The 72,089-nt window shown below is 36.3% G+C and overlaps 2 protein-coding genes and 1 long non-coding RNA gene across 3 annotated transcripts; 1 reads left to right on the forward strand and 2 right to left on the reverse strand.

Moving 5' to 3' along the window:
- Positions 1 to 1,973: 1,973 nt before the first annotated feature.
- Positions 1,974 to 17,698, reverse strand: ILL3 (IAA-leucine-resistant (ILR1)-like 3). Its single transcript, XM_028237642.2, has 5 exons — positions 17,138 to 17,698; positions 16,570 to 16,695; positions 6,600 to 6,914; positions 6,090 to 6,218; positions 1,974 to 2,679 (listed from the first exon to the last, which is right to left on the reverse strand). The coding sequence occupies exons 1-5, from the start codon at positions 17,486 to 17,488 to the stop codon at positions 2,299 to 2,301; spliced, it is 1,302 nt and encodes a 433-aa protein (XP_028093443.2). The 5' UTR covers positions 17,489 to 17,698; the 3' UTR covers positions 1,974 to 2,298.
- Positions 17,699 to 20,867: 3,169 nt separating this feature from the next.
- Positions 20,868 to 23,713, forward strand: LOC114293557 (uncharacterized). Its single transcript, XR_014328554.1, has 5 exons — positions 20,868 to 21,172; positions 21,306 to 21,343; positions 21,440 to 21,507; positions 22,508 to 22,579; positions 23,534 to 23,713. It is a non-coding gene; the product is annotated as an uncharacterized LOC114293557 (long non-coding RNA).
- A 36,236-nt stretch (positions 23,714 to 59,949) lies between these two features.
- On the reverse strand, positions 59,950 to 64,005 carry LOC114293556 (NAC domain-containing protein 62). The gene is made up of 6 exons (XM_028237640.2): positions 63,357 to 64,005; positions 62,953 to 63,236; positions 61,743 to 62,174; positions 61,307 to 61,639; positions 60,396 to 60,704; positions 59,950 to 60,309 (listed from the first exon to the last, which is right to left on the reverse strand). Exons 1-6 carry the CDS (start codon positions 63,529 to 63,531, stop codon positions 60,103 to 60,105), a joined length of 1,740 nt encoding a protein of 579 aa, XP_028093441.2. The 5' UTR covers positions 63,532 to 64,005; the 3' UTR covers positions 59,950 to 60,102.
- Between the last annotated feature and the right edge of the window lie 8,084 nt (positions 64,006 to 72,089).

The following is a 72,089-nucleotide window of genomic DNA, read 5'->3' on the forward strand; positions in this document are numbered from 1 at the left end:
TGGTAAATTTACAGACCAATTCAGCCTCATAATATTATACAAAATTCTTGTTTCAAACTCTACACTTCACCATGTTTTTCGCTACGTCATATTGCCCCTTAAAAAATCAATAAAAAAGTGATAATTCATTATTATTTAGATCAACAATTATCAATTTACAATACCACAAATATTTGCTCTAATAACACTAAAATAATTTAATTTCTCCCAAATGCAATGTAAAAGGATGTGTGGCATAGTAGTGTGTTAGTGCAACTAAAAACAAAGGAAAAAAATTTCCATATGCAATGTACACTATATACAATTTTAACACAAAAATACGTAAGTTAAAAACACAAATTCATTTATTTCTTCGTGACGTGGCAGATTGCAAGCTTTGGATCCGTTGTGCACCACGCGCATGGCTGGAGAGGATCCAGATCCATGTGTATCCTGCATATTGCACACGCATTAATGCATAGTTGCTCTCAATGCGCATTGAATGCACTGTTCAATAAATAAATACCATAGTTTGCGATTGCGATTCATTGCTTAAAGAAAGTCCTCTTAGTTTTTCAACAAGTTTGAAAGTTGATAATTAAAAAGTAAACTTTTAAAAACATATAATTTTTATTTTTATTTTTTTATTTTTTTTGTGTTGAGTTTCTTTCAAATTTAGAATATATATTCACTTTATTTTTTTTGAGTTTCTCTCAAGTTCAGAATATCAATATTTTTAAGTTTTAAGTAAAAAAATTCACTAAACACTTTGATACAAATTTTTAAATGAATAATTGTAAACAGCACCATAAACTACACTGAACAATTCATCTGTATCAAAATCTCAACTAATATTCAATATATAATTCAAACTATGGGGACAAAATGAAGCTTGCTCCGAACTGTGGGTCAGGTTTGTTTGGAGAACCATGGCTGTGGGTCAGGTTTGTTTGGAGAACCATGTCATTCGGATCCTTCCTCCCAAATAATATCTCCGAAAATTTTCTAAGTCTTCCACCTATGCGAGAGGGTTTTATCTGATTATATAATTGATTTTTGTGTAAGTAGAAGAACTAGATATAAAATGGGAGGATTAAGAACGTCCGGATTAAGAGGTTAAAAGATTGTAATTACACCATGTTGTGAATGTCTAGTATTCCAAACAAATATAAAATAGGATAAAAACCTATTAATCTTACTCTTAATACAAGGCCATTTCAAACGTATGATAAGGTATGTGATTTTAAGGAATCAGTAATCACGGGATTATTAATTCCTAGACTAGTAATTTCATGTAATCTAGTCCACCGAAACAAACATAAAGTACAAAATGCAATCTACTCAAAAAGGAAAAGAAAAGGCAAGTTGAACTACGTGGTGTGCTTCCAAAAAATGATACCTATCTGAGAGAGAAAGAGAGAGAGAACATGCCTTGTTTTCTGATATGGGAGTTCTTCATGGTCTATTGTTGGATCTTTTGACTCTACAATGCACATAGGAATGGGGTAGGGCTTGGGCAACAAAAGAGATAGAGATCCTGCTTTATGTAGTGCATGAATTTGTAATATCGATTTGAAGTTTCAAGATCTTGGTGCTAATGCAACGTACACATGGAATGGACATGGAAACAGGGTCCCAAAATATTTTCCTGTTCCTCAGTCACATGTGACATTTCAACACCATGGAATGGTCTCTCTACTAATGTTTGTAATGAGCCAAGTAATGGTGAAACTAAAAGTACATCATTCCCATCTGTCCCACCAAAAACATGGCAGCCATGTGTGAGTGAGTGTTCTTTCAAGTAAGCCTCAAAGAAAGAGGGTCAGAAAGAGGGTCCACAAGTGAGATTAGCAGCAATTCATTGTCCCCTACAATATTCTGAAACTCACATCATATTAGAATCCTTGAATGAACCTAATCAGGATGTTCATAGAATACTTCACAGACAACAGACTGGCCAGACATTAGACAACATCACAAACTGCTCAACGCACTTCTGTCAATAATTCACGATTATATAAATAAATAATTCAAAGAAATTACAAAGTTCATAATTAATAAGTCTAACACATGGAACCTATAAATACCCAGCACAAAATGAAAGGAGAAGGTACTCAACAATAACATTTAACAAAGCCCCGACTACGATGTGCAACCATCAAGTATGCATCAATATTAAAAGAAATTACAAATCACAATTCTACTAACATACACAACATTTGCATTTGTGTTGTATGCATTCCAAAGTGTTTGAGTAATAGTAATGTGGAACTATAAGAGATTACCCAGGTTGACCATCTAATTTTCCATATGAAACCTTTACAGCAAAACAGATTCTTGGTGGTCATTTAGATACATCTCAGCAAGAACAGTGTGTAATGCCGCCCCAATTGGAAGGACATCCTCATCAAGAAAAAAATGAGGAGAGTGTGGGGAGTGAACAGAACCGAGCTTTTCATTCCTTATTCCGATACTAAACATGACTCCAGGAATCATTTCCTGATAGAAGGCAAAGTCCTCACCTGCCATCACTTTGTTGCCCATCTTGACATTCTCAGGACCCAGCAAGAGTCCGCCAACCCTTTTCACATGCTGATGTAGGCCCTCGTCATTTACGCAAGCTGGATATGGTTGTTCCCCTTCCTTGTTTATCTCAATATGTGCTTTGCATCTATGTACTGCTGCCTGTCCTCTGATAACCTACGAGCTCCAGACACATAGGTGTGACTAATTTTAAACATGAATCAGCTGCTTAATCATTTGATGACTAATTGCACAAAATTGGAAACTTGGGTAAACAAAAACAAATTGAGGAACAACACAAACTGAATGCAAATGCGAAAACCAGCATTTTTCCTGCACTAATCTGAAGTAGATCATGTTTTCTTAAATTCCAATTATTTGAATGGGAGCCATAGAGGAGTTCCTCACAAAAATCCTGGAAAAGAATGTTGGCTATATATATGGCTTTAAGATTGTAGCTGTTATTTTGTGAGATTAGGGTTTTTGAACCTTGTGTTCTTTATTCTTTTTATTCTTCAAATTTTTTATCTTCTCTTTTGGATCAATTATTTTGTGATCAATTAAATAGTTGAATGGATTTCTTAATAGACGTTCTACATCAGAATCGCCCTTGCCAAATAAAATTCTCCATATTTTGCTTTAAAAGCAACATAAAATTCAATATTATTTATAAAACATGTTTTTAAGTGACACAATGATGATTAAAAACTATTACAAACATTCAACTCGTGGTAAACAAGGCAAGAACATACTTATAAATAATTTTTTTTAGGCGAATTAGACTACCAGTCCCTATAGTTTGAGACTCGTGTCACTTTGGTTCCTAAATTTTCAATTGTGACACATATGACTTTGAATTTTGAATCTTGTTCCAAATAAGGACAATTGAATATACCATTACTTAATTTCAATGGCAAAATTGTCAATTTGATAAAATATAAACTAATTTGACAAAAATGAATATCAAAAAAACATTTTTGAATTTTTAAAAATTATTTCTATCTACCAAAGATAAAATTATATAAAATTAATAAATCTTTTAGACATTTATTTATTTTTTTTACCAAATTAATTTTTATTATGCATTTAGATGATGATCATGTAATGAGTGTATGTTGAGATTTTAATGTGTAATTAATATATTTAATATATAAAATATTTTTAGTTTTGAATTTTTTTGATTTAATGGATTGGTTTAATAATAATATCAAAATTGTCGTCATATTTGACTTTTAAAAAACTAGAAACTAATTTAATGAAAATAAAAACAATCACCCATTATATGATCATCATCCAAACACATGCTAAAAATTAATTTGGTAAAATAAATAAATAAATAAATATCTAAAAGATTTATCAATTTTTCATAATTTTATCTTTAGTGGGCAGAAATAATTTTTTAAAATTCAAAAATATTTTTGACATTTATTTTTGTCAAAATAGTTTATATTTTACCAAATTAACAATTTTGCCCCTGAAATTAACTTCAATTGTCCTTATTTGAAACAAGATTTAAAATTCATAGTCAAATATGTCACAATTGAATAGTTGGGGATCAAAGTGACACAAGCCCCAAACTATAGGGACTGTTAGTATAATTTGCCTTTTTTTTTTTTAAAGCATTTGCTAGTGAAAGAATAAATAAATAAACTCAGGAGCTTGGTTTCTTATTGTTGCTACACCTTTGTCGATACCTAAAAAGCATGAACACGGGCATGCGACACGACACAGATACGATACGGACACGCCGACACGCTTAATTTCAAAAAAAAATGCAAAACACGACACGTAAGAGATACGCATGAAATATATAATTTTATATATTTATATGTTATATATATATGAATATATCATTCAAAGATGATAAAAAATGTAATATGACATTAATTCCTATAAATTTGTATGGTTTTTATTTTATTATGTATCTTAATTTGTTTTGTTTAAACTTATAATTAGTTTCACATGTGTCTAATTGATAAACACGTGTGTTTAAGAAATACACACGTGTGTCCTCCAAGTGTCCAAAGAGTGTCCGAGTCTTTAAAAAATATTAAAAAGTAGGACATGTTTTGAAGAGTATCGGACACATGTTTGGAAAATGTCCAAAGAGTATCGATGTCCGACACGGATACGTCACCTTCTTAGAAGTATCTGTGCTTCTTAGGTCGATACTCTCGACATTGTTACACCATGACTACAATCGGTTATTAATCTAGATTTTAGCCTATTTAACCCTCTTTCCAGGCCTAAACGCCTGCATCCATTGCTTCACAACAAAACCCCAAATGGCCTATCAATTCGACCAAAACACCTCTGTGTACTATATTAGACAAAGAATTGCTTGTGTTAGGTTTTATTTCTTGGCAATCCCGTTTGACAAAACTCCTTTGAGTTGTAATTTTATTCGCACTTTTATTTCAGTGAGACTATGAGTGTTTAGATGCGAATCCAACCCGAATTGTGTTTTTCAGAGAAGTTTGTGATGCTAATGCTTTCAAGATTGCCACTTCGCTGATTATGACGGGGATCGAGCTATCCGGTCAGCTCGCGGGGGTCCAGGGGGCAGTGCCCCTTGGCGGGTCCGGGGCAGCGCCACGGCGGGGTCGAGGGGCAGCGCCCCTGAAGCAAAATGCAAAAATGCATTCAAAATTGCCTGTCCGCTCGAGCGGACATACCCGCGCTCGAGCGGAGAATCCCTGGTTCCAGCAGTTTTGGTCGCCTGCAAAAGTACTGAGATGTGTGATTTCGCGGTCGAGCGAGCTTTCTGGCGCTCGAGCGGACCTCTGATATTTCGCGCATATTTTGCTGAAGCCCGCTCGAGCGGGCTGTTGGGCGCTCGAGCGGAGATCGCGGGACAGATTCTATAAATTCGCGTGTTGGGTCAGATTTTAGGATTACTTCTCCAGATCTTCTTTTTGGTTTCTAGAGTTTATATCTGGGGATACTTTGTGAGTTTTCTTTGATGTTTTATTGAGCATTCAACTCATGTTCTAAAGAGAGTACATCAAAGGTTGTGTTTTGTTCTACAAAAGAGAGTGTTGTTCTTCAGTTGTGTATTCTGAAGAATTCGAGCCTGAAGCTGTGGTGGAATCCAGAGTGGCTCATCAGAAAGACAATTCCGTGGTGAAGATGGGGTTGGAAGAGGCACATAGAGGTTGGTTCAATTAGGCGTTGTGGATTCGCTAGGTAATTGAGAGTATACCTGTGTAATTCCTTTAAATCTTCTTAGTGGATTGTTCTTGTGGCTGTTGCCCGTGGTTTTTTTATCACAGTTGGAGGTGTCCAATTGTGGTTTTTTCCACGTTAAATCGCTGTGTTTCTTTGTCTTGATTGTTTGATTGGGATTGTTATATTCTGCTTAAAATTGATACATAATCACAAATCAACATCTAGGGGATTTCTAGATTTTTCAGCTTGGAACTTTCTTGGACAAAAAACATGCAAGGTTTTACCTACTATTAATTGAAAATTAACATAATATATACCATTATCCATTCAGTGAAAGCCAAAATCATATTCCAAAAACAAAATTTAAAAAGAAAAAATTTAAAAAAAAGCCAAAATCAAGGTTGATGAATAGTGGATACCTCTTTTACTCTCTGCTGGAGTTGGTGCAAGCCTTCGGTTGTAAGACTCCTTAAAGTGCCCCCTAACTCAACATATGATGGAATTATATTATATGCTGTTCCACCTCTGACATAAGTAACAGATAGTACCTTCAGCAAAAGCGCAAGTATCAGCAGTAAATCAGTTTATTATTCGAATGCTTAATTTCTCTCAACAAACTAAATATGTAAATAAACTTTTTTTTGGAAGTTGTTAATTAGTATGGCCAATAAAATATGTTACAGTTATTTGGGATCAGTGTTCTTCATGAAGTAATATTGTTGTAGTTTTGAGTGAATTGCTTCAAAATGAAAACAAAAAGTATATAGGTGAATGAAATGATTGTATACAGGTTCTTTCAAAGTGATAAAATGCAATCATTTTTCCTCGTGATAGGTCAAGAGACTCTGGACCCTTGAATATGATAAAGTAAGACTGAAACCACAAGATTAGATAATAAATATAAAAAAAAATAGATGACAGAGACGCACTTGACTTTGGAGGGGATCTACTTCTCTCGAGATGAGCTGTTGCAATGCCAAAATTGTAAATGATGCAGCGAGTATTGGATCCACACTAGTGTGCGGTTCTGCAGCGGGCCCACCTTTTCCTTCTATTCTTGCTTCAAAGAAGGATACCGCAGCTAGAACAGGTCCAGAAATGGTTGCTATGCTTCCTGTGGGCCTTGTACAGTCAGTGTGCATCCCAAATATTGCTTCAGCATCACCAAGAGCACCTTCCTTTATCATGTGAGATGCACCCGCACCTCCCTCCTCAGCTGGTTGGAAAAGAAGTCTCACAGTTCCCTTTTAGATAAGATTGGTACCTCAAAGTCAACAAATTAAATGAGAATAAAGATTGAAATGGGGAGAGAGAGAGAGAGAGAAGCATAAGATAATATTAGATGATTCATCCATTCAAGCCAATTATCCACCATTCATTTAAGAGCAGTACAACAATACACAAGAACGACATGATCGCCTTTCAAAATTAGATGGAATCCAAAAGTTGATCAAGATTGAATATCCACCCAAACAAGAAATAAACTAAAATGGAAACTTTTATCCTATGTAATCACTTAGCGAACTGACAGTTATGTCTGACTATTTAAGCAATCATTTAAGGATAAACTTCTCAAATTTCAGCACTAGCAAGGAACCAAACTCTAAACACAGCTAATTCTAATTTTTTTTTTTCTTCTGGAAAACTCAGAAGGCATTATGATGACCTGAGAAAACACTTTATAAATTTAGACAGTAGCCATCTCTGTTATCAGAATCTTACGATTCGTGATTCGATTCACGATTCAATACGCAATTTTTGCAAAATCGATACGAATCTATGAGTGAATCTATTTTGGAAGTGAGTCTCTAGTGAATCGCACGATTCACAATCGATTCACGATTCAATTCACTTTTTACGATTCATGTAATTTTTAAAATTATTGTGTTCGACAAATTTTCGACTCATTTTTTTTTCATCTTTTTTGTGAAAATGACATAATACAACTTCTAATAGCATTTAATACCAAAATAACCAACATATATATATATATATGATTTGTTATTATTTTAGTGATTATGAAGTTTTTTATAAGATCCAATCAGATTCAGTCAGACCTAACATATTTTTAACCTTTCTTCTCATTTTTTTCCCCTTCAAAAAATTGTAATATATCTTCTAAAGATGTTTAAGATTAAAGTTACACTATGAATTATCTATTACTATTTTATTAAATTGAATATTACATGTGTAAGGTCAGCTATACCTTTTAAAATGTTTTAGGCTTTAAAATAAAATATCCTAAATAACTCTTTCTTATTATTTGCTCACTCTTACTTAGAAAAGTATATAGGCTTATTGTCCAAATATCAATATCGTTGTTAACTATTGTTACTTTAGAAATTAATAGTTTGTCTATTTGGTTATTATCTTTATTAAGAATGGTTGATAAAAAAATATCTAAAAAAAAAAAAAGAGGTAAGATGGTGATTTTATATAGGAACCTTTGTTAACTTCTTACCTATTAAATTATGTGATTATCATTCAAAATAACATTTTTGTTGATTTAAGTCTAAATATTTTATATTCATAAGATATATTTAGCATCTAAATGTGTAGATATATGTTTTTAAGTAATTTAGAAAAAGTGTCCGAATCTTTACGATTCACGATTCAATTCGATTCGATTTGCGATTCGATACGAAGCCATTTCGATTCACGATACGAATCTCGATTTGACAACTATGATAGCCATTGAATTCTAAATTAGAGAAATATTAAAAGTTTGCAGTATTTCTGGATTGAAAAGTTAGAATCGGTTACAGCAAATCTGATGCTTAAAATAATGACCTATCAACAGTACAATCAGTGTTGTACATCCCACAATGTTATGCATGCACCTTGTTCCTTGCTCTGTTTACCAACTACAATCAATGTTGTACATCCCAAAACGTTATGCAGAACGTTATGCGTGCACCTTCTTCCTTGCTCTGTTTACCAACTAAAGAAACGGAAGACTCAGCATGAAGAGGCAACAACAGGGATTTGTAATGTTGGACTTGTTTTGAAACAATTCAAAAAGAAACTTTTTACAAGTGTGCTCATGTAACAATAACAAAAGAATGAAGTAGGAAAGTGTTCCAATAACTGCATTTTTTTAATGTTGGTAGTATTTTAATCAGGGGATTTTTATGCCACACAAAATATTGCTGAAAATGATTTTACATCTTCCATTTGATGTCTTTCTATCACTCATTAGTTCATACACAGACAATCTAACACAGAATAAAAAATAGACATCATCTTAGGCAGGCAACCAAATAAAATATTTAGTCAAACTGATGTAGGACAAGATTTTAAGGCTTTTTGTATTTTTAGTTTTAATATTTTTGATAAATTATTTTATTAGGAATCTTGTAATTTAGTATAAATAATTTAGAATTATTAGGTTTCTTAATTTTATTATTTTAGAATTAGATTTTGACTAGGATTTTAAATAGTTAAGATTCTAGTTTCCTATTCTCTTAGGTCTCCTAATTTATGTTGATTTAAGTTTCCTAGTTTATTTTAGATAGTTTATTTTAGAATTATTTTTCCTACAAGTATTAGATTTAGTTTATTATAAATAGCTATGTAAGCCTCATGACAAAGACAACTTTTATACAACTTTTATTCATTCATTTAATAATATTTTTAAGAGTTTTCTTCTATCTTCCTTGTGGATTCAAGAATTCTCGTCTACTAAAACGATATCTAGTCTCGCGTGATTTATTCCGCTGCGTCAAGTGGTATCAGAGCATGGATTCGCCTAGCTCAATTACACAAGACAATGGAGCACACACAATCCCTATTGACGTTGATCGTAGGGTGGAAGCCATATGGGATGCGATTGAGGAACATCGACTAGAGGTGCACGAACTTCGCAATGAGATTTGTAATCTACTTGCCGATTTGGGACTAATCGTCAACCAGAGGCAACCAACAGTTGACAGTAATTGCGCCGGATGATTCACCCAAGGCCAACATGTTAGTTTACGTTATTTTGCAGAAATTTCATATTTTAACGGTTCAAGTAAGTTTCAAAAAGAAGATTTTCTTGATTGGTTGCTTGATCTTGAAAATTTCTTTGAAATCATAAAGATTCCTCATGAAAAGAAGGTTATATTTGCATCCTACAAACTTGATAAAATTGCATTGAAGTGGTGGAATGGATTACAAGATTATCGAGTTTGCAAAGGTGAAGACAAATTTCATTCATGGGTTAACAATGAAAAAGTTTTTGGCAACAAAATTTTACTTTCATGATCATGAAGATATATTGTCATATACAAATCAAGATCCTTCCATGGAGTGGGGAAAAAATTGTCATGAAATTGTAGTTGCAAAAGAAAAGAATTCGCATCCAAATATTATTTGTGGTGAGATTGTTTGTAAAACTAATGAAAAAGATATAAAGTTTTGTTCGAGTGTTGATAATGCATCAACACATGGTAATTTGAATATTGAGGAGAAAGTTTTACAAACAAATCATAAAAATATTGAAGAAGAAGGAGATCTGATTGAGTCCAGTAACAAAAAAAAAACAGGAGAAGAGATAATACAACCGTTGTGTGCAGCAAAGAAATTGGTTGATACTACATTTGATAGTCCAAGGTTAATAATTGAAGGATCAATTGAATCTGAGATGGTGCAACATCAAGAGAGCATGCAAGTTCTACACAAAGTAAATTTGGTTGATTTTCTTAGTGTAGAGCAATTTAATTTGATTTTCAATGCTTGTCTAATTAATTTTGTCAACCAGTTGAAGCATATAGAGAAGAACCTTCAAAAAGAAAACTTTCCTATGGCACTGCTTGGTACAGCTTATTTCAGCTTTCAGCTTAATTTAAGCTATTTTGATGTTTTTGGTTTAGCTTAACAATACAGCTTATAGCTTTTTGTAAGTCAGAAATCAACTTATTCTTTGAGTGGAGCAGGAGAAGCTTAATTTATAAGTCAGAAATCAGCTTATGTTCATAGTTATAAGCTATAAGCTGTTAAAGTATAAGCTATAAGCACTTTCCCACAGCTCTACCAAACAGGGCCTATATACAACTTTTGGAAGAGGGGCAAGCAACTGAAAAATTCAAAATATCTGTTTATTTGGCATGGAAGATGGCAGATCTCTAATATGAACTCGAGGGCGAGTTCTTTCAAAGAAGAGGACACTGATGTAGGATAAGATTTTAAGGCTTTTTGTATTTTTAGTTTTAATATTTTTGATAAATTATTTTATTAGGAATCTTGTAATTTAGTATAAATAATTTAGAATTATTAGGTTTCTTAATTTTATTATTTTAGAATTAGATTTTGACTAGGATTTTAAATAGTTAAGAATTCTAGTTTCCTATTCTCTTAGGTCTCCTAATTTATGTTGATTTAAGTTTCCTAGTTTATTTTAGAATTACTTTTCCTACAAGTATTAGATTTAGTTTATTATAAATAGCTATGTAAGCCTCATGGCAAAGACAACTTTTATACAACTTTTATTCATTCATTCAATAATATTTTTAAGAGCTTTCTTCTATCTTCCTTGTGGATTCAAGGTTGTTCTTGTGATTCAAGAATTCTCGTCTACTAGAACGATATCTAGTCTCGCGTGATTTATTCTGCTGCGTCACAAATCTTCACAAAAAATAAAATCAAATAAAGCATCCATTTGGCCAACTCCAAACAGATCTGATAAAGTCTGTGGAGTTTAACTCGAGTTTACTTGCCTTAACTTGAGTTTACTTCCCTTTCTTGACATGCTAGTGAGGGCACATATTCACAACTACTTCAAACCATGGAAATCAACCATGAGTTAAGTTTCCAAAATAAAGATAGACTACCTTCACAGTTACGCAACCATTAAAACACAACATTCAATTATGCTAGTTAAACGCAATTGTGTGCAGACAGTTTGCACATAATTCAGGTAGAACTTGCATAATAACACAGTGAACCCAAGGTTACGCAGTTTAAGCATTCGGATAGCGTGACTCAAACACTCCTACTACCACAGATACAGACATGCAATGATACTATTCTTGCAGCAGTTTGCTCACATCAATATGCAAATCTGCATTAATTCAAGAGATCATAATGTGAAGGGGAGGAATGCACTACACAAATGATTAATTGCTTGATCTGACAAGTCTAGATTACAAAACTAGCTATAGAAGAATGTTATATTGTTCATGGTACTTTTGTAATAGGCAACATGAGCAATCCAGAAAATTTCTTTGGCATAATGAGCCAACACCATTGTGAGTGCAGAGTCATTCTGGCTTCAAAAGTCATATATTCTATCATGAAGTTTTTGATTGTTTAAGATGATTGAGAATTAGCTGAATAGTGTAGGCACATGCAGAAGCAGAGCCAAGACTTTGGTTGAAAGGGGAGAATTTGAAGGCTAATTATTGTGTCCGATTGATTTGGGACACAGTTTAGTTTGATTTGGTTTGATTTGGTAAAATAATTAAATACTAATATTTCAAAATTAGTAAATAAAAATGAAAAATACCAATAAAATACACATAATAAAACGAAATGTTTTATTACATTTATTTGCGAACAAATGAGAGTCAATCTATGTCCATATTCTACTAAATGATGTGTTGTGTTTATTGGAAGAAGAATGGAAAACATTTAGGGGGCACATAATAATTTTGAGGAAAAAATTGGACAGAATTTTCAAACCATAGGCATAAAATATAATTTTGGGTTAATTACACTTTTCACCCTTATAGTTTGACCCAAATTTCATTTTAGTCCCTATAGTTTCAATTTAAACAATTTGGTCCCTACACTTCAAGTCTAGTTTCAATTTAGTTCTTCTTTCTAAACTCGATGTTAAATTTAACAATTTTACGACACTCGTCAATTTTCTGAAGTTTCAATTTGGTTCTTCCATCTAAATTGGAGATTAAAATTAACAATTTTAGAATACTTGTCAATTTTCTAAGATATACACATAAGCAAAATTAACAAAAATTTAGACAGAATGACCAAATTGAAACTAGACTCAAAGTGTAAGAATTAAATTGTTCAAATTGAAACTATAGGGACTAAAGTGAAATTTGAGTCAAACTACAAGAGTGAAAATTGTAATTAACCCTATACTTTTTAAAAAGTTGAGGGGCTCGTGCCCTTCATAGACTTATAGTGGCTCCGCTACTAGGTACATGAGTCCATTGTCCATCTGGCCTATTCACATCATCATCACGTCAGGCCTTACCAAAATAAGATAGCTCCACAAAACAACATGTTAAGCAAACAAGGCATCGCCACATGCCCAACCTAGAGCCAAGAACACTAGAGGCAACCCCAACAAGCACACGCATTCCCATCTCCATGCTATGACCTAGTTGGGACTTGCCTCAAATCAATTGAGAACAACTAATCCTCCCAACTTACAAGACCTCCTAAGGCACCTGTTAGGTCCCTTGTGTTGTCAATTTCGTGAACAAGCACGTTTGAGTTGTAAAAATTGTTAAGCCTTTGTTTATTCTTGGACCACTCGAGCAATGAAGTGGTGGCTCGAGCGATGTTCAAACTTGTTCCAAAAATACTGGAAGGATTCATTCTTCGCTCAAGCGATCTTTCTATTGCTCGAGCGAAGGCACTTATTGTTCCACCGCCTCTTGGACATACCGCTTGAAAAATCATTTCTACACTCAAGCAGTCTTCGCGACCCTGTTCCATATAAAGCTGCGAAAGATGCAAATTTTAGGATTACGGCTTCTAGATCTGAAACAAGAGACTTGTGGGCGTTCATGTTTACATCTGGAGGGCCTAGTTAGTGTTTTCCCTTGATAACTTTGTGAGTTTGTCGCCTCAAATGGATTAAACTGCATATATCAAGGGATTGGTCACGATTTAATTTCAACAAGGCGTTTCATCGGTGAATTCCAAAGATTTTGGGCTTGGAAGCTTTGAAAGAGTTCAAAGTTGCTCAGTATTGTGGACTCAACTTGGGTTTTGTGGATTCAACACTTGATCAATTCCAAGACAAAGATATGGATGGAAGAGACACAAGGAATAGGAGTCAATTCATGAGTAAGTGAGGGGTAATTGCTTGCACTCTTATGTAATTTTATTATCTTCATAGTGGATTTTTTAGTGACATTTAGCCCATTGTTTTTTATCACAATTTGAGGTGCTCCAATTGTGATTTTTTCCACGTTAAAATCTTTATGTTTGATTTATCAATCGTGAAACAACAAGCTAAATCACTTTCGTACGGGCAAGATGATTTAGATTGTTTGTTTTTATGTGTTTAGGAACTGTAGTAATTGAATCTATTTTGGATCACGAATCACAAAAGTTTTTCAATTGGTACAAGGCTCTTATACTAACTTGGACTCATTAAAAGACCTAGGGCTAGTATCTTGGTCATGGGACGCACTCGAGTGACCCATGACCCTAACTTGGGATTACAGGGTTTTGTGACTTGATGGGTTCATTGAGGTGGCTCATCCCATCCTCCCTTGAGGGCTTGCGCCTCGATCAATCTTAGAAAGAGAGAGAGAAATAGAGGATTCACCATGGACATCCCAATGCTATAATGAACAACACATGCAGAGTCGTACATATTTTAGCCATTGTAGCCTCTATAGGTACTCAAGCACTTGATGCAACTACTAGACATGGCTTCTGCATTTGATTTCCAGCCAAAAGTGAGCAATCTGCTATGAAGCATGGATACATATACAAGATACAGATATAATACAATACAGATATGGCGATATAATAAAATCTTTAAAAAATTAGGATACAGGTACGGCCATGATATGTTAAAAAATAAATTTAGACTTGGTTTGGCATAACTTAAAAAAGTCAAAAAGTCACTATCCTATTTAAGTCACATCATCTTATTTAAGTCAAAAAAATCATGTAGCCGACCCCATTTGATGGAACTTAAGGCTTGGTTTGGTTTGGTTTGGTTTGGTTATCTTATTTAAGTCACATCACCTGTCTACCACATCATTTCAAACCCAACTCATACCCAACCCATATTTCATAAAAAATCAAAAAGTGCACTTATTTAGTTTATCCCAAACAACCCCTTAATGATTTTTACTATTATATTATACATGAGGTCAAAGAATAGTGAGAGATCATTCATTAGGAATTAGATATTAGTTTAAGAGCCAATAATCTATTTACTTTTTTTTCTTTAGTGGATTAGTTAATTTGATAAAAAAAAAAAAAAAAAAAAAAAATTAGGAAGGGAAAATTACATATAAAAAATATAAAAAATAAACTTAGAATTTGACAATTGCAACAAAATAAATCCTGAATTTTTAATTTTATCAATTTAAACTCTAATCTCTTGATTTTTTTTAATCTAAACCATCTGCATATTTTCGTTAAATAAAACTGATGAAAAAACTGATATTTTAGTCATTAAAGTCAACAAAAATTGGTATTTTAGACATATATACCTACATTGAGTTTAATGACTAAAATATTCTTTTTCCGTCGGTTTTACTTAATGAAAATAAGGAGTTGTTTAAATTGAAAACAAATCAAAAGACAAGGATTTAAATTGAAGAAAGAAAAAAAAAATAGGGTTTATTTTGTTACAAAGGTCAAACCCTAGAGTTTTTTTGTTTTGTAATTCTCCCAAATGAAAAGTGGAAAACTATTTTAATCTCACTATTGAAAAGCTATTTTTGTATTGATTCTAATACTATGCAAAAATTATTACAATTTCGATTTCATAATAGTTTGGATATGTGAGTTAGAGTGTCTAAAAAGTATCCAATACTTATCAAAACTTCTCAAAATTAATATCAAGTATCAAATGCGTTTAGGAAGTATTGGATATGTATCAACAAGTATCCGATACAAGTACAATACGGATACAACTCCCTTTTAGAATTAGGGAGGGGGAAGAACATATTTGGGAGGGGCCATACGTAGTAATCTCAAAATTTGAGGGGACATAGCGTGCTAGTGCAATTTTCAAAAATTTGGGGGGACGCAAGCACCCTTGGTCTACACTTAAATCTGCCACTAATTTATACCATCATCCACACAAAGTTTCACTAGTGGCACTTAGTACACATGTAGAAAGTAGAAATATTCTCGTGCCTAGGGAAATCAATCAACACATTGCAGTTTGGAACTAAGAATGTACAATAGAACAGCATGACTTATAAAACTATTATGCTCTATTTGGGTCACTGGAATGAAGTAGAATGGAATGATCATTCAATCATAATGACCATTTTCCGCATTTGGTTCACTAAAAAAATTGTGAAAAATGTACTACATATGAAATCATCATTTATCATTGTAAGAAAATAGTCATCCCCAAGGATGCCAAGGAGTGGCCATTCCATTCCATCTATTTCATTCCAGTGAACAAACACTAGATTAGCTTAATTTGATTTAAGAATACAAAAAAACTGGTGATTGAAGGAAGTTGGTTTTTGAGGCAATTTGTGTGATGATTAGAATCAAAACTGAGGGAAATGTTATGACTTTTAAATCACTACAACTGCTAGTAGTCCAACCAATCAGTGTTTTACCACTACATTTAGAAATCATTTTGTCAATTTTTGGAGTTTTAAGCTTAATTTCTTTTCTCCGTGAGGGAATTGAATTTCATCTGGATGATCCATTTGTAAGATCAAGGATAGAACAAACACCAGATTGTTATGAAGACAAACTTAAAAAATTTGAGTTCAAGAATAGAGAAACTATAATCTGCAAACAAATTAGCATCAAGAACTTTATAGATTTGCAAACAATAAATATAATTAGCATAGTGTTTTGATTGCGAATGCCAGAACTTTACTGATTGACATTTAAGTATAACTAGCGTAGTGTTTTGATTTTTGAAGCATCAAGATATGAATTAGTCAACAGGATATTGACCTAATTCAAGAATTGACAGCATCACATTGTTTGTTGCAATTTAAAACTCACTTTAAGATTATCTTTCCTTTCGTTGAGCAACTTAGCAGCACCGAGCAGCATTGTTGTATGCGCATCATGTCCACATCCATGCATTTTCCCATCTATTTTGCTCTTATGCTCCCACTCAACCAACTCCTATAAATATTCAAAAGCAGAATGACAAGAATGTTAAATCACCAATTGTTCAAAAGCTTAAACTGTTAGAAAATGGGACTAAGTACGAATATCAAGCTATCCAACACCCTCCCTCGCGTGCAAGACAGGATTGTATATGGAGATGCAAACATCTATACATAGAGAGAGAAAAAATAATACAAATGACAGAAGAAAGAATGTAAACCAGACTAAATGCAAACAAAGGGATTTAAACCCAAAACCTAGACAATGAAAACAAAGAGACTTAAACCCAAAACCTCCCCAACCTGAGCTCTAATATCATATTAAATCACCAACTGTCCCAAAAGAAATACATAAATAAATAAGGATAATATCAAGCAATCCAACAAGGAAAACTATTGAAACATACATTCCTGAATATATAAGAGGAAATTGGGGGTGAACTGGGACTGCAAATTACCTGCAAAGGAAGGGCATCCATGTCGGCACGAAGAGCCACAACAGGGCGAGAAGCAGAGCCAATTTGGGCAACCAAACCGGTTTTGGCAAGTGGGTAAGTGTAAGAGATGCCAAGTCTATCGAGTTCTTTACGAATGAGAGCACTGGTGTTGTGTTCTTCGAATCGGAGTTCTGGGTTTTCATGGATTTTCCTTCTTATTGAAACTAACCAGTCTCTATCTTTTTCGGCTGAGCTCAGAATTGATCTCGCGTAGTTCTGGTCATAGCTTCCCTGAATTGCAGAGAGTGCAGTGACCCAGAAAAGCAAAAGCCAAAAAATGGTCACAAAATAAGCCATGAAAGAAACACCCATATGTTTCACAAATCAAAAGTGAAAAAAAAACTAAACTGGGGAAGAAAAACCAGTGATTCGTTTCAAGAAGTATTTTGGTTAATTGTTGTATTAAAAAATGAGTTTGAAATATTTGAATGAGAAATGACCAAATTGTTCTTATCTTGGGAAGATTGTGTGTTGGGTTGTTTTTTTTATTTTTTTCGCAAAAAGATAAATTTTTTGTAAAATTAAAAAAACATATATTCAAATAAAATATCAAATCTAATTTTATAATTATTTTATTTTTTCTCTTACAAACATCACATCCAATCATAAAAAAATTTAACTATCTTTGTAAATATAAAAAAAAAAATTTAATAATACCTTACCACTAAAAAAATTTATATAAAAATTCACTTCAACACCTATAAAATCTCATTTTCTCAAGTAATAAAGTCCTGACGTGGAGGGGGCAAAATTGTCACTTAACCACCTGTACTGACAGTCTATGAAACACGTGATACTCACTTTCATCCCATTTAAGCTGTTGACTTCTTTCTTATTTGAGAGCCACTAACCTATTTACCCAAACGCAATCTCTAAGGATTGTTTGGGAAGATGAGTTTCACGTTAAAATAACTTTAAATTAAAAAAAAATTCAAAAATCTCCTAAACCAAACCTTTATATTAAAATATATATATATATATAGTTGAAACCGTGGACAGTGTCACATTGGCAAGTTGTTCCATCAATTGGTAAATCAATTTTGAAAAAATGTGATCTTAGAGATAAGTTTATTATTTTAACTTCAAATATCATTTCAATACATTTTTCAATACAACAATTCAAATAAAAATTAATCTCATCTTCTCAAACACAAAAACTAAAATAGTCTACTAAAATAACCAAAAAGTTAAAAAACCTCTAAAATAGCCACTTCCCAAACACCCACTTAGTATGATGTTAACAATAGAGAGGGTTAGTAATTATTTAGGGGTATTTATGTAGTTAATTCAAAAACAAAAACAAAAAAAAAAAGTATGTTGATGAACACACAATCAAGTACCGAACCAGTCACATTTGGCAAATTTCACTTTATCCCACTCTAATTTGGGTCGTGTTATTTACTCTCTTAACGTTTGAAAATGATCATATAATCCCTTGTGATTTATGGACTAAAATATATCATTAGACCCGTTAACGATTTAATAAAAAACTAAAATATACTTGTATATAAGTTAAATGTGTGAACTACAAATATTTCCATAGTTTGTTTGGAAGACAAAATGCACTTTAACTCTATGTATTTTATTTTATGTACGATTGCTCTCTTAAAATCTAAAAATGAGCATATAACCCTTCATATTTGTCATATATTTTACACTTACAATTAAGTTAGATGAAATACTTAACAGTACACTTTAATTTATAAACTATATAGAAATATATAGTCATTTTTAAATGGTAAAAAAACAGCTCTGCTAGGTAGCTCGAAATGGGGCTGGCTAGAATGGCTCGAGGTGTCAAAATGACGTCGTTTTAGCAAATTTTCTTTTTTTTTTTTTTTTTTGGCCTCTCTCTGAAACAGAGAGGCCAGAAAAGAAAGAGGAAGGAAGAGAGAAGGAAAAGGCAACATAGAGGAGGGTCGAAGGTGAAGGCAACACAAACGAATTCCCAACTTCACTACTCTTTTTCGATTTTCTCAATAGCCAAACATACCCTATTTCTTTAAAAAGCTTCATCTTTTCCCTACATTTTTTCACATTTTCTCTCTTGTTTCCATCTGGGTTTTTTGTTACAAATGAATCTCCAACACATGAACAATAATGGCGGTCATGATCTCAATGGGTTCAAGGATATCAACTCCCTGATTCCACCTCCCCCAGTCAACTTTCTCTCTTCGTGAACCATTTTGGAAAGAGAAATGGGTATCATCATATTCAAAATCCCCCATTTCAGAACAAACCTTGGAGTTTTGCTCCAATGGAGGAAAGGAAACAGATGATGGGACTGATATGGGTTCTGGTGGGATTGATAGAAATGGGGTTGATTTAGACCAAGGTAATGATGAGGATATTATTGAAAAGAAATTTGGGCGCACAAAGCTTTGTGTCAGAGGACATTGAAGACCTCATGAAGATTCCAAGCTCAAAGAACTTGTTACCCAATATGGTCCTCAAAATTGGAACTTGATTGTTGAAAAACTTCAAGGATGATCAAGTAATTAATCCATCTCTCCCTATTATTTATGTTCACAAATTCATTTTCTTTTCCTTGTTTGGGTCCTAAGAAAAAAACCCATTAATCTTTTCTTTTCTTTTATTTATTTTTTTATTTTTATTTTTTTGTGGTTGTAGGGAAGATTGCAGATTGAGGTGGTTTAACCAGTTAGGTCCAAGGATAAACAAGAGGGATTTCAGTGAGGAAGAAGAGGAAAGATTGTCGGCTGCACATAAAATGTATGGGAACAAGTGGGCTATGATAGCAAGGCAACACAAATGAAATCCCAGCAACACCCTCCTCTTTCTCTTCTTCTCTCTCTCTCCTCTTTCTCTCCTTCGGTTCTCTTTCTTTTGTGTGTTTCAGAGAGAAAACAGAGGGGAATAGATCTAGATTTCTCAAAAAATTGAGGAGCTCAACGTTTGAGAGAGAAACGAGAAGCAAAAGGAAAAAATAAAAAAAAAATACCCAAAACAATGTAGTTTTAGATATTAGAGTCATTCGAGCCAATATAATTTGAGCTAGAAACATTATTGGAAAAATAAACTACACATTGTCTAAATAGTAAATGACACGGAGGCAATAAAGCAATTTTTGTAAAACTAACTTTCTATGGTAGGTCTTACCGTCATCTATGTATGACATGATCTATGTATGACGAGGCGAAATCAACAATCATGCATAGAAGGGGCCACTTTGTTTGGGCCGCCATCTTAACGCGAAATCCTCAGCCCAAACCCACCACAAGTAAAATCTGAATTGCACGTCGCACGATTAATATTTATATTTACATATATTTGACACCTTTTAATAAATAAATGCATGTAATGGTAATCACAAATAAAATAAAATTAAGATTATATTTATGAATTGTTTGCTCTATTATATCATTTTTGTTATTTTTCACTCTAACTATTACTAGTGTGAAAGTATACTCACTACAACAAAAACAAGTTACGGCAACATTTTTTTTTTATGGCATTTTTATTAAAACGCCATCATTGATCAATTAAAAATTAAAAACTACAGTGCTATGTTAATTAAATTTCAAAAGTGCTGTTGTGGGTGCATATCTGACGCCGTTACATATCCTATCTCACTCTCTCCCTCCCACTCACTCTTGCTCGAATTCACTCTCACTCTCACTCTCACCCTCGCTCAAAGTCTCTCTCAGTCTCAGTCTTACTTTCACTCTCGCTCAAATTCTCTTTCACTCTCAGTCTCATTCTCACTCTCTGCACTCATCTCTTCATCAGATCTATGAAGTTTGTCAAAGATTTGAAGGTATATTCTTGAAGATTCGAAGGTTGATTCTCCAGATTTGCAGTTGTCTCTCACTCTCGCTCTCGCTCTCGCTCTCATTCTCTCTGTCTTAGTCTCACTGTCGCTCTTGCTCGAATTCTTTCTCTCTCTTAGTCTCACTCTCACTCTCTGTACTCATCTCTTCATCAGATCTATGAAGTTTGTCGAAGATTTGAAGGTTGATTCTTGAAGATTCGAAGGTTGATTCTCCAGATTTGCAGTTTCTCTCACTCTTGCTCTCGTTCGAATTCTCTCTGTCGCAGTCTCACTCTCGCTCTTGCTCGAATTCTCTCACTCTCACTCTTTGTACTCATCTCTTCATCAGATTCGAAGGTTGATTCTCCAGATTTGCAGTTGTCTCTTTCGATTTTGTGAGTTTCAATTTGTTTAGGTTTTTTATTTTTAATAGATTTTTTACACTCTAACTTAGATCTGGCTTCTCACTTCTGATTTTCTGTTTTTATTAGATCTCATCGTTCATTAATTGGTCGATTAATCTACATGAAACCTGTTTGATATTTGGCTTCTCAAATCTGTAAGTTTTTATTAGATCTCTCTCTCTCTCTCTTTCTCTCTCTCTTCTTTGTGTATACAGTTATATATATATATATATATGCTGTTAGAATTGCAATATTACTTGGGATTTGCTCTTTATTTTTAATCATAAAAAGAAGGGAGCTACTTGAATCTATATTGTAAAAACTAATGGCAGAGTGGAAAATTTGAGACCTTAGTTTAGAATTTAATTTTGAATATAGATTTGAGAATTTCTTGATATGGTAAATATTGGAGTAAAATTCAATTTGGTGTAAATTTATGTCAAGGAGTTTAGGGTGTTTTGAGTGGGGTTTTTTTTTTTAAAAAAAAAATTCAAATTATTATTCAAGTTTGTTTTATTTTAGTTTATTTTTTATTTTTGGCTTCAAAGGAATCGGAAGTGATTGAAGTTTTTCTAATTGGAATCGTGTTGGGTTCATCATTGATTTGAAATATATGAATAATATGCTCTGGCTTCATCACTGTTGCCACTCCGATTGTTAAGGACAATCTTTGATACTTTAATTCTGAATAATTTGAGTGCTATCTTTCTCTTTGTTCTGCATATGGGAGTTCTTCTTAGTGGGGAGAATTGATGAAGATTGATAAGGCATTAATAATTGGGAGTTTGAGTTATTTAGGAGTTTAAATCTGTTCATGAGTTATTTTGTGTATATCTATTTATTTTTATTCGTCAGCCTTATATATACACAGTGTTGGTGTATGAATTTTATTAGATTGTGGCATAATTGAAGTTATTAAGAATTTTTGTACCTCTCTCCCTCTTTCTCTCTCTCCCCATTAGATACTCTCACCATCTCTTCTTGTCTTTGCTTCTATCTCCTATCTGATTCTCATTCTTCTTCTCCCCTTTCTCTGCTGCTTCTTTCTCTATCTCTACTTGTACTACATCATATATCTCTGTCGATTGTTATCTAAATGCTGAAATTATTTTTGTGCTTGAAACATTCACAATGCATTGTGATTTATGCATATAGGTTTAAAAGAGGCTCTTAGAATTCATACTTGCTGCATTCCATCGATCTCCTGATTTTGTTGCACTTCTGAAGGTATTCTTCTGACAAAATTATGCCTATGTTGGAGCTTTATTGATTACTTACCTTAGTATCATTGTCACCTGCTATGTCGAATGTAATTCTAGATCTGGAAAATGGAAAGTAGGAGTGCATATAATTTTTTTTTTTTTTTTAAATTTTAAACAAACATGGAGTGGAAAGTAGGAGTGCGGATTAATTGCTAAAGCATGTATTGGTAGCTTACACTTATTTTGATGTAGTGCCTTTACTATTCACTTGGATTTTTTTCTTTGTTCTTGGGATCCTATGAGTTTCTGTTAGGTTGTCATAATAAACCTCAGTATGCAATCTTTGTTAGGTTGTCATAATAAACCTCAGTATGCAATCTTTGTAATGAGTTTCTGTTAGTGCCCTTCTCATTCTTCATCCTCCTTATCCTCTAGTTCCTTGTAATGTGTTTAGGAGTCTCTTCCTTTTACCAATCAAAGTGGAAAGGAAAGAGAAATTCTGCTCCATATGGTTGAATACATGTGTGTCTGTTTCCCATTCATGTAAATTTGGTAATTCGTTAGTGCTATAAAGATTGTACGTAACTAATACTTCTGCTACAGGTTCTATTTGATTCTGTTATGCTTGAAAACATCTTTTTGATTTTTTCATTGTCATTGGTGATGCTGCTATTTTTCCTTCTTCATTGGTGATGCTTCATTTTTGCATTGTCATTGGTGATGCTGTTGTTTCTCCTTCTTCATTGGTGATGCTTTATTTTTGCATTGTCATTGGTGATGCTACTATTTTTCCTTATTGCAATTTATTAGTTTGGTTTGCGTATATATTGTTTTGGATGAACTATATTTTATTATTGTCTCTCTTATTGATTGAATATGCACACACAGTCATGGGATTTTATTCCTTTTTTCTACTCTTTTGTTCCTTTTTCCCCAAAATGATGTATGACCTTGACGATGTTCTTCGTATCAACAACAGGTTTGGAGTGGAATCTGCACCTGCAATTGTATTTTTGAAAGAACATGGAATCAAACCTGTTGTGTACCATTGTATGTCAATCTTTTTATTTTGTTTCCCCTATTATAAGGTGCTTTACTTTGGAAGATCCATGTGATACATGAAATAGAGATAGTAATACTTACTGGGAATATATATTAAATTTTTGAGAGAACTTTTCTTAACCAATTAGCATTTTGACAGAAAGGAACAATATTTTAGTCAAGTTGGTGTGATCAATCTTCTCCAAGAGAAAGGTGGTCTCTGTTTTGTAGTTTGTCTTTTGTTTGTTGTTTTTAGAAGTGTTTTGGTTTGGGTCTGTAATGGTTTGACGCTTCATTTTGAGGTTTTGTTTTGCTTAGATTACTTGATTCAACTTGACAAGCCTTAATTCCAATTACTTGGGGTTGACTACACCCTGCATACATCCATAACTTTTTACTCAGCTCTGCATAGAGCTAGTGTGTTTTGAGTTTTGACTAGATAAAGGCTTTATTATATTCTAGAAATCCAACAACATTGGGGTTACCCTTGGGGACATGTTAAAACATTAGAAAAATTATTAGGTTTGTAATTTCAAGGACTTTGGGTAATTATGTGATTCAGCCATCCCAATGCTCAGTTAACACACACTGTAGTCAAGTATGTAATATGAATCGTAGTTTATAATCTTTATTTATATACTTATTAACATCTTCTTTTGTTGTTCCTCGTCAAAGGTTGTCAATCTAAATATTGGTGCTAATCGGCATATACTTGCAAATTCTGAACACCTTGGAGACAAGTCGACAACTCAGGTGGAAGTTTGGGTTGATGTGACCAGTTGTGAGAAACAGCTTTTAGAACTGCTTGATGTAGTGAATTGCTATTAGAGTATTGTGTATTGTTGTTAGATTAGCTACTAGTTATTAATTTGTATTGATGCTTAAAGCTGTTAATTTGTATTGGTACTTTGGATTGAATAGTATGTCATCTTTGCTTCATTGGTATGTGTTTTTGCAAAAGCAACTGATGGGAATTGAGCTGGTATGTTTTTCCAGTTTTATATGATAACACACACCCAAAAATAAATAAATAAATAAAAATAAATAAATAAATGGCGTTTAAAAACGCCACTAAATGACGTCATTGTGACGTCATCTGTTAGTAACAGAAGTTCCAACAATGTCAAAGATTTTGCGGCGTTTTAAAAAACGCCGTCTAATATTTTTAGCGACGTTTTTCAAACTTTGCAAAGCTATTGCGGCGGCCGTATCAGCGACGAAAATATTAAACGTTTCTGTAATGTTTGGCGGCGTTTTGAGGCTTTTGGCGGCGTTTTTGAAACGCCGTTAAAATTCTAATTTCCTGTAGTGACTGAGGAGATCATGAGCGGGTCACTAATCTTTATAATTTTAATCAATAATGCTGGAATGTATATTACTGTTTGCTTTGGCCCCGTTTGGTAAAGCTATGGGAAAGTGATTATAACTTATAGCCTAACAGCTTATACTTTATAACTGTGAATATAAACTGATTTTTGACTTATAAATTAAGTTTCTCCTCCCCCACTCAAAGAATAAGTTGATTTTTGACTTACAAAAAGCTATAAGCTGTATTGTTAAGCTGAACCAAACACATCAAAATAACTTAAATTAAGGTAAAAAACTGAAATAAACTGAAAATAAACCCTACCCAACAGGGCCTTTGTAATTTTAATGCAACTATGGCACATAAAATAATAAATAAAATATGATACTCCTTTTGCTCTAAAATATTAGTCTATTTAGGGGAATTTAACTTTTTTTTATAGTATAATTATTACATTTTAAAAATATTAACTTTCTAAAACTAGCCTTTAGTAGTATAATTGTCATAATTATACTTTCTGTTTATATTAATGTTAATGAATTTAAAAGGACAAAATAAAAATTTTATATTATTTTAGTTCTTAATTTTTAAAAAGAAATTAATATTTTAGAATTATAAAAAATAAAATAAGGGACTAATATTTTAAAACGAAAAAGAATAATGTCAATATAAGCACACTTTATTACATAGGCGGTTAATATATAGCAAAGGCATAAGTCCCCAAGTATAGCAAGGGTGGTCATAGGTGTGTAAAAATGGTCCGCGGCCCGAAACCCGCCCGTGGCCCAAGGTGAGCCTAGCCCATTTGGACCCGGGCCCAAGTCTAGTCCGAGCCCCTAGGCCTGATTCTGGGCCATCATTTTGAAGTCGGCCCATGACCCAACCCATCGGCCCCCTTAAGGCCCATTCAAGGCTCGACTCGGCCAGCCCACCCGAGGCGTAGTGTCTTTTTTAGTGAAAAATAATAAAATTTTGACAAAAAAAATTATTAAAAAAAAAAAAGGTTAGGCCCGCCCAAGCTCGAGGCCAGGCCCAGGCCCACTGACCTGACTAGCCCAAAGCTCGAATCCCCATGGGCCTGGGCCTAATTTTTTGGCTTGTGGGCCGACCCGCACTGATCTGAATTTTGGCAGGAACCGCGAGGCTCAGTATGGGCCGAGCCCGGATAGGCCGGACCAAGCCAAATTTACACCCCTAGGGTGTCCATCGAACCATGCAAGCTACTCAACTCATTTCAATATCTTTTAAGTTTTAAAATATATATATATTTAGTCTATACGATAGACTATACAAAAATCAACTAATTTCAATTTCAAAGTGGGCTTGGAATAAGAGGTTTATACTAGCCCGGTCCGGCCTAGTCATTTATAAAATTTAAATTTTATATTTTATATTTTATATTTTATATTATTTAGTTGTAAAATAAATTTAAAAAATAATAAAGGATAAAGAAAAGCACATTATTGTTGGGGTGGCCATCGAGTCGTGCAACCCATTCAACTCAGTTCAATATTTTTAGGACCCGTTTGTTTTTAGAAGTAGGTTGTATAGAATTGTTGGTAAGGGAACTATTAGTGAAGGAGCTAAGAAAAATTGTGTTTGTTTGTAACTAGTGAACTAGCAATAGTTCATGTTTGTTTTGAGAGATTGGAGTGAAATTAACCATGTAAAATTTCACAAATACTCTTTGCATTATTATCAAATTTTAGCTTCAAAAATGTCTCGATTTGAAGCAAGCAAAAATTTCTGGGCAGAGTTAACAAAAAGAAAAATCTGAACAATTTCTTTTTGGTTCACAACATATTTCACCCATAGAAGAAGAAGAAGAAGAATAAGAAAAAGAAAATAATGTGAGGAACAAAAGTGAACAATTTCTTTTTGGTTCACAACATATCCCACCCGCTGAAGAAGAAGAATAATAATAAGAAGAAAATAATGATGAAGAACAAGAAGACGATCAACCAATTCATTTTTCAACAACAATAATGTTTGAGAGCTCTAATTTGAATACTCTAATATAACTCTAATGATGTGTAGGCACTCATGTAAAGGTGGGGCCCACACTCCTCTTTCTATCTCTCTCTACTCTTTCTCACTTCCACCTCACTAAAGCTCTATTTAGAACTCTCAAATTAGAGCTATGTATCATTACTCTTTCAACAATGATAGAGAACTCTAATTTTGGAACTCTAAAGAGAGCTCTAGTAATGTGGTAAGAGGAAAAAAAACAAAACAAAAACATAAGCACACACATCACATCACATCACATGTAGGCCTCAATCCTTGCTACATCGCTAGAGCTCTCTTTAGAGTTCCAAAATTATAGCTCTCAATCTTTATTCTTCATTTTTTATTAGTAATCATCACAGATCATAAACCCAAAAGAAAAAGAAAAAAAAAAGAAACTTATTTACAAATCACAAACCACAAAAAAAAAAAAAAAAAAAAGAAAAGGGGAGACAAATTGGAGCAAAGAAACTCACAAATCAAAACTCATTCACAAATACCAAAAAAATCCCAAATAAATTGATAGCTTTCTTTAAAAATATATATATATATTTACGGATGCAGTAGATGCTCAACTTCTTCATGCCTATGTTACTGCTTGCTACTGCTTCCACAAAAGTGATGAGCTAAGGCAACAACATGGGTAAAATAGTAAATCTCTCCCTAATACCAACGGACTAATTTTCTAATACCTAGTCTTTGGCCAGACTATAAATCTCAACAGCTAAGGTCCATCCTAATCCGGAGGGCTAATGAATCCCCTCTCCAAATTTGCAAACAAACACAATATTAATGAGTCTCACCTCTATCTTAATCCAATCCCTCCCTCTATCCCCCAAAACAAACAAGCCCGTAGGGTTTGAAAAAACTGTTTAGCCTATAATATGAGCTAGGGTTGCTCACGGACCCGATTGATCCACCAAAACTTATTAATCTAACTAAATCCACACATTTTTAAGCGGCCTTGATAATATGGGTGAACGGATGCATATGGAGATTTTCTAAATCTACCTATGTTCAAATACATGACGGATGAGAAGCTATCCAATTCACCCCCTTCTTAAGAAAATGATGTTAGATTTTTAAGCTTTGTATGTTGAAAAAATAAATAAATAAATAAAAACATTCTATTTAGTAATATGAAATATAATAGTTTGGCCTTTATTTTAATTATAAAAATGAAGAATGAAAAAATTAGACTCAAATAAGGCTCAAAATATTAAAAATTACTCTAAAATAGTTTATAAAATAGCATAAAATAGTAATGCCCAAACATCTGCATCCACCTGCCAACCAACACAATCCATTCAATCCACATTCACTAATTAAGCGGATGGAATGTGAATTGATTTTTTTCAATTCACTGAAGTTCAGACAAATGGCAAATGGGAAGCCACCCAACTCAACTCAATTCGCAACCCCCTTAGGATACAAAAATCAGGCCATTTAATTTTTGGGTTGGGCTTGGGATAAGAGTTTTATCCCAATCATTTATAAAATTTATATTTTATATTTTATATTATTTAGTTATAAAATAAATTAAAAAATAATAAAATATAAATAAAAGCACATATATATATATATATATATTTCTAAAAGTTAAATAAAACACTTCTTGAAATATCATATTTATTTTACAATTAAATTTTTATCAATATTCCAATTCAAATAATTATCGAAATGGTCTAAATAATTTAATAGCTTTTCAAGAACGAAAAAATAAAATTAATAATTCATATCTATTGGGTTAAGTATGCGGACTTGAATTTAGATAATCTTTTAAGACCGGATTTGGGATGACTATGTGTAGACACCCCATTTTTGACCGACCTTAAGACTCAAACGTCATCGGTAGAGCGCTCGGTGATGGTGCATGTTGTGCTCGTTCTGAAGTTTCGGAGTTCTCGGCTGAGAGCCTTGCCTCCGGGCTTCGGAACTTTTTGTGCTTTGTCTCGGTTTGCGGACCAGGTCTTGTTTTCTCTTCCCGGAGGGAGGGTGAGGTCTTGCAGACCATCTCTCAATGGCCTTAGGCTACTTTTCGTGGTCACAGGCCACTATTCCCGTTTGGAGACCAGTTTCCAGTTTTCGGAGCCGTCGGCTACACGCCTCGGTTCGGGACCGCTTAACATTTTCCGTTTGGCACGGTTTTTGGCACACACCTTGTTTCCTCTGTCTAGAGGGACATTGCGGCCCGGGAGACCACCTTTGTGGTCGTACGCCACTTTCAATGCTTAACAGCCTGTTTTTGGGGCACCAGGCTGTGCGTTTTGACCCCCGAACCCTCGTTTTGCATCCGTCTTGGTTCATTTCTGGCATGGACCTTGTTTTCATTATTGGGGAGGTGGTACAAGGGTGGGAGACCACCTTTTCTCCTTGGAGACCACTTTTCTCCTGCCAGCCATTTTTCTTGTCAATAAGCTAGTCTCCTTGGTCTTTGAGCCAGATTTACTGGTCGCCCACCATAGCACTAGCTTGCATTTAATGTGGAGACCATCAGATGGGGTTGTCGACCACCTTTCATTGAGTTGAACCTTTTGAACTGGTCGGCCGACCAGGGGAAGTGGTCGGCCGACCACCTGAACTGGTCGACCTGCCTCCCCCAGTTTTGTCTCTGTGAGTTGTTGCCAGCTGTACCAGCTGGAAGGCACAGACTGGATCCTCCATACACATGTATGGAGGATCTTCAACCTTGGTTTTTATCTTCTTTGTGAAGCTTGGTCCCTTTTGGCGATAAAGGAGGGCCTCCCCCTCCTTTGTGCGGGTTCAGAAGTTTGTTGAAGACATACAATACATCTCCCTCTATATCTCTCTATTTTGGCTCAAAAAATGTATTGTTCTTGCACCTTTGCACACCACCCCATAGCCTAACCCTTCCACCATTGCTTGGAGCTTCTTGGAGGCCATTTTCAGAGGTTAAGGAGTTGGGTTTTGGGTCCAGAAGTTGCTGTCTTGCTGAGCTTCAAGGGTAACACACTTTTCCCCTCTTTTATGCTTTATTTTGATCCATCTCTTAGCCTTATTTTCATGCATATTTGAGCTTTGTTGTCAACTGAAAAAAGTCTTGTTTTGAGGTCCTTTTGATATTTGTTTAAGGCCCTTTTGGTGTTGAAGGTCTTCTACCCTCTTGCATGCCTCATTTGGCCTTGTTTTGTGTCATGCCATAGGGCCTTTGAGCTAGTCCTTGCTTGGCCTTTTAGCCACTGAAATCCAGAGGATTTTCAGTGGTTGGCATGTGGTTTTGAGGTCCTAAATCAGAGAGGGGTGACCCTCTCTCTTTTTGATCTTGTTTGCTTGCATTTTGGCCTATCAAAGGAGCCTTCATTTGCATATCTCCAAGCCTTGTTTCAGGCCCTTTTCAGTGACTTTTAGGGCCTTCCTAGGCTCTATCCAGAGTTGGTTTTGTCACCTTGGGTGTGTCTCTTGCATGTGTAGAATAACCCCTCTTATAGCCTATCAAATGAGCATGACATTCTTGCATGCATTGATCATGTTTCAGTGGATTTTTGGGCTTTATTTGGCATGTCATGTCTCTGAATTTTGCTGGTTTAGTGGCCTCTTGAATGCTTCATATGCTTGTAGTGTAATCCATGTTCACTAGCTCACAATGCATGTTGTTTTGGCCCTTAATTCTAGCATATTTTGGCCATGTTCTAAACTGATTTTATTCATGATTTAGGTTGCCTTAGCTCTGTTTTGAGGTCCCATGGTCGAATGATGCTTACCATGCATGCTTGTAGTGTAATACCCTTGCCTAGCTTCGATTTTTGAAGCCTCTTGCATGCTTAACTTGAGTTGTTTTCATGTTTTGGCATCATTGAACATGTTATTTCAGAGCTTATACTTGTGCCATATTCCCATGTTTTCCACTCTTTAAATGCGTTTGAGAGTTGTGCTTGGATGCCTCATTTTTGGGCTATTGCATGAGTATCATTTTTGTGCATTGCAAGCCATCATTTTAGTCCATTTTGCCACTATTTTGGGTTTGATAGGGACTTTTTGGGATTGGTTTGGTCATTTGGGCATCGCTTTGCATACCTCTAGTGTAACGCACTTCACTAGTTTCGGTAATTGTGCCATCCAACATGCATCAGGTGAGTTGTTTGCATGATTCGGGACCATCTTGTATGTCATTTCAGAGCTGGAACATGTGTCATTGTATGCCATATTTCATCCTTGTCATGCTTTGGTAGAGTTGCACTTTGTTCCTTAGGTTTGGTCCCTTACATTTGTGCATGTTTGCATGTACCTTGTTGCCTCATTTTCATCATATTGGCCACTAATTTGGGTGTGGCCGAGGCCCATCCATCTTGGTTTAAGTCCATCTTGCATTGTGTATGCCCTATAGTCCATGTTATCGCATGTTTGATCATTGCATTGCATATGCCTAGTTCATAACATCGCTTATGATAGTGCATTGTGTGTGCATGCCATATAATCCGTGTACATTGAGTATGCCATTGATTAGTTCATAGCATTGTGTATGCCATTTGCATGCTTGCATGTCATTCTATACATCTTTGCATCACTTAGTTGCATTGCATTTAGATCGCATGCTAGAGTTGCATTTGTCCATACATTGTTTGTTGCATTGTGTTTGGAGTAGGGTTTAGTCCAAACACGAGAAACGAGGGACGTTTCATACTCAAAGTGACGAAACGTCCCTCGATTCTTGATCACCGACACTCTTGACTATCCATGACAGAGTTGTTCGCTTTAGGTGTTTACATGTGCGTTCGTTTCACATTGAGTCGTGCAATTCGACTCCTCGGCCATCATGTATCGGGATGCGTAATTGATGGCACGAGGATCGAGGATTACACTCCCTAGAGCTTATGCAATGACGGAGAGAGTGGTCGGGCACACATATGTTGAAAATACTTTGCCTTCTCTCTCGCTTGCCTTTGTTGCAGAAAATGCAGAAATCAGGAGAAGAAACTGGCCGGCCGACCAGGTTTTCTGGCAGGCCAACCACTTTTTCTGGTTTTCATCCCCAAGGGTGGTCGGTAGGTGGTCTCCAATGCCTATAGCTAGTCGGTAGCCTTCCTTTAGATTCCCAGGGTGGAGTTTCATCTCCTTGGAGCTTTGTGCAAGTTTCTGAGTTCAATTGCAAACAAAGGCGAGTTGAGACATCGCGATGGATTTCCCGACAAGGCGACTCGAGCATGCATGCATCCTTTATCATTCAGAATAGAGCTGAGGCAATCCATTTCATGTAGCTTGCATGCTAATTTATTTGCTTCATTAGTTTAATTTGTTAATTAATTAATGTTGTGTAATATTTAGCAGTAATTTGTTATTCATTTCGGTTGTGTAATAACTAGTTTAATTAGCTTAGATTAGCTAGTTGGTTCTGTATTATTTATTCAGACCCTCCGCGAGAGGGCGAACTTTGTAATAAGTGTGCGTGTGTGTGATGCATGTCATCCAACCCCACATATTTCTCCCTTTTATTTACCAGCTTATGATGGTTAGTTTTAGGGCATGTTTCAATTAGCATCAATATGTTCGCATGTTTGCATTCATTCATCTGTATTGCATGCACCAGGCTCGGCGCATCTGTAGACACCCTATTTTTTACCGTCCTCAAGACTTGGACGTCATTGTTTGAACACTCGATGGTCATCCATGTTCATGTTCGTCTCGAGTTCTCAGAGGTCTCGGTCGCGCGCCTTGCCTCAAGATCTCTCAACTTATTTGTTTTGTGCTTGGTTGGACCAAGGACTTGTGGCCTTTGCACCTGAGGGTGGGAAATGGCTTGTTGGCTATCCCCACACCCCACTGGCCTTAGCATGTTGCCACCGGCCCTGTTTTATTGCTACCGGCCAAAAGTGTTGGCCGGTCGGCAATGTTTTTAGTCGGCCGGCCCTTTGTGTTGGTCGATCGGCCTTTTCCGCTGGCCGAACCCTGTTAATCTGCTTTATGCAGATATTTAGTGCCAGGTGGCACAGTCTCTATCCTCCATTATGGAGGATTTGCACCTTTGTTTTAGCTTCTTGAGGAAGCTTGGACCTTTTGAACCTTTGTTTTAGCTTCTTGAGGAAGCTTGAACCTTTTGACCCTTTTTAGCTTCTCCAAGAAGCTTGACCCCTTTTTTGGCTTCTTAAATAAGCTTGACCCTTTGTTCCAAGCTTTTAAGAGAAGCTTGAACCTTTCTTAGCTTCTTGAGGAAGCTTGACCCCTTTGCTCTAGCTTCCTCAAGAAGCTTGACCCTTTTTGCTTTAGCTTCTAAGAGAAGCTTGGCCCTTTTGCTCAAGCTTCTAAGTGAAGCTTGGACCTTTGTTCTTCTATAAGAGAAACTCTCTCCCTCATTAGCAAAGGTTCAGATTTTTTGACCAAGGCATATATACACCTATCTCCATACATCTCTCTATTTTGGTCCCAAAAGTGCTAGGTTCTTGGCCCCTTTGCACTACACCTCTTAGCCTAACCTCTCCATCATCCATCTAAGCACCTTGGAGCTTATTTTTAGAGGTTGAGAAGCCACTTTCTTGGTCCAGAAGCTGCTATCTTTCTTGGCTACAAGGGTAACTCTTTTATTCCCCTTTTGGTCCTTATTTTGCTTCATATCTTAGCTATATTTGCAAGCATATTTGGGCTTTGGCATAAAATGAAAAAAGTCTTATTTTGAGCTTCTTAACAAGTTTGTTTAAGGTCATTTTTCTGTTGGGGGTCATCTACCCCCTTGCATGCTTGTTTTCATCTTGTTTTGAGCCATGCACTAAGGCCTTTGTATTGTGCTTTGTTTGGCCTTTTAGCCACTAAAATCCAGTGGATTTTCAGTGGCTAGCATACTATTTTGAGCATCAAAATTAGAGAGGGGTGACCCTCTCCCCCCTTGTCTTGTTTATTAGCTTTCTTGGCCTTACAAAGGAGACCCTATTTGCATGTTTCCAAGCCATGTTTTAGGCCATTTTTGATGAGTTTTAGGACCTGCATGAGCTCTATCCAGAGCTGTTTTTGCCATATTAGGTGTCCCTCTTGCATGTGTAGAGTAACCCTCTTCATGGCCTTTCAAAGGAGCCTTTACTTGCATGCTTCCTAGCCTCATTTCAGGCCATTTTCAGTGAGTTTTGGGGCCTTCATAACCTCGGTCTAGAGGTGGTTTTGTCATATTGAATGTCCATCTTACATGTGTAGAACAACCCCTTGCATGGCCTATCAAAGTAGCACTTCATTCTAACATGTGTTGACTGAGTTTCAGTGGATTTTTGGTCATATTTTGACATGCCATGATTCTGTTTTTGACTGATTTGGTGACTCCTCATGCGCTTCATATGGTTGTAGTGTAAATCATGGTTCACTAGCTTGTATTGCATGATGTTTTGGCCCCCTTTCCTAGCATGTTTTGGCCATGATCCAAACTAATTTTATTCATATTTTAGGCTTCCTTAGCTCTGTTTGAAGTGTTTTGGGTCGTGCATGCATTGTTGTATATGGTCATAGTTCAATCAAGCTTACTAGCTTTGCATATCGGGTCCACTAGCATGCGTTGTTTGGGCCCTTGACATGTTTTGGCATCATTATGCATCATATTTCAGAGCTTATATGTATGCCATATTGTCATGTTTTCCACTCTTTAAATGCGTTCGAGAGTTGTGCATGAATGCCTCATTTTTAGGTCGTTGCATGAGCTTCATTTCCATGCATTTTGAGCCATCATTTTAGACCATTTTCCCGTTGTTTAGGGTCTGCATAGGGACTGTTTGGGGGTGTTTTAGTCATTTGAGCTTTGTTTTGCAAACCTCTAGTGTAACGCACTTCATTAGTTTCGGTATTTGGGCCATCTAGCATGCATTGGGTGAGGTGTTTGCATGTTTTGGGACCATCTTGTATGTCATTTCAGAGCTGAAAAATATGTGATTGTATGCCATATTTCATCCTTTTCATGCTTTGGTACAATTGCATTTGGTGCCTTAGGTTTGGTCCCTTGTATTTGTACATGTGTGCATGCATTTTGTTGCCTCATTTTCATCCTATTGGCCACTGATTTTGGCATGCTTGAGAGCTACCCATGTTAATGTTAGTCCATCTCACCATGTTGTTGCATGCTTGTTTCATTTTGCATGTTGTTACATGCTATACATGTCCACACGTTTAGGTTGTATGCCTATTGCATATTGCATGCTAACATGCTCATGTTGCATTAGATTTGTTGCACACTTGAGTTATTTGCATGCTTGCTTGCTTGCCTAGGTTGCATTGCGTTGTGTGTGCATCTCTTGCCTCTTGATCAATCATGATAAAAGTTGGGGCCCTTTATGTGTTTTGTGCATTTCGTTCCATATTGAGTTGCACACTTGGCTTCTTTGGCCATCATGCATTGAAATGCGTGATTGATGGTCCGAGAGTCGAAAACCGTACTCCTTTGAGTCTTAAACATGATAAGGAGGGTGGTTGTGCAAACATTGCTTTGAAAATGCATTGCCATGCTCTGTTTGCCCTCTGCTGCAGCAAAATAGGATTCTGCAAAAAGAGATGGCCAGTCGGCCACCTTCAGTGCCGGCCGACTATGAATTGTTGGCCGAGATCCTCACACATGGTCGATGACCAGTTTCCCATGGCCGGTGGCCTTGCCTTTTGGCCGGTGACCTTCCACAGTGCTCAGAAGGTGGTTCAGAAACATCCTGGAGACTTGTGCAGTTTTCAGAAGTGCAGAGCAGTGTAAACAGAGGCAACATGAGTATGGCGATGGATTTCTGAGCGAAACCGAACATGCATGCATTCATCCCTCTTCCCGAGGCCTCTTTACTGCTTTCTTAGCTTAATTAATTCATTTAATTAGTTAAGTGTTGTGTAATAATTAATTAGCTTGTTAGTTAGTTAATTTGTATTATTCTTTCGGTCCCTTCGAGAGAGGGCAATGTTGTAATAAGTGTGCGTGTGTGTGATGCATGTCTTCCAACCCCACGTCTTTCTCCATTTTACTTACCTGCTTTGATGGTTAGTTCTAGGTCATGTTTTGATTAGCATACTTATGCTTGCATGTTTGCATCATTCATCTGTATTGCATGCACTGGGCTCGGCGCATCATACTAACTACATAGTATTTCAAATTCCAAGTTGAATACGTGTATCGAATTGTGGCATTTCACATGCCATCCTTAGATTAGCCGAGCCTATTCTAGTTGCATTTTGCATGTGTTGCATTAGCCATCTTAACATGAACTAGGATCATGCATGATTACTAACTAGTTTCTTGTTTTGGCTCGGAGTACACTGTGAGTATTTATGCTTTAGCATCTTGCATGAATGTGAGTTTTGCCATGATAGCATGCTTACCATGAGGCTATGTGCTTATGTGATATTACTGCCTGAATGCCTGTGGGTGAAGGTTGGATTGCTTGAATTGGGATAATTCATTGAAATCCGTGCTTTAGCCTACTTACGAGTAGCAAACTTCAAATCATTTTCCAAACAAACGGATATGCGATGCTTTGTTCCAAATTAGGCGATCTAGTCTATACTTGTTTTGTTGCGCGCATCACATAGTAAGATTAGCTAATTAATCGGAATAAGAACGCATGTGTTTTCAAAAACGAGATATCATGTTTAGTAGTGGCCGATCTTTGATCGGGCGAGCAGGGGTGCTCATGGTTGACCTTCCGCAATCGTACCCAAGTTCCCAAGCCGATGCAACTTTGGTGATGACGGACATGTGGCCTTAGGCAACGAGTCAGGATTTCCTAAATTTCCAAAAAATAAAACATTTAGGTGGCGACTCTGTATCTGACAAAGCAGTCCATGTTTGGCACTTCTTTCTAAAAATCTGTTTTTTCAAAATGATTTGCCGGATTTGGACTCTTTGGTGATTTATCAATCTCACATCGCACATTATGAGATCAGATTAAGAACCGTGACAGTTTGAGTCCGAACTGTAGTGAGCCCAAATGAACGAAACGGGATTCCCTCCCGGGACGTTCGGGGACGTCTATAGCATCATGCTAACTGCATTGTATTTCAATTCCAAGTTGAATACATGTATCGATTATTGCATCTTATATGCCATCTTAGAATAGCCGAGCCTATTGTAGTTGCATTTTTGCATGTGTTGCATTAGGCATTTTTAGCATAGTTAGGATTCATGCATGATTTCTAATTAGCTTCTTTCTTTGGCTCGGAGTACTCGATAAGTGTTTATGTTTTAGCATCCTTGCATATGTGCGAGTGACTGCCATGATAACATGCTTACCATGAGGCTATGCGCTTTTGCGATATAACTGCCTGAATGCCTGTGGGTGAAGGTTGGGTTGCTTCAGTTGGAATAATTCGTCGAAACCCGTGTTTTAGCCTACTTGCGAGTAGCAAACTTCAATCCATTTTCAAAACAAATGGATATGCGATGCTTTGTTCCAACTTGGGCAATCCAGTCTATACTTGTATGCTGTGCGCATCACATAATAATTCTAGGCTAATAAACCGGAATAAGAGTACATGTGTTTTCAAAAACCTGATATCATGCTTAGTAGTGGCTGATCTTTGATCGGGCGAGCGGAGGTGCTTATGAAATGACCTTCCCCAATCGTACCCAAGTTCCCGAGCCAAGGCAACTTTGGTGATGACGGACACGTGGCCTTAGGCACGAGTCAGGGTTTCCTAAATTCTCCCAAAATAAAATATTTAGGTGGCAACTCTGTATCTGGCAAAGCAGTCCATGTTTGGCACTTCTTTCTAAAAATCAGTTTTTCAAAACGATTTGCCGGATTTGGACTCTTTGGTGATTTATTGATCTTGCATTGCACTTTGCGATATTAGATTCAGAACCGTGACGTTTGAGTCCGAGCTGTAGTGAGCCCAATGAACAAAGCGGGATTTTTCCCGGGACGTTCGAGGACGTCTACACTATGTTAAGTCGGATATCGAATCAGATCAAACTTAAAATAACACATATACTCTTACAGTACGGGCAAGGCCAATATTTGTTTATCATAGCAGTAGTAGCAGGGGCAGAGGCACGTTGGGACCATGAGGCTTACGTGCCCCCCCCTTCCCCTCTATTTTTGAAAATTGCACTTTTACCCCTATTTGAAAAATAATTAATTTTTAAAATTCGAAGTATGTCATAATTTTTTATATCTTATCTTCTTCTTCTTTTTTTTTCCTTCACAAAATCTTTGCAAAACCAACATGGTTAATCTATTAGTCAAAATTCTTACATTTTTTATTATGAGGTTAGAGGTTCAAATGTCTCAATCTGGTTATTGATTGTATTTTCCTTGTTATTAATTTATGATTTCTCTCTTTTATTTTTGAAAAATATTTTTCTATATTAGTTATATGGCATATTGATTTTCATTATGATTATAATTCATTAGTTTCATTATAACATGATTCATTAATTAAAAATAAAATACAAATTCTTGTAATTTGTGACTCTAAATATTTAATTTTGCTAAAATATATTTTTTTAAAATTCTATATTATCTCTCTCTTTTCTCTCATGTCTTTCTCTTCCACTCTCTTTTTTTCTTTGGGTGTATTTTGGTGTAATTTTGTCATTCTCATTTTTAATAATAGTATGTGATCGCATTTTAAATTATAATGATCATCATGTTCACAAAACTAAAATAGCAATCATATTAATAATAAATAAACAATCAAAAATAAAAAACATAAAGCAAAAAACTAATTTGAGTATAACTTTAAAATTTTAAATATGAAATTTTGTTCATTTTTAGTTGTTTTACCCTCAATTAAGAATCAAAATTGTTTACATTGTGGTAGATCATTATGATCTTAACTCAATGTTATCCCTCCTAAATCGAAATTCTGACTCCGCCAATGAGTAGTAGTGTTTTTGATGAAGATGAAGTTTGGGGTAGTGTTTACAAAATAGTAGAGGTTTGTTGACCGATTGGGACCAATTTGTCCATAAAACAAAGATTGAACTTTCTTTTCCCTGTTTAGAAATTGGTTATTTTAATTAATTTTTTGATTTTACAAAATATGTATAAAAAGTAAAGAGAAGGGGGCAATTTTGGAAGATAGTAAAAAGTTAAATGTTAACTTTTTAACCCATTTTGAGTGATATCACGTCTCACATTTTTTAATAAACTACTTTTTAATCAACTTTCCAAATCATTCCATAATAATTTACAGGGCCGACTTTGGTTTTGGCCTAACAATGCCTCTGTTTTGGACCTCAAAAATTGATTAAAAATAAGGCCCCAAATTTTTAAAGCTACTATGCTAGTCCCAAAAAAAAAAATCATTTAAAAGGCCCCAACAAAGTTTGGTAAAAATTTAAAACTAATAAATAGTTGATGTGAAAACTAATAGATGATTATTTTTACCCAAAAAAAACTAAAAAATTGATTGATATGGTGAATTATTTAAAATTATGGATGGTGATTTCTCAAATGTATGAACTGTCTATAAAATACGATTAGTTATGTCAATTACAATTGTTGAAAGGGATAAAGTGTAATTTACTCATAATTTAATGAGTAAATTATAAACACATCTCTTAAGATTTGTTTAAAATGTAAATTGTTCTTGTAATTCTAGAAATTATACCCCGCTTCCTAACAGTTCTAATTTCATAACAAATGGTTTATTTTATTAATAAATTATCAAGTTAATTAATAATTTTTAATAATGTTATAAATTTATTTCAATTAATAATTTAGTTAATTTTATTATTGTATATGAGAGCAGTTATAAATTTTATTTTTTTAGTTGATTCTATTAAATAAATTTTTTTTTTGGTAAGGGAGTGTTTTTGATTTTGCAAACCACAAAGTGTAATATGTATTTTAAATGCATCTCAAGGAGGAGTGAATTTGTAATTTATTCTAATTTTACCTATGGAATAACTATATGGAGGACAACTACGAATCATTAACCAAACAACCCAATAGGTTTAGGGCTTCAATTCCGCCGCTATTAGCCCTATAAATCATCACATGATACTCAGTCCAGTCTCTAGGTCTCTCTCTCTCGATCTGGATCTGTAGTTTAAGTTTCTTACAGTTTACACTACCTTGTTGCTCATATTTTTAGGTCTCTCTCTCAAGTTTTGCATTATATGTATTTATATATGACATGGGTAAGCCCATAAAGATTATAACCCACCATTTAGGGCCCAATACACAGCTCAAATACTAAGGACCAACACTGCCGAAGCCCCACGTAGCAATAAGAACCAATGACATCAAGACACATGCCAAGAGGAGGGCAAGCCACATAAACAGACAAAAATCTGCAAAGTTATTGCCACTGCACATTGCCATTAATGAAACCACTTACAACATTTATTGTGACAATCCCTCTCCGTCAGGACGGAACGGCTTCACCTTGAACAAGGCAAGCTAGAGCATAGACTTTCGGCCAAGGTGACAGGTCGGAAGGGACAACAAAATGATTACCAGAGGATATAAGCAGACGTCGAAGATAAGAAGAAGGTTAAGCTTTTCTATCTCTAATCTATCTACACGTTTCACTTCTCTCTCTAACTTACTTGTCGGAGGGTTCGCTGGGGGACTCCCCGTTCCCCGTCGAACTCTTGTGTAGGTCTTCTGGTGGGCTTGGTCATTCGGACATAGGCTTAAGGAGCGTGGATCAGTCCGACCCGTTCCATCTGGAATGAACTGTTTCATCAGCTGGCGCCATCTGTGGGAAATCTTACTTCGCGCGCCAGTTGTGCTCCTTGTCGCCGGAGGCCTTTCCCCAATAACCTATTTCCTACCACCTGCGAAGGTGGATGATCACAACTAGATCTATGGCTTCCGAACCCAATGTTCCCGACCACCAAGCCGACCCTCCTAATCCAAACAACCCACCATAGTACTTTACAGAGCTCACCAACAGCATTAACCACCTGGCCGAGCAGAACCAAGTTTTGATTAATGCTCTACTCTAAAGAAACCCTCATATGCCTCCTCCACCACCTCCACATATTCCACCCAACCAAGAACGAGCCCCAAGCCACACTATCTAGCAGCCCCATCCACCCAACTTGGATGGTTTGCGACCGCCTTCCCCGGATATGAATCTACCCCACCGGGTCCTACATCCATCAGCCCAGACACCCACCCCTGAGGGAGAGGCCAGCAGCGTCCAGCTTCCGTTCCTCTCTAGTGGTGACAACGTCCCTTACTGGGCTGCAGAACTCCGAGCCATGAAGCTCCAGCTCCAGCTCCAGGGAGTCATGCAGAACATACAGCATAAACCATCCACCACAGCCAACTCACCGTTTGTTGCCTCCATCCGGGACAAACCTGTGACAACCCTCACTCCTGTTTACTGATAATAACATTGATTAGTGCTAATCTATGATTAAGCATGTTAATTGACTGACTGACTGAAATTCTGAATCGATTGATTGATTGTGCTAGTTTGAATGCAATTCTATCTGTTGACTATTAAATTATTTGTTCATGTTTTATGCTTTAAACTGCAAATTGAAGGCCTTATCGGCGGCCGAATCTGAAATTGATTGATGTTTTGTGCTAATTAAGATTTATGTGATTTTATGGTATATTTATTTGAAGTGTGATTTGGTATGATTAAATTGGTTTAAATAATGCTAAATTACAAGAGTTGGCCTTATTTGTAACTTTGCCACTTAGTGGCCCACTTCCTTACACATACTGAGGCTTGTTTCCTCAGCCATTTCCTTAGACTCAACCGACTAGAGAGAGAGGGCGCTAGGAGAAACTTGTCTTCATCTTGCATTGCTTGGAAACTTAGTAGTTTTGAAGAGAATTTGGCAAATTGAGCTTCCCTTCCTATAATTCAAGACTTAAGGTAGGGAGTTCTTCCTTTTAATTGTGTATTTGAGTTGATTCTTGCATGGTTCATGAGCCTCTAGTGATTTAAGTCTAGAATTGATCCTAATATGTTGAATTGAAGCTTAATCCATGCATGCATGTACATGTTCTAGCATATTGAGGTTGTTTCCATGGAAATTGTTACATGCATGTTCATATTATGGTTTTAATACAAGAATTCATCATGTTTTGGAAGGTTAGACTCATTTGAGCTTGCTTTGAAGCTTTGAAGTTGATTTAATTCATACATGATGTGTTTTACATCATGTTCATGGAATTTGTTTGAATTGTGTTTAATTGAACTACCTTTGAGCTTTGATTTCTCAAATTGATCTTTGAAACATGTTATATTATGAGTTTTAAAGTGTTTTCCAGAAAATTAGCCCAAAAGGATCGAATTTGATGTATTGAAACTTGTTTTTGAGCTTGAGGTTCAAATCTAGAAATTCCAGATTTTGGACTCACGCTCGAGCGGAGTGGCTGGCGCTCGAGCGTGAAATTCGTGCATCCAGCACTTTACACTGTTTTACAGTCCGCTCGAGCGGGGTATTGGATGCTCGAGCGAGGACTTGTGTCGCACGCTCGAGCGGGCAACGAGTGCCCAATCGAGCGTGATTTTCACATATCCAGTACTTTTGGCATGTTTTACGGTCCGCTCGAGCGGGGTAACTCGCGCTCGAGCGGAGTATTTTGTTTGCCTGTACGCTCGAGCGGGTAAACCCACGCTCGAGGGGGTAAACCCACGCTCGAACGGGACCCCTGTTTTCTGAAAATTTGTTAAGTGTTTTGAAAGGGCATCTTTGCATCCTCATTTCATCCTAAGCATTCTTAGGCCTAGTTTAAGGCATCTTAATGAGGATATTAATGTAGAACCACACTGAGGCAAATTAGGGATTAAGTTATTATTTTTTCCAACTGTGTAGCTTAGTGTGTGTTCACTCTGTAACTGTGTAGGGTTGGCATCCGAGGACGCGTACTGGCTTATCTGTTGCTCAGAACTCTATGAGTAACAATATTGTAAAGATATGTTCAATTGAGACTATTCTCTGAACAAATGACTGTACTGCTTTATGAAATGACACTGTTTACTAAATGAATGTTTGTCCTATTTGTGAACTGTATTCGTGGTATCCATGGCAATATATTGTTACTGAACTGTTACTGCTACTGTTACAGAGATCTCTGACGGTTCCCATGTTTGGAACCATTACTGATGGCCATCATTGACTGCTCGGTCTGTTAAGACCTATTGTACTGCTTTGCTATTGGATGTACCACATATGACTATTATAGTTTCTGAATGACTGTTATGGCATGAATTATGAGCCACAAACTGAATGACTGATATACTGTTTAAATAACTGTTTTCAATATTGAAAGGACATTCATTCTTAACCTCTTTACACATTATGTTATTCACTGGGCTTTAGCTCACTGTTTATATATATATGTAGGTGTTCAGGCGCCAGACCGGAGCTAGGAGCGTGGGTTAGACTCCCTTTTGTCAAAGCCAACCACTGTGCCTCACTGCGAGGTTCCAAGTCTGTCAAGCTAGGGTTTTTGGGGTGTTTTAGTTTTTCTCCTTTTTGTTTATGTTCTGTATAGACTGAATGGTGTTGTACTGTACTGTTCTAATAGGGATTAAGTCCATGTCTTGAATGAGTGTATATATTGTACATACTATTTTGGTACTGATTGTATATATATATGAAAAGTCTTTTTGCATACAGACTGTCACAGCTCATTGGACATCTTTTAGTTACTGTTTTGGCTTCCGCCAGCCCCTGTACTCTGTATTACTGTTAAGCAGGCCTTCAGTAATCTCGGATTACTGGCCGGTTACGGTGCTAAACCCATAGGGGCGGGTTTGGGTCGTGACAAAACCTCTACCCCCCAAGTTCAAAATGCCCACCATCGACTCTTTTGACGGTACGATGGACCCAGTCGACCACTTGGAAACCTACAGAACCCTCATGATCCTCTATGCATTCCCTGATGAAATCATATGTCGGGCTTTCCCCATGACACTCAAGGGGTCCGCTCGACTTTGGTTTAGTCAATTGCCAGCAGACTTTGTCTCCACTTTCCAATACCTCAGTGACTCATTCCTCAGCCATTTCATTGGAGCTCAACACCAGCGACGTCTGGCAACCCAACTCCTCAACATCCGTCAGACCGAGGGGGAGTCGCTGCGCAATTTCATTACCCGCTTCAACACCAAAGCCTTGCAGGTAGCGGAAAACGATGACAAGGTCATCCTTACGGCTTTTATGGCCGGTCTACGGTCATCTGACTTCCTTTTCTCCCTCTCTAAAAACCCCCCGACCTCCATGGCAACCCTGCTCTCCAAAGCCCAAAAATATATGAACGCCGAAGATTCCCTAGCCGCTCGCCAAGACCCTATAGCCAAACACCCGACCCCCAGAGAGAAGAGAAAGGACTCGAAAACCAGAAACACCCCGTACAATAACCCAACACCTCAGTATACAGACCGACCGCCCCGAGCTGACCGGTCGGCACCAACTTGACCGCCCAGCCGGTTCGAACGGTACACACCCCTCAATTTCCCCATGGAACAAGTCCTCAATCAAATCCAACGAGACTACCCCCTAAAATGGCCCCAGCCATCACGGTCTCCTTCCAATCGGCGAGACCAGTCCAAGTACTGCCGTTTCCACCAAGACCACGGCCATAATACCGAGGAGTGTGTTAACCTCAAAGATCAGGTCAAGGGCTTGATTCGTCAAGGACGCCTCAGTCGATTCACGGAAACTCACCCTCAGCAGAGGCAAAGGACTGAACCCATCAGAAATAACTGTCGGCGCACTCCTCCCCGGCAACCAGCCCAACCTAACCATGGTCATGATCGCCCCCCACAGCAACCCCGGGCACAAGGTAACCCTGCCCCACTCGATGGAGAAATCAGAGTCATTGCTGGAGAGCTTGCTTATGGGGGACCATCCTGCTCGGCCCAATAGGCGAAACTCAGGAAAATAAGGCAAGGCTCAGACAAAGAAGTTGCCACATTGGACCGACCTTCCAAACAGCCTAAGCAGTGGGCGGAGCCTATCACTTTTACGAACGCCGACTGCACAAGCATCCGATACCCCCACGACAACCCTCTCGTCATTTCTACCCTCTTCTTCAACTACAAGGTCAGACGGATTCTCGTCGACAACGGCAGTTCTTCCGACATCATTTTCTTAAATTGCTTCCACCAGCTCAAGATCGGGGAAGAAAGTCTTTCTCCTCTCCAGACCCCATTGGTCGATTTTATTGGTGATTGGGTGACCTCTATCGGCTCCATCGATCTTTCCATCACAATCGGCGAATACCCGTGGCAAACCATAAAGTTACTCACCTTCCTTGTTGTCGACTGCCCCTCTGTCTACAATATCATCCTTGGTCGTACCACCCTAAATGCCTTCCAAGCTATCACATCCACTTTCCATCTTGCCATCAAGTTCCCCACCAATCTTGGAGTCGGCACAGTGAGGGGAGAGCAGACCGTGGCTAGAGAGTGTTATGTCGCCTCACTTAAAGAAGTCAAGCTTAAGGAGGCTATGATCATTGAAGAACTCGACGTCAGAGACAATGACGAGCTAGTCAGAGGGGAACCAGTGGAAGAGCTCATCGAGGTCCTCATCGATCCCACCAACTCGGCAAAAACTGCCAAGATCGGCAACCAACTATCCTCCTAGGCCAAGGCCAACCTCACCGCCCTCCTGATTGAACACAACGACGTATTTTCCTGGACCCACTCCGACATGCTAGGTATTGACCCCTCCTTCATCACCCATCGTCTCAGCATTGAGCCCCATTTCCGACCCATCCGCCAGAAATAGCACATCTTTCATCCGGAGAGCAATAACCTTATTGCTTCTGAAGTAGATAACCTCCTTGAGGTACAGTTTATCACAAATGTGGACTACCCCAGATGGTTGTCGAATGTGGTTTTGGTTCGTAAAAACAATGGTAAATGGCGACTCTGTGTCGACTACTCCGACCTCAACCGAGCTTGCCCCAAAGACAGCTACCCTCTTCCTCGTATAGATTTGCTGGTTGACGCCACGGCCGACCATCAAATACTCAGTTTCATGGATGCCTTCTCTGGGTACAACCAAATTCTAATGCACCCATCCGACCAGGAACACACCTCCTTCATCACCGACCGGGCACTTACCATTACCGTGTGATGCCGTTTTGGTTGAAAAATGCCGGAGCCACTTACCAACGGTTGGTCAATGTCGTCTTTCATCATCAGATAGGCCGGAACATGGAGGTATATGTTGACGACATGCTAGTCAAGAGCAAGCTCTCCACTGATCATCTGGCCGACCTGCGAGAGACCTTCGGCACCCTACGAAAATACCAAATGAAGCTCAATCCGGAGAAATGTGCCTTCGACGTAGGATCTGGGAAGTTCTTAGGTTTCATGGTCAATCAACGGGGCATCGAAGCTAACCCCGAAAAGATCAAGGCCTTAATTGAAATGCAGTCACTCAGAACGGTTAAGGAGGTTCAGCGACTTATTGGCCGAGTTGCCGCCCTCAACCACTTCATTTCCCGCGCAACGGACAAGTGCCTTCCCTTCTTCAAAGTTCTTCGGCAAACTTTTGAGTGGATGACAGAATCCGAAGAGGCCTTTCAGCAGTTGAAATAGTGCATGGCCAACCCCCCCTTACTTTCTCAGGCAATCACAGGCGAACCCCTTTTTCTCTATTTGGCCGTGTCAAACACCGCAGTTAGTGCAACTCTCATCAGGGAAGACAGCTCTATCCAACGACCGGTTTACTACATCAGTCGGGCTCTCAGGGGAGCAGAACAGAACTACCCATTGCTTGAAAAAATGGCCTTAGCCTTGGTCATAGCCTCAAGACGACTCCGACCTTACTTCCAGGCCCACTCCATTATCGTCCTCACCGACCAACCATTGAAGAAAATCATGCAACAACCAGAGTTGTCCGGCTGACTAATGCAATGGTCAGTCAAGTTCAGCCAGTTTGATATCTCCTACAAACCTCGAACGGCGATCAAAGGGCAGGCTGTCACCAATTTTATCCTAGAATTCACTAATCCCATTCCAACCACGGCCCCACCACGTCCTTAACCCCAGAATGAGGCAGAAGACCCCCATTCTTGGACCCTCAACGTCGACGGATCATCCCGCAAAGAAGGCAATGGGGCTGGTCTCATCCTCACCGCCCCCGAGGGCAGTTATTTCAAGTGTGCTCTTTGGTTCTTACTCGATGCAAGCAATAATGAGGCCGAATATGAGGCATTGATAGCAGGTCTCCGCCTAGCCAGAGACATTGGTGTCAGCCATATCCTAGTGTTCAGCGATTCCCAGCTTATTGTCGGATAAATTACGGGGGAATTCGATGCCAAGGAAGACACAATGTGGGCTTACAGGGATATTGCACTCCCCCTTGCTCGCCTCTTCAATACTTTCCATATCAAGCACATTTCCCCGGTAGAAAACTCCAAGGCAGATGAGATGGCTCAATTAGCCTCTGCAGACCAGTCAGACCTCAGCCACGGTGTCTGCCTCGAGTACTTGACCCACCCTGCCATTTCCCCCAAGCAACAGGAAGTCCACTTCCTCCAAAATGAACCCATCTCATGGGCGTCCGACATCTTTCTATTTTTGACAACGAGGGAACTGCCAGATGACAAACAATAGGCCGCCAAAGTCAGAGCCCGGTCGTCCAATTACATTCTTGTCAGTGGTCTCTTGTACAAACGTGGCTTTTCACGTCTATACCTGAGATGCCTCAACCCTGCTCAAGCGACCTACGTGATGAGAGAAGTCCACGAGGGTGTATATGGCAATTATTCTGGTGGCAGGTCCCTGGCCCACAAAATACTTCGCACTGGTTATTTCTGGCCTACTCTCAATCAAGATGCGACAGACTTCGTGCTTAAATGTGATAAGTGCCAGTGTTTTGCCAACATCCCCCATGCTCCACCTACAGAATTGATCACACTTTGCAGTCCTTACCCATTCGCTAAATGGGGGATCGACCTAGTTGGCCCATTGCCCACTGGCTGAGGCCAAACCAAATTCGCCATTGTCGCCATTGATTACTTCACTAAATGGGTGGAGGCAAAGCCCCTTGCCACAATTACTGAGCGGAACACAACTAGATTCATCTGGCAGTCGATCGTATGCAAATTTGGCATCCCTCAAGCCATCGTCTCCGACAACGGCAAACAATTCGACAATGCCAAGTTCAGGAAATTTTGTGTAGAGCTTTAAATCCAGCCATGTTTCTCTTCCCCAGGTCATCTCCAAGCCAATGGCCAAGTTGAGGTCACCGATCATTCTCTTCTGAAGATCATCAAGACCAAGTTGGAAGCTGCTAAGGGACTCTGGGATGAGGAATTACCGAATGTACTCTAGGCCTACCGCACTACCGCTTGAACCCCCACTGGCGAGACCCTCTTTCGCTTAACATACGGCGCTGAGGCGGTCATCCCAGTGGAAATCAGTCTGCCTACCCCAAGAATTCTACATCCGAATCCAGAACTAACTGAGGAGCTACGTTGGGCAGACCTATACCTAATCGAAGAGCTCTGAGAAACCACTGCTGTCGGACGGGCCTCATACCAACAAAAAATCAGAACACTTTACAACCACAAAGTCCGAGCAAGGGAGTTTGCCGTGGGGGACCTTGTTTTGTGCAAAGTAACCCTCGCCACCAACAATCCGACTAAGGGCAAACTGGCAACCAAATGGAAAGGACCATACGTTGTTAAAGCCAGACCTCATCCGGGCACTTACCGACTTCGAGACATGGAGGGTCGAGATCTCCCCCACCCATGGAACGCCGAGCACTTGAAGCGCTATTTTCAATAAAAGTTTAATTTTTGTATCAATCTTTTGCTGTATTTCCTTTTTGGCAATCTACGCACCTGAATGTTCTTATTTTCTTCTCATATGATGTACATCTCTGATCAAATGGGCAACACTTTAATGACAACAAGCTTATATCTCAGTTATCTGTATGATATTTCAATACCACTTTGATTGCAGCCTCAGCCAGACTGAGCATGAAGAACTCAGCCAAACTGAGTCACTTAAAGCCTCAGCCAGATTGAGCATGAAAGCCTCAGCCAGACTGAGCATGAAGAACTCATCTAGACTGAATCACTTAAAGCCTCAGCCAGACTGAGCATGAAAAGTCTCAGCCAGACTGAGCATGAAAGCCTCATCCAGACTGAGTGACTTAAAGCCTCAGCCAGACCGAGTATGAAAAGCCTCAGCCAGACTGAAGTTACTTGAAGAGTCAGCCCGACCGAGTTAATCATTACTCAGCCCAAACTAAGCACGAATGAAGAGCTCGGCCAAGGCCGCTCTTGCACCTTCCTGCTTGTGGCATAGTTACCATGCTTCGTCAAATTCCAGGTCCATGTTTTTACGCCTCTTAACACTTTTTACATTTTTTAAGTCTCATCTCCCAACCTAACCTTTCATTTATGAACACCCTTACAACGTGATTTAAAACTTCATTTTTGGGACCCTTACAAGTCAGACTGGCTCCTTATTGGGTCGTGATTCAGAACTTCACGTTTCTAACATTTTCTTACATTTTAAACTTCACTCTGCGTTGAGGTTTTCTTACATTTTAAACTTCACAATAACTTATACACAAGCCATGTGTAAGTCACCACTTTCATTCTTTGCAGATCCTCAAACAATACAGACAATAGCATAAAAACATAAACACAACTCATACTTTTATTTCATTCACAAACTTATACATAAGTTCATTACAGAAATTCCCCCCCCCCAAAAAAAAAATCAACAACAACAACAACAAAAAGCAAAACAACCAAAACTCTGAGTACAAATTTTGTTCACTCCAGTCATTCCTCTTCACTTGAGAGAAGGTCTTCTTCTTCAACACCCTCATCTAGGGGGGTCTAGGCCACGTCGTCTTCGTCAATCTTTACACTGCTGAAGTCCAAGTCTGGGAACAGCTCTTCTGCTTTGCGTTTAAACATCTTCCAGTCGCTGTCCTAGAACTCAGCCATCTCATGTTTGTAGAAGTCCGACCGCTGGAAGCTCTGGATTACTTATTCTTCACTCCTGCTCCCAACGGTCGCTCCCGACGGGCCGCCCCCCCAGACGCCTTCCTTGCCAAGTTACTAGCGATCGCAGCATCGATCGCCATCTGGAAGTCAGCAGACCCCTTAAACTGCTTTACTGCTGCGATGCACAAGTCGGGGTATGCTGCCCTCTCAGAGGCTAACTTGGTATTCTCTTCCTCCAACTCCTTCTCCAACCCCGCCTTCTCCTCCATCGACTTAGCCCACTCGTTCGCCATCGTCCTCTCCAGCCCAGCAATCTTCAGATCCAACTCTTCTTTCTCTTTGATTGATTGAGCGTGAAGATCTTCGTTATTGGACATGGCCTCTTCCCACCATTCGTTGGCGACGGTGCAGGCTGCCTGGGCTTCTTCTAGCTTCTTCTACTAGTTCCCCAATTAGAACTCAAGCGACACCACCTTGCGGCATTCCGCCTCCAGCTCCAACTCGGTCGTGAGCAGTTCAGCATTGGCTCGATTGGCTGAGCACCCCTGCACCATCGCCAACACTTGCATCTTCTTGGCCTTCTGGGCCTCTTCCAACCCCCTAGCACACACACTTCGTGCGGTCTTCCTACATCCAGCAATTTCTCTCCTCAAACTTTCAAGTTGGGCCTTCGCCTCCTCCAACTTTACCTTCAGTGGCCCCACTTCGCTTTTGGCAGCCGCCGCCTTTCTCAATAGGGCTCCTGCTAAGGCAGTGGCCTCCATTTGGGCGTAGCACAGACCCCTTAGCAGCTCAGCCTCAGTAAAACCGGCCACCGAGCTTACGGTCGCTTCTTCCACTACCCCCAAAAGGCGATCTGCAGCTGTCCTGGCCAGGTCTCATTCTCCCTCTAGTCGCCCAGACGCTGCTGGCACATGGTAGATGACAGTCTTCAGCCTGACCCCCTCTCCTTGGGGCACAGGAACCCCCTTGGGCTGCTGCTCCACCCCCTTCTCAGGGCCAGCTGACCCAATCTCTACTTGCATCTTGGGGCCTATGGCACTCATGGGCTCTTTTTCCCTTTGGGCCCCTTGAGCAGTCGCCCCACTCTCCATCTCCCTTGCTTCCCCCAACCCCACTTTGGGGGTCTTCTCCGCCGTCACCTCCTTCCTCCTCTTCACAGCGGGCTCCTCCGCGCTCTCCCTCACCCTCTTTTTCTTCTTCAAAGACTCTATCTCCTTTTTATTCCTCTCCTTCAGAGGATTCACTGGGGGCAGTCGTGGCTCAAAGCCCCCCAGATCCTTCTCCCCCAATGGCTTCGGGCGCGGTCGGATTCGCTCCCTGGCGATCGGTTTCGGAGCAAGTCCAAGTTGTGCCTCCTTATACTTGTCCGCTCGGGCGAACAATCTCCTCTCCTCCTCCTCCTCTGCCTTCCTCTGCGCCTCTAGCTCCTCCTTTGCTGGGTCCTCCCCCAACGGTTGCGGTCCCAATTTCAGGGTGAACAACATCGAAGGCAAGACCAGCTTATCCTACCTCAGCCTTTTCTCTTCCCTTCATTCCCTTACCTTCTTCACCGGGTCTTCAGCCTCACCGCCTAACTTAGGTTCGACTGATTTGGTGGGAACCTTCCACGTGGTGCATGCCCCAGCCCCACCGTTCTCCGTCACAAAGAACCATCTCGGTCTCCACCCCTTCATCGACGATTGAAGACTTGCCACCAGACCTCTCCCTGCCACCGCTTGCAACGTCACCCAGGTCTCCTGCTGACCAGAGGCCTTGTAGTAGGAGAAGAACTACTCAACTGACATCGCCGTCCCTCCGGTCGCCCGCGGCCAAGCACTCGCGCACGCCATTACTATCTTCCAGGCGTTCGGCATCAATTGCCCTGGCGCCGCCCCTAGCTTGCTTAGCACATCCACCACAACTTGAGGGAGGGGTAGCCTCAACCCTCCTCGCAATGCTTCTTCGTAGAGGCTAAATTTGCCCGACCGCACATCTGATGCCCTTTCCGTTGTTGTGGGCAATCTTAGCCCTATCTCCGAGGGTATTTGGTACTTCTTCCTTATTCCCTCTAACTCCTCTACTGTTAGTACGGATCTATCCGGTTTGGTGTGCCAATGGTGTGGCTCCACCTGACTGATAGGCCTTGCGGCCGAGATTATTGTCCTAGGGCGAGCCCGCATCGCTTGACTCGCTCCCTTCCCCCCTACGCTCCATACGGTATTATTCTGCCAAACCCACCACATCGTCGTCACCTAGTGGATCAACCCTTGCGTTTGTTGCTTCCTCTTGGACATCTCTCTTGTATGTCTGTGAATAGCTTCGGATGCGGGCGCAAGAAAATTCACAAAGCGTTGTAGGGGTGTATCGCTAGCAACGAAGGAGTTTACACTTGGAATGTTTTGATTTTTTACAAAAAGGTAGGTAAAGCGAATAATACCAAAGGCCCACGGCTTGCTTATATTCCAAGGGTCACAATTAATTTTTGCCAGTTTGAAAATTTTCAAAAATCCGCCAAAACTGTCTTTTCAACACCCTATAATGATCTATCGCTTCACTTCTTGCCCAACGCCTAACCTCCCCCACTACGAGATTCGACCACGTGTACGACCACGATCCATTGCCCATTTCCCCTTCCCTATCTATTCCACTTCACTTCAAAAACGTACCACCCCGTCTCTCGAGCCCCGCGCCACTCACCACCTACCCTTCGCGGTCGGCCCTCTGCGTGATCGGTCCCTCCACTCGGCCATCCTTCACGGTCGGCCCTCTGCGTGATCGGTCCCTCCACTTTGCCACCCTTCGTGGTCGGCCCTCCTCGTGATCGGTCCCTCCACTCGGCCACCCTTCGCAGTCGGCCCTCCTCATGATCGGTCCCTCCACTCGGCCACCCTTCGCGGTCGGCCCTCCTCGTGATCGGTCCCTCCACTCGACCACCCTTCGCGATCAGCCCTCCTCATGATCGGTCCTTCCACTTGGCCACCCTTCACGATCGGCCCTCCTCATGATCGGTCCTTCCACTTGGCCACCCTTCGCGGTCGGCCCTCCTTATGCTTGGTCACTCCTCTTGGTCGACCTTCACCCTACCGGTCTCTCACAACCCTCATTTTCTTAATTATTCCCTTCGTTGGACTAAAGCTGCACTTAGGAATGAGAGACTACTGACATGGGTAAGCCCATAAAGATTATAACCCACCATTTAGGGCCCAATACACAACTCAAATACTAAGGCCCAGCACTGCCAAAGCCCCACATAGCAATAAGAACCAATGATATCAAGACACATGTCAAGAGGAGGGCAAGCCACGTAAACAGACAAAGATCTGCAAAGTTATTGCCACTGCACATTGCCATTAATGAAGCCCCTTACAGCATTTATTATGACAACCCCTCTCCGTCGGGACGGAACGGCTTCACCATGAACAATGCAAGCTAGAGCATAGACTTTCGCCCAAGGTGACAGGTCAGAAGGGATAACGAAATGATTACCAGAGGATATAAGCAGACGTCGAAGACAGGAAGAAGGTTAAGCTTTTCTATCTCTAATCTATCTACACATTTCACTTCTTTCTCTAACTTACTCGTCAGAGTGTTCGCTGGGGAATTCCCCGTTCTCCGTTGAACTCTTGTGCAGGTCTTCTGGTGGGCTTGGTTATTCAGACATAGGCTTGAGGAGTGTGGATCAATCTGACCCGTTCCATCTGGAACGAACTGTTTCATCAATATATTTTGCGGGAAAAAACACATTTTTGAATTTAAAGTTGATTAAAATCTACTTTCTATCAACTATCTCACAAATAAAATTGAATGAATTAGTAATTTTATCCATTGAAAAGTATTTAGTTGATAAGTTAGATTATGCAAATTTAATTAGCAATTTTATAATTAAAAATGCAAAAACGGTGATATTTAAATAATATTTTGTTACAGTTTATTCATTTTTAATTTATTACTTGAGTTTGGATTATTTTGATAGTCCTTTTATTATTGTTACTTTACTATATATTTAAATAAATTGTAATAATTATATACAGAAGTAATTTCTTTGTAAATACTATTTAAAAAAAAAAAATAGCGACTTTTTTAATTCTTTGACTACAAATCCAACTTTCCAAACGAGGGCACGAACCTTATGCTAAAAAGGGTAAGTTACATTTACCTCTCTTGAAGTTTCTGACAAATACAGAGACCTCTCCCGTAGTTTGAATAATTACAGTAATCTCTCCTATTTTACCTAATAATATCAAGATTTCCCCTTCTGTCAAATTGTTCCAAATAGTGTTAACTTTTTCTATAATAAATTACCTTATTGCCCTTCTTTTTAAAATATTAAAAAATATTTTCAGATTGGATGACAGGTTTGGAAGAAATAAACAGTATTTGGAATAGTATTTTTGAATTTATTTTTTTTAAATATTAAAAAATGTTTAAAAAAAACTTATTTTTTATGTTAAATATATAATTTTTATTTAAATATTTTTAAATATTTTATTTTATTTTGTAAAATATTTTAGTTTTTTTAATTTTAATATTTTAAACTCAAAACACAATTTCACATTCAAATCGTAACCAAACACATAACTCAAAACTCAATTCAAAAATTATTTTCAAACCTCATAACCAAACACATAACTCGATACTCTACACTACTTTCAAAACTCTACACTCAAATCGTAACCAAACGCATAACAAAAAAATTAAAATATTTAAAAATATGTTTATAAAATAAAATAAAATATTTAAAGTAAAAACTATATATTTAAAATAAAAATTATATATTTAAAATAAAAAATAAAATTTTTAATATTAAAAAAATATATTTAACAAAAGTTTTTATTTTTTTAACTTTGTGTTTGGTTATGAGTTTTGAAAATAATTTTTGAATTGAGTTTTGAGTTGTATATTTGGTTAAGACTCTAGTTTTGAAAAAAAAAATTGAAATTGAAATTGTGATTCTAAAAGAGAACCAAACATGTTTCAAAAAAAAAAAAAAAAAAAAAAAAAAAAAAAAAAATCAGAACATGTTTTTACTCAAAACACAATTTAAAAATTATTTTCAAAACTCATAGTCAAACACAAACTTAAAACTCATTTCAAAATTCAAAACCAAACGTTTTCAAAAACTCTATTTTAAAAGGAAAAAAATTTCAAAAAAAAATTATTTTATTTTTTAAAATTACATTTAGAATCATGATTTGAGTGTGGAGTTGTATTTTGAGTTTTGAAAAGAAAAAAATTTGTTTAGTTATAAATTTTAAAATTTTTTGAATTTATTTTTTTTAGGGTAAATATTTTATATTTTAAATATTTATTTATTTATTTTAATGTGCATTATATTCCATACATCTATGTGTTGTATTTTTTTTAATATTTTAAATATATTTTTTAAAAATTTAAAAATTTTATTTTTTATTTAAATATATAGTTTTTATTTTAAATATTTTATTTTATTTTATAAATATATTTTTAAATATTTTAATTTTTTTGTTATGTGTTTGGTTACGATTCAAATGTTGAGTTTGGAAAATAGTGTGGAGTGTTGAGTTATGTATTTGGTTATGAGATTTGAAAATAATTTTTGAATTGAGTTTTGAGTTATGTATTTGGTTACGATTTGAGTGTGAAATTGTGTTTTGAGTTTAAAATATTAAAATTAAAAAAATTATAATATTTACAAAATAAAATAAAATATTTAAATAAAATTTATATTTTTAAAATAAAAAACAAAATTTTTTAAACATTTTTTAATATTTTAAAAAAAGAAATCCAAAAATACTGTTCCAAACATTGTTTGCTTCTTCCAAACCTGTCCTCCAATCCAAAAATATTTTTTAATATTTTAAAAGGAAGGGCAATAAGGTAATTTATTAAAGAAAAAGCTAATACCGTTTGAAACAATTTGACAGAAGGAGAAATCTTGACATTATCAGACAAAATAAGAGTGATTGCTGTAATTATTCGGGTTACGATTTTTTGGGTCACCTATCATTGTTGGGTTGACCTATCTCAAGTTAACCTTATTCTACAAGTTGTTTTCATTAGTTTTATATTTTACCCAGTGAGGTATAAAATAAAACATAAAAAAGTGGAATTATGCCACACATGTGCGAAAAAATAAAAATAAAAATAAATAAACAAAAACCTTACTGAAAAATTTATCTATAAATCTCATCTTGAGAAATAGTGATCCATTTAGTCTCAAAGATTTTCTTATAGACCAATTAGTCCCGTTAATTTTAAAAAGGTAAATTTAACATATTATTTGAAAATTGGATTTTTGGTTATACTTTTATTTATATTATTTTTCCTTTTTTTTATTTTATGCTAGAAAGGTAAGAAGCACAATTTATGAGAATCAAATTTTGTATGAATTTTTATAGGAGAATTTTTTATTTGGAATGAATTGAAATGTGAGATTTTTCGTACATTACTTCTTTCACATTTCAAAAGAAGTACAAAAATGACCTGAAATATCGGATTCTTCAAACATTCCAAAAGAATGTGAGATTCTTCAAACATTTCAAAAGAAATACAAAAACTCCTTTGTAAGTTTTATGCAAATGTATAATTTCAAACTGTAACACTCTAATGTAACACTCAAACATAATTGTTGGCTTATTTTTCCTACGAAGGAAAATATCATAAATGCGAGCGTGCCAGCAAGGATTGAAAAATCCTTACAGATTAAATTCAAGCCAATTACCAAGCGATTGTGTTGACGGTTCTTTTGCCTCAACGAAGAGGACTTCAAATTTGCCAAGTGTAGCGAAAAGAAAAAGTAAAAGAAGAAAAAGGGACGGAGAAAGATGATTGAGTGAACAATCAAAGTAATAAATACTTACCTCTACTCCTATGCTTCGAAAAGAAAGTACATAAAATGCTTCGAAATGAAAATACTGAAAATAAATGCTTCGAGATATAAATCTATGTTAAACTACTCCTAAGATAAGGAAAATGACAAGAAATATTGAAATCAATTGTCTTTGATTTAAGTTCTGGACCTTTACAATGTGGCCATTAATGGCTATTTATAGAGGAAAAAATACAGCAATAACTACTTAGTAACTACCCATTTCTTCCATCTTCATTCTTGTCTTGCCATGTGTCCTTCCACTCATCCACTTTGTCCTTCATATTCTCCATTATCTCTATAACTTCTTTTAACTTCCAAATGAATAAGAGGATGCCACGTGTCCTGCAATTATATAATAATAAAATTGCAGATTTATGGTGCTAACAATAATACTCTAAAAAAACTTCTTAGTGTAATACTCCAATAAAACATATGAAAAAAATGTATTAGTGTATTTTTTTTTTTTTAAAACGTAACGCTTTAATGTAGCACTCTAAAAAATGAATATGGGATTCTTCAAACCATTTTAAAAGGAGTTCAAAATTCCTTAGTAAGCTTTGGACAAATGTATAGTTTTAAACTGTGAGTGTTACGTTTGAGAAAAATACACTAAAGAGTTTTTTAATATTTTTGCGTATTTAAAGTATTACGTTTGTAATTACATTGATTGGAGTGTTACGTTTAGAAAAATACACTAAGAAGTTTTTTTGCGTGTTACATTGAAGTCTTACGTTTGGAAATAGTACGCCAAGGAGTTTTTTTTTTTTGGAGTATTACGTTATTATGTTTGAAAACAATACACTAAAGAGTTTTTTAGTATGTTACATTGAAATGTTACATTATTGTAATGTGAGAATTGTTTTAAAATGAGAAAAAATCTAAAACCTCTAGTGTGTGGCTTGTCTAAGTGTGTAATTTTACATTTAAAGAAATCTATTTTTATCCCTTAAAAATTACTCCCAACGTGTAAATGACTACCATTTTATATTATTTTTACTTTAATTAGACTTATGAGTTCATAAGAAGAAAAAATAAATATATAAATAAATAATTCATAAAATTATATTTTAAAATTTATTGATATTCCACCCCAAATATAAAGAGTTGTCTCATTTCAGAACATCAATAACCCGTGAATAAATTCGCTTGTATCGGTCACTTATTCACAATGCATAATTAATTAATTTTTATAATCGACATCTTTAATTCTGAACTCTTTTTTTTTTTTTTTGGTAATAAAAAAATTCTGAACTTTTTTTTATCACATTTAAATTTAATAAAATATATTCAAAAACTATTTTAATTTTTTTCATTAAATATTTATGAAATTAAGAAAAGATTATTTTTTATCAAATTGAAAATTCAAAAACTATTAAATATTTATGAAATTTGAATTTGATAAAAATTTAAAAAGAAAAAATAGATGTTGGAATTGATTTTTTTTTTTTTCCAATCAAATTTGATGAAATGGAAAATTTGGGATAAGGGAAAAAATTTAAAATAATTTTTGACGAAAATGTTGGAATAGTTCAAATTAAATTTTTACTTGAATTTAAAATCAAATTAGATGGAAGATAAAATAGTGAAGAGTTGGAAGTGCCCTAATTCACATTTGACTAATATAAGAGAAATTACAATATATATATATATATATATTATGTATATCTATTGAGTTGAGTTTTTTTTTTTTTTTTTAATTTTATTTTTTATCGATGAAAATCAATTGCTAGATTAGTACCTATGACTGGTAGGAGTGTTCAAATTACCTAATGAACCAAAGCACAGAAGCTCTTTAGGTTGGTTTGGTTTGGTACTCTTTGTTTGTGTAGTATTTAAATATTAAAAATTTATTTATTTTAATTATTTATTATTGATTGATTCAAAAAAAAAAAATTTAATATAGTGGAACCATGGTTCCAACTTGAGTTACATAAATTTTGGAATAAGCTCTTAGGAGTATCATGGTAGCCAACTAATAACTAAAACATTATTTTTTTGACAAATCAAAAAATTAGAATTTAATTTAATAATATTAAAAATTTATTTTATTACGAGAGTCAAATCCTAAATTTATTTTTGTAATTGTCCCCGTATTTTAAATACTGAAGGGTTAATATATTTGAAATGGAATGTAGGCATTTCCACAATCATTTTCTTGTTCTTTTTTGTACAACTCCTTTTCAATTTAAAAATACTAATAATAAATTACAAATACACCTCTTCAAATTTACTTAAAATATAAATTACTTCTTATAGTTTGAAAAATTACAAATACTTTCTTGTTAAATTTTTTTATTCAACATAATTAACTAGAAAAATAAATTTTTAATCGATCTCATATACAATAATAAAATTACCTTAATTAGTAGTTAAAATAATTTTTTGACATTATTAAAAATTATTAATTAATTTGATAATTTATTAATAAAAATGGTCATCTGTAATAAAATTATAAACTTTAGAAGACGAGATGTAATTTTTAAAAGAAGAAGAGACAATTTTATTATAAACAAAACTCAAGAAATGTGTTTGTAATTTACACCCCCCAAAAAAAATACACACTTTTTTTCCTACCACTGGCTTTAAAATAAAATTTACAAATTTTCTTTGCTGCTTTAAAATTGCAAATTTTTACATGCCATAAAAGTAATAAATACACTTATCTTGATCTAATCTGAAAATAAATATTGCTATTCAAGATTAAAAATTAGACTCATTTTTCAAACTCAAAGATGTGATAATCAATTAAGATATTGATACATCTTCTCTAATTATCAACCAATTACATCACTTATACATTAAACTTAAAAAATAAATCTAAAAAGTGACCTTATATATATCATTTTTCTCCAAAAATAACTATTAACTCTGAAGAAAAAATGTATCTGAAAAATTTTACTTCAAACCGTAACATTTTCAAAATTATATTGGAGAACAGTTCTATATACATCAGAATAAATCAAACTACACAAGTACTAAGCACTGTAGTGTTCCCTCAAACAGACACACCTAACCTCAAAACAAATTTTACTTGATGAAAAATTAGATCCAGTTTTAGGAGGAAAACCCAGTCAAAAATGGAATGAAGGACATGCGAGTGTTTTAGTCAAAAAAAAAGATCAAAAAATTATTAAAAAAACAAAAAATTTACAATCTACATCAAAAAGTCAAAATTTCTCTTTTTTACTGAATTTTTTACACATTTTTTTTTTGTAAAAAACTAAAAAATTATTCCAAACATACTGAAATAATTATTTTTATCTTATATTTTAGTCAAAAAGTTACTAAAATAATACAATCAACGACGTCAAAAGTAACACTGTTCAGACTTCGAGAGCACAACATATACAAAAACAAAATTCCAGTTATATCACTGACAAGAAAACTCCCAAATCAGAAGATGATTTCGAAGTTAAATGTACTGCATCTGCATATAGTATATCTCTAGCTGTAAAGAGTTAAAAGTATATATTAAATATAAACATAAACAAAATGAAAATAACCCCGACCCAGCTTTATCCTAATCACATACCAAAACTAGGGCCAATTATACACACTCAAAAGTTAAGGCATCTCCATATGCCCACAGAGGCTACGGACAAACCTACAACCACAAGAACTGCCTTGAACACATATGAAATCCGACGAAATGCCCGACTCTTCAAGGCTCCAGGAGAAACCTCTTTGTAGCCTCTTGATGTTACTTTCAAACTAGCGGCAGCACCAATAGTAGCAGCATTTTCTTCCTTAGCTTCTTCTTCAGCCTGCAAATAACAATTAAATGGAGTTTACAAACCCAGCAGAGGCATTATGGCAATCCTAACATGAGCTTCACTGACAAACTTTTCACCTTAGCCACTACGCGTTCTGCTTCATGGCTGCCGTAAAATGATTCAACCTGGAGTTTCTTCTGCAACCGAATTCTTCTTGGTGCAGTTCCCTGCACCTCGGAATTCTCAGCACTGGGCCGATTATGAACTTGGCGAGACCTTATTCTGATTCCAGTTCCAGAAATATCATCATTGCCAACAGCATTGCTATTACTAATTGATTCTTCAAGACTGTTGACAAAATTTGCTGCACCCATTGCCCTAGATACAGGATGATCCTCATCAATATTCTGCCCAAACTGTCCATAGCCTTCAAAATCAGCTACAAACTGGGGTACAGAAGAGCAGATTAGGATTAATTTACTACTATCAGAATTCATCTAAATAACACATCAGATGGAAGAGTATGCAAGCTAAGAACTTACACTACTAAGAAGATGGTGCCCGTGTTGAATATGTATTGAACACCAACACTCTCTTGGACACTTCCCGACACAGTCGGACACAAGTCCAAACATGTCCTATTAACTTATAATTTTTAGACCAATCTTCGTTCGGACGGTTGGTATACATTGTTTAGGCATACATGTCCATCGTGTAGAAACATGTGAAAGACTTCACAAGTTTGAACAAAATAACGTGGGATCCAATAATAAAGAAAAACAATGTAGTGTTAATTTCTCCTCTTTTAAACTCTAGAAAATAGTGTTAAATTTAATTTTTTCATTATCTTTGAATAAAATATTTATATGTAATACAATAAATATATAAAACCATTGTGTACTTGTGTCACAAGTTTCTGTTTCCTAATATGCAAGCACCATAAAAACATTACAAAATTTATGTTACTTGAGTTGCACAGCATCACAACTTGAAGTCATGAACTTGCAAAATCATAAAGCCTGTAAGGTGCTCAAAGACTTAATTATACCTGTGCTTGGGCCACTTGTGCATTTGAGTCACTCCAGACTCTGTCCGTAACATTATCATAAGAAGGGGCGCCCTCACTTTCATCTGAGGAAACTAGGACTGAATCCAAGAACTCAGTAATATCCTGTGCATTATTTGTGCCATACTGAAATGGCACCCCGTTGTGGCTGTGACCCATATCACTAGCGCCAGGGTACCGAAATTCATATGAAGATCCAAACTCCACCTGCATCTGCACGTGCAACGGGGAGAAGATTTTGCCGTTGCCATCTGGTCGTTCCTCAATTGGATCATCACGAAATATTCTCAACATTTCTTCTAGCTCGTAATCCTCCTAAAGAAATCAAGAAATAATAAGTAAATAAAATTATTTGAATTTCATGCTCTCCACAAAGAGAATTGACAAATTAAACTAGAAGTAAAATTTCCCTACCCACCTGGACAAAAGATTTTTCTCCTGCATCAACAGCACCATAGCTATTGCTGGACCAATCAATAGGTTGCGGAGCATCAAGAGATGTATTGTCAGAAATTGCAGGAAGGAAACTCCCACTGCTAGAAGGTGGCTTTTCAGCTTTGGTGCTTGTCATTGGAGTTACTGGCTCCGATTGCATATCACCACAGCTATCGTTGGACCAATCAATAGGTATTGAAGCATCATGAGATGTATTGTAAGAAATTGCAGGAAGACAGCTCGTCATTGGAGTTACTGGCTCCGATTGCATATCCTCAGCAATTGATTTAACTGTGGCTGGAGACAAAACATGTTCTTCAATTTCGTCAGAGTTCGAAGCTTCAGCGATCTCTTCCAGCTTTCCTTTTAGCTTCTCATCGTGCTTCTTCATTAACTTACACAGGACAAAGGAACCCTGCAGGAAAAAAAATTGTTGAAATGAATTGAATCAGTATTTGAATAAAACTCAAAATATGTCAGTGAAGAAACTCGGGATCTCCAAGAAACACTCTGCTGATAAATTGAACCATCCCACCAGGTTGAATCAAAAGAAAACACAAAGCTGAAATTTTTCAATGGTAATCATGATAATTATCATTCATAAATAGTAGAGCTCTACATCAACATATACCATACTAAACTCATCATGCACAAACTATGCAGTCCAAAGAAATCAGAACCATTCAATCCATAAAACAAACTATCAATTACACTAAAAAAAATTTCCATTCCATTCCATCCCATCCCATCCCATCCCATCATATCCTACAAGTAAGTAACCCCAAGAACAAGCTCATTATGTTTCCTAAAAGCCAAAGCAGTGAAATCGCGATATTTTTTCCAAGATAGCTTAATAAAAGGCATTTTAGGATTTTTTTAAAGACCCTATTTCAAAATTAATTTGGACAACATAAAAAAAAAAAAAAAAAAAAAATCTCCATGTTAAACTACAAACTAACGTTCAAAAGAAACAGAAATGACACCTTCATTTCATTGAAACCAATACCTCCTCATACATATACAAAGTAAAACATGATTTAAGCAAATGGGTATTAATTACCCACAAACCAATACATGAAAGAATCAATCACATCACAACCAAATTGATAACCCAACACGAATTCAAGTAAATCAGATCTATAAATAAAGGGCATATCAAAATTAGTACAATTGTGTATAAATTGAAGTCGAACCTGTCCTGGTTTAGTGCCATCAAGGTCCTCACTAGTTGCGCGGTACTCGTGAATTACCCAATTAGTCCTCTGGCCATTCGGCGCACGACCCTCATAGAAAACCAAAGTCTTCTTCATGCCAATCACAGTGGTTCCCCTCAGAGACCTGATAGACCTATCCTTACCCGTGGCCTTCCAGTACCCAGCCACAGTCGCTCTGTTCAATCGATGCCCATTCTGATACTTGCGATCTTTAGGACAGAAAAAGAACCACTCTTCATCATTCGTCTTTATCGCCGATTTATCTGCATAAAAATAGATCAAATCAAACCCAAAATTAGGGCTTTTAATCAAGTACATATCAATAATCAAAGCAAAAAAACCCAAAATTTTAACTTTATAATTTTTTATGTGGGTAGTTTTACCAGGCAAATCCCAGGGTTCGCATTTGCAGACATCGATCTCTCGAATAACACTGACTTGCTTCTCATCGCCGTTGATCTTCAACTTCAGATAGTGATTGATGAGTTCTTCGTCGGTAGGGCGAAATCGGTACCCAACCGGAAGAGACTCCTCCGCCAAAATTTTAGAGAGAGACATCGCTAGAGAGAGAGAGAGAGAGAGAAAAGAAAGGGAAAGTGGGTATGGATCGAAATGAAGAATTAAAAACCTAGAGAGGTAGCATAGGTAATGGATAAACAAATCGAAAGAGAGGATGTATGAGATTCAAAGAAAATTCGGTGGGGTTTCAAAGACGTGGGGTTTGAATTGAAGAAGGAAGCAACGGAGAAAGTGAGAGAGATAGATATAGAGAGAGAAGCTGGATGAAGAAGCCGCGGCTTCAAATCTGTGTATATACCGCGTGGGTGAAGGAACCGGTAGGTCTGTGTAGTGGAGTGTGTAATCGTGCTTTGCTTCGGATTAATTTCCAATTCTGCCCCCTATTTTACATTATATGCTGATTATGGGGCTGTTTGGCAACTTGAGATTTAGGATATTATAGCCTAAATATGAAAATCAGCCCAAAAGCTAACTGTAGCAAACTTTTTCTTGATTTTCAAAAAAAAAAGAAAATTTGATTTTCAGTCGGCTGCTGCAGCAGTGCAGCCTACACTGCCGCCCACAGTGTAGGCTGCAGGTTTGGTAAATTACACTATTACCCCTATTCCTTAACTTTGTGAAAAAATAAAGTGAAGGGTAAATTTGTAATTTCAATTTAAACATCATTTCAAACACATTTTTCAATACAACAATCAACCTAAAAATTTAACTCAACTTCCCAAACACAAAACTAAAATAACTTATTAAAATAATCAAAAAGCCAAATAGCCTACTAAAATAGTCACTTCCCAAACGAGGCCTATATATATATATATATATTTATTATAAAAAGATGTGAAAAAACAACAAATGATATGATTCAAATAAATTAATAAATTAATTTTAAAAAAAAAACTAATAAGCTAATAACAGTGTTGTCAAACATTTTAAGATTTGCTTATTTGGAGGGTGTTTGGAAAAATCTAAATAAGTATATTTTTTTATTTTTTTACAAAATGATATACAAAAAAATAGAGTGGTGATGTGATAAAAAAGATAAAAAGAAAAAAAAAGATACTTTTATAGGAGATGTCAAATAGTGCCTTTGTATTATTTTTCGTCTTGAGTTAGAAAAAATTGGTCTTTTAGATTCAGCTTGATAAAGACAGATCGGGAAATTAAATTTTTTTTTTAAAAAAATCCAAAATTAGTTTAGAAAAAATAAAAATAAATAAATAAATAGTAGATTTTTATTTTTGTTTTTTATTTTTTAGAATTCTTCAAATTTTTTAAATTTGTTTACATAGGATGAATTGAAAAAATAAAAATAAAAAAATTGATATAATTTGAAAAAAAAGGTTACTATAATTAAAAAAAAAATTCGAAATTAAGGTGCCTTAGCTCACCCCAATGTGTGTCTGAGATTTGGTTTGGTTTGGTTTGGTATTTTTTTAGGAAAATGTTTGGTAGCTCAAATTTTTGTGGCTCAAATGGCTCAAATCTGTCAAAACGACGTCGTTTTGAACTCAAAATCTGTCAAAACGACGTCGTTTTGACAGATTTGAGCCATTTGAGCCACAAAAATTTGAGCTACCTAGCATTGTCGATTTTTTTATTGTTATTGTTATTTATTTTTATTTTTATTGAGGTCTCGTTTGACATGTAATACTTCTAGTTTAAAAGTCAAAAAGTTAATAAAAAAAAAATCAAAAACCTTATAACCAATATCAAAAAATTAAAAATTCTCATTTCTCTCTATTTTTTACACATCTTTTTGTAAAAAAATTAAAAAGTTATTCCAAATATACTAGTTTTTTATCTCATATTTTAACCAAAAAACTAAAAAAATTACTATAATAGCCTATTCTCAAATGAGGCATTTTTTTAAAAACAAAAAAAAATTAAAAAAAATTAAAAAGTTTAAAAGTTTCTAGATTCAATGAGACAAGACGAATAAAAAAAATTAATTTTTTTTAATAAAAATATCCAAAAAAAAGCTTTGAAAAGGCAAAAAAAACAAGACAAAAATAGTAGAGTTTTTTTTTTTTTTTTTTGTGGGCTTATTTTGGTTTTTTAAATATTTTTTTAGTTTTTTACTTAATAGATTTGTCTACACAAGACAGACTGAAAAATCCAAAAAAAAATAAAAATAAATTTTGACATAATTTTTTTAAAAATAAGTCACTAAAGACAAAAGAAAAATAAAGAAAAAAAAAAGATGATTGTTTTAGCTAATAAGCAAAGTTCCCAAACTATTAAAAAAAATCAATTTATTAACTTATTGGTTTATTTGAATCATATCATCGCTTTACTTTTCTGCACATCTTTTCATAATAAAAAAAAAAAAAATTAGATTATAAGTCATACGCAAAACTAGGGCTAAGTTTGGGAAGTCCCAAATAAGCCAAAAAGTCAAAAAGTTACTCAAAAAGTTAAAAAGTTAACACTATTCACCAAAAGTCAACAATTACGGCTGCACAATTCCCAATTCAAATTTTCCTCTACAAACCAATTTTTACAATTTTTTGTTACACATTTTTCCATAAAAAGTCAAAAAGTTAACCCAAACATCCATATTTTCAATCTCAATTTTTTAGTCCAAAAAGACAAAAAGTGCACTTATTTAGTCTTCCCAAACTTGGCCTAGATGTGTACAAAATATCACCAAAACTGTCAAAATCGTTCGAGCAGCGCATTTTTTTAGTCCTGGAAGGGCGTGTTGGGCAGGTGGGGGTCCAGTCTTTGGCGAGTCAACGCAAGTGGTGGGTTGAGCAAGCCAAACCACTAATTCTAATCGACCCGACCCAACACATACACACATAAAAGTGTTTTAGGAAATTGGTAAAAAGTTAAATTTTTTTTTTTGCTTTTTTAGTCTCTTTTGGGTTAGTTTGAGAAGTGGGTTGACTTTTTGATTTTTTTTGCTATTTTAACCTGGGCTAAAAAGCTGGTCATGGGAAGGACTTTTTAGCTTTTTTGATTTTTTTTGTGAGAGAAGAGTGTAATGATTATAGATTTGATGTGATGTTTTGTTTTTTGTGACTATTTTAGCTACAAACCATCTTCCCAAACGGACCCAAATCTTTTTAGGAGTAAAAAATGTGAGAGATGATGTGACCTAAAATGGGTAAAAAGCTAAAAGTTGCTTTTTTACCCTCTTCCTAAAAGACTCCATAATCAATTCTCAATAAACCTAATTCACAACCCAACATTACATCTCATTCATTAGATTGATTGGCGTCGTCACCACTGTCGCCGCCACTATAGCCAGTCTTGCTGGTGGCCGCCACCACTAGCCTTATCGATCAACGACGATGTTTCTCCACTCACCACCACATCTTTTGCTTGCTAATTTGGTGCGTGGCTATCTCTCTTTGCTCTCTCTTTCTCTTAGCTCTCCACCTGCTCTTTCTTTTCATTCCTCAATCTCTATTTCTCTACTAATCTCAACTCTTTCTTTCTCTTTTCTATATATTTTTCATTTTTATTGGAGTTATTTTGTTTGTACAATATAAATATTTTAGATCCAAATTCCAATATAAAAACAAGGATCAAGTATCAGAATAATACCAAACTGCCAATTTTGTAAATATTTTTAAATTTATAACTTTGTACTTGAATTATGTTGGATATTGTTATTTTGTTATAGTATTTATTGCCTTGTTAGATTGTTATTGTGTAATTTGTTTGAATTGTTAGATTTTTAACTTACTTGTTTGTCAATGTATTAGATGAAATGGGCATTTATTTTAATTTTTACTATTTTAATTAATTTATAAATTAAATTATTTTAATCTTTAATTTAAATTATATTCTTTATAAATCACCAATCCACTCAAATTGTCAATTCAAAGCTAACATTATTTGCCAATTGATCTGTCGATTTTTGATATAAAAAAAAATGACAATTTTATTAATTCGTGACCTGCCATTCGATTTTCATATTACTTACACACCGATCCACGCAGCACATACTCTACCCAAAAGAATCCTAATGTTGTGGAAAATGTAGGGGTATTTTGGAGATTTTACAGAAGGATGAGAGCGAAGCTGGAAGGATGAAGTGTCCGAACCTAGGAAACCAATAATGTGCTGTCACCTTCCATTTGTGGGACCGCTGATGTCAGCAAGAGGAGAGAGAGAGAGAGAGAGAGCGAACGAACGAGGGAAGGAGCTACGAACTGGTCTAAGCCTTCCTCGCGAAGTTTCATTAAGATAAATTACAGTTTCACCACTATCATATGCCCGACTATTTTCTAATTTTGATTTTTAAAATATAAAAAACATTAGACTATGAAATTCTTTTTTTTTAATTCAAATTCTAAAGACCCTAATATTTTTTGATGGTAATAGCGTAAAGTTAAACTTTTGCATCTAATGAATACTTTGGCTCTTTAAAAAAAAAAAAAAAAAAAAACACTTTCGTTCTTTATCATATGAAAAATGATTTAACTAAAAAAATATATGAAAAAATCACAAATTATTACAACATCTACTAAAACGTTTTCACATGCACAACATTTGAACCTTTACTCTCCTTCATTATTGTATTCTCCTCCTTACATCTTTTCAAATCATTTCAACAATCAATTATTTATCTTTCATCACCGTGCCTCCACGCAAATGCTCTTTTTTTTGGAAGTAAATTACAAATTCATGTTTAAAATCTAAATTGTCTCTTATGATTATATAAATTATAAATATTTCATTATCAAAATTTTTTATTTAATAAAAAAAATTAAATTTTTAACTATTTTCTTAGGCAATAATAAAATTATTCGAATTGTTAATTAAAATATATTCTTAATATTATTAAAAATATTAATTATCTTGATAATTTATTAATAAAATGAGTTATGTATTATGCAATTAGAAATATGAAAGAGGGGAATGTAATTTTCAGATCTATATGAGACAATCCATATTTAAGTAAATTTTAAGAGATGTATTTACAATTTATTTGTTTTCAATTGAAGATAAATATAACATAAAAAATTGAAGGCTTGTTGATTTATAATTGATTAGTTAATGAATGTTAATATTTAAATAAAATCGAATACATAAAGGGTGCGTTTGATTGGACAGACTGGATAAGGGGGATTAGAATCCATCGGACTTAAGTCTTAGGACTGTCAATCCCCCGGACTATTTGGTTGGATTGGATATGTATCATGTGTTTGTTTTTTCATGGGATTTGATATCTGGAAATGACTATTTTTAGTGAATCCAACGTTTGGTTGGACGGACTGGATAGGATAAATGAATAAAAGACTATTTTACAATTTTTCAATTGTTTACTAAGTAATAACAATATTAAACATATCTTTAATATTTTAATTATTTTTAGCTAGATTAAATTGAATTTTATTTTATTTTATTTTTACACAATTAAATAAATTTATTTTTAAAAAAATAAATAAATAAATAAATAAAATATCAATAAAAATTTATATTATTTTTTTAATTAAAATTTTAAATAATTTTTTTAAAATAATAATAATTAAACAATGAAATTAAATAAAACATCTATTAACATTTAAATAATGAAATTAAATAAAATATAAACAAAATTTTAAAATAAAACATCAATAAAATATCTATAAAAAATTATTTAAAAATAAATAAATAAAACATCAACTCCGCCGGGGTTGTTAACAACTCCGCCGGTCCCAAGCCCGGGTTAAGGAGGAGGGTTGTGTGTTAGGTAGCCGACAGCCAACACGTAAAAAAGCCGCTCGGATCCCTTATGAAAATGAATCCTACTTTGAATCGTTTAAATGCTAGGTCGTTCCCCTCAAGTGACGCGTTGCGCCTGCCTCCGGGTGTTTCGAAAAGTGAGCAAGGGGCGCCGCATCGACGCCTGGGTGCGGTGAAAAATGGGCAAAGGTTTCCGCGTTTTTCTGGACGAGCGCGGGTAAAGAAGCTAGTCAAAGACTATAGGTTTAGGATAGCCACTTGGAACATAGGAACCTTAACTGGTAGGACGATGGAATTAGTAGATGTTATGATTAGGAGGAGAGTTAGTATAGCTTGCATACAAAAAACTAAGTGGACGGGAAAGAAAGCTAGGGAAATTGAGGATACTGGTTTTAAACTTTATTATAGTGGTAAGGATAGACGCAGGAATGGGGTAGGAATCATAATTGCCAAGGGTCTTGTGGAAAGTGTGGTGGCGGTCATTAGGAAAGGAGATAGGATTATGCTAGTTAAATTAGTTATTGGAGGGAATATAGTGAACATTATTAGCGCTTACGCCCCTCAAGTAGGGTTAGATGATCAGACTAAGAGGGATTTTTTGGAGCAAATGGATGAGATCTTACAGGAGATACCCGTAGGAGAGAACCTGGTTATAGGTGGAGATTTTAATGGCCATGTGGGCATAGATAAAGTAGGTTATGAAAGGGTGCATGGTGGATACGGTTTTGGTGACAGAAATGAGGCTGGAGAGAGAATCTTAGATTTTGCGTTGGCTTCTGACTTGGTGGTGGCTAATACTATGTATAAGAAGAGGGATGAGCATTTGATAACCTTTAAGAGTGGATTAGTTAAGAGCCAAATAGATTATTTCTTAGTGAGAAAAGTAGACTGTCTAAAATGCAATGATTGTAAGGTGATTCCTGGAGAGAGTCTGGTCTCTCAACATAGGATTTTGATACTAGATTTATGTTTTAGAGGGCAATACCAAGCTAGGAAGGATGGTGGGCGTCGTAGGACGAGATGGTGGGACTTAAAAGGGGATAAACTAGAAATCTTTAAGAATCGAATGGATAAGGAAGGTACTTGGGACTTAGAAGGTAGGGCTAACACTATATGGAATTCGATGGCCAATTGTATGAGGAGAATCTCAAGGGAAGTGCTTGGAGAGTCGAAAGGAACGGGACCCAGCTCTAGGGAAACTTGGTGGTGGATGGAAGAGGTCCAAGCGGTAGTTAAGGCAAAAAAAGAGTGCTTTAAAAAGTGGCAGAAGGATAGAACTGAGGAAAACCTTAAGAGCTATAGATTGGCTAATAAGGAGGTCAAGAAAGTAGTGAGAGAGATTAAGTTAAAAGTTTATGATGACCTATACACTAGACTAGATAGTAAGGAGGGAGAGAAGATGGTATACAAACTTGCTAAGATGCGGGAGAGGAAAACAAGAGATTTTAATCAAGTAAAGTGCATCAAGAGTGAGGATTCTAAGATATTAGTGAAGGACGATGAGATTAAGGAAAGATGGAAGAATTATTTTGAGAAACTATTAAATGAGGAACATGGAAGTACGACAATAGGGGAATAAATAATCAGTAATACGATAAACCAAGACTATAGGTTCTATCGCAGGATTAGAAATTTTGAAGTGGAGATTGCACTTAAGAAGATGAAATCAAATAAGGCTTTAGGACCTGATGATATCCCTATTGAAGCTTGGAAGTGTTTGGGTAAAAAAGGAGTTGCTTGGTTGACTAGGTTGTTTAGTAAAATTTTGTTGACTAGGAACATGCCAGATGAGTGGAGGAAGAGTATTTTAGTGCCAATCTATAAGAATAAAGGTGATGTCCAGAATTGTAACAACTATAGAGGAATTAAGCTAATGTGTCATATAATGAAAGTGTGGGAGAGGGTGATGGAACGTCGATTGCGAGACATAACAGAGGTGTCAGAGAATCAATTTGGGTTTATGCCTGGTAGGTCAACAATGGAAGCGATCTATCTTTTGAGGAGAGTAATAGAAAAGTATAAAGAAAAGAAAAGAGACATTCATATGGTGTTTATCGACCTTGAGAAAGCATATGACAGAGTGCCCCGAGATATAATATGGTGGGCGTTAGAGAAGAAAGGGGTGACAAAAGGCTACATTGACGTGATTAGGGACATGTATGAAGGGGTGGTGACCACTATTAGATCGCCAGCTGGAGAAACAAATGAATTTCCTATCACTGTAGGGTTACACCAAGGATCTACCTTAAGTCCTTATCTTTTTGCTTTAGTTATGGACGAGTTGACGATAAATATTCAGGATGACGTGCCATGGTGTATGCTTTTTGCAGACGATATTGTGTTAGTGGATGAGACTAGAGAAGGAGTTAACACAAAGTTGGAGATCTGGAGAAAAGCTCTTGAATCTAAAGGATTTCGGATAAGCAGAACTAAGACAGAGTACATGGAGTGTAAATTTAGTAACAGTAACAATGAAAGCAGAGGGGAAGTGAAGATTGAGAACCAAGAACTGCCTAAGAGTGAACATTTTCGTTATTTAGGGTCAATTATCACAACAGCGGGAGAGATTGATGCAAATGTGGCCCATAGGATTAAGGCGGGATGGTGTAAGTGGAGAAGTGCGTCTGGGGTATTGTGCGATAAATGAATACCTACTAGACTCAAAGGTAAGTTTTATAGAACGGCTATTAGACCAGCTATGTTGTATGGGACGGAGTGTTGGGCAACTAAGAAACAACATGTAGATAAGATGAGTGTGGCTAAGATGAGGATGCTAAGGTGGATGTGTGGTAAGACTAGACAGGACAGGATTAGGAATGAGTGTATTCGGGAATGGGTAGGAGTAGCACCGATAGAAGATAAGTTGAGAGAGAATCGTTTGAGATGGTTTGGTCATATTCAACGGAAACCAACAGAGGCAG

Source organism: Camellia sinensis, chromosome 1 (assembly GCF_055761805.1).
Source record: "Camellia sinensis isolate YWXY chromosome 1, ASM5576180v1, whole genome shotgun sequence".
In the NCBI taxonomy this organism is placed as follows: domain Eukaryota; kingdom Viridiplantae; phylum Streptophyta; class Magnoliopsida; order Ericales; family Theaceae; genus Camellia; species Camellia sinensis.

Excerpts from the sequence above, each read along its gene's own strand:
- LOC114293556 (XM_028237640.2), bottom strand. The coding sequence starts at position 63,531 with ATGTCTCTCTCTAAAATTTTGGCGGAGGAGTCTCTTCCGGTTGGGTAC. Across the intron at positions 63,237-63,356 it reads CGAACCCTGGGATTTGCCTG|ATAAATCGGCGATAAAGACG; the intron begins GTAAAACTACCC and ends ATTTTTATGCAG. Across the intron at positions 62,175-62,952 it reads ATGGCACTAAACCAGGACAG|GGTTCCTTTGTCCTGTGTAA; the intron begins GTTCGACTTCAA and ends TTTTTCCTGCAG.
- ILL3 (XM_028237642.2), bottom strand. The coding sequence starts at position 17,488 with ATGGGTGTTTCTTTCATGGCTTATTTTGTGACCATTTTTTGGCTTTTG. Across the intron at positions 16,696-17,137 it reads TGGATGCCCTTCCTTTGCAG|GAGTTGGTTGAGTGGGAGCA; the intron begins GTAATTTGCAGT and ends GAATATTTATAG. Across the intron at positions 6,915-16,569 it reads AAAGGAAAGATAATCTTAAA|GGAACTGTGAGACTTCTTTT; the intron begins GTGAGTTTTAAA and ends CTTATCTAAAAG.